Source organism: Daucus carota, chromosome 8 (genome assembly GCF_001625215.2).
Source record: "Daucus carota subsp. sativus chromosome 8, DH1 v3.0, whole genome shotgun sequence".
NCBI lineage: Eukaryota > Viridiplantae > Streptophyta > Magnoliopsida > Apiales > Apiaceae > Daucus > Daucus carota.
Genome location: NC_030388.2, coordinates 3,340,941 through 3,413,029, shown reverse-complemented (window position 1 = coordinate 3,413,029; position 72,089 = coordinate 3,340,941). Strand labels below are relative to the sequence as shown.

The 72,089-nt window shown below is 34.8% G+C and overlaps 3 protein-coding genes and 1 pseudogene across 5 annotated transcripts; 3 read left to right on the top strand and 1 right to left on the bottom strand.

Moving 5' to 3' along the window:
- Window positions 1-28,632: 28,632 nt before the first annotated feature.
- LOC108198801 (uncharacterized) lies at window positions 28,633-34,330 on the top strand. The gene is made up of 5 exons (XM_017366577.2): window positions 28,633-28,743; window positions 32,964-33,024; window positions 33,112-33,212; window positions 33,905-33,965; window positions 34,040-34,330. Exons 1-5 carry the CDS (start codon window positions 28,691-28,693, stop codon window positions 34,208-34,210), a joined length of 447 nt encoding a protein of 148 aa, XP_017222066.1. The 5' UTR covers window positions 28,633-28,690; the 3' UTR covers window positions 34,211-34,330.
- A 10,544-nt stretch (window positions 34,331-44,874) lies between these two features.
- On the top strand, window positions 44,875-47,403 carry LOC108197962 (transcription factor TGA9-like; annotated as a pseudogene).
- Window positions 47,404-52,341: 4,938 nt separating this feature from the next.
- On the top strand, window positions 52,342-58,404 carry LOC108199548 (hexokinase-2). The gene is made up of 9 exons (XM_017367411.2): window positions 52,342-52,777; window positions 54,081-54,231; window positions 54,311-54,493; window positions 55,348-55,422; window positions 55,589-55,744; window positions 55,901-55,999; window positions 56,097-56,227; window positions 56,829-56,910; window positions 57,728-58,404. The coding sequence occupies exons 1-9, from the start codon at window positions 52,506-52,508 to the stop codon at window positions 58,070-58,072; spliced, it is 1,494 nt and encodes a 497-aa protein (XP_017222900.1). The 5' UTR covers window positions 52,342-52,505; the 3' UTR covers window positions 58,073-58,404.
- A 119-nt stretch (window positions 58,405-58,523) lies between these two features.
- LOC108199547 (receptor-like protein kinase HSL1) lies at window positions 58,524-62,003 on the bottom strand. 3 transcript variants are annotated; one of them, XM_064082724.1, is made up of 4 exons: window positions 60,829-62,003; window positions 60,556-60,653; window positions 59,179-60,463; window positions 58,524-59,094 (listed from the first exon to the last, which is right to left on the bottom strand). In XM_064082724.1, the coding sequence occupies exons 1-4, from the start codon at window positions 61,808-61,810 to the stop codon at window positions 58,718-58,720; spliced, it is 2,742 nt and encodes a 913-aa protein (XP_063938794.1). In that variant the 5' UTR covers window positions 61,811-62,003; the 3' UTR covers window positions 58,524-58,717. The 3 variants fall into 3 exon arrangements, with proteins under 3 accessions (XP_063938794.1, XP_063938793.1, XP_017222898.1); XM_064082723.1 differs by having other exon boundaries at window positions 59,179-59,961; window positions 60,037-62,003; XM_017367409.2 differs by having other exon boundaries at window positions 59,179-62,002.
- Window positions 62,004-72,089: the final 10,086 nt, after the last annotated feature.

Sequence of the window (72,089 nt, the reverse complement as noted above, 5' to 3'; positions counted from 1 at the left end):
TTCAAACCAACAACAACTCCATTACCAGGATTTGCAAAGCCAAGTCTGATGACTGAGATAAACTTTGAAAAGGGCTCAATTCAACCAATCTCTCATTGAAAAGCAGGAAGAGATAAAGGAGGACTGGGATCTAAATATGAAAAATTTGATCAGAGTATAGGATCAATGTCAACAGACCCCTCATCTCTCTGTGCTCCCAAGACTGGAGCATTGCAAGAAAGAATGGACAAACTGGATTCAGTCCAACTGGTGAAGAATGACAGAGGAGATAACATTCTTATCTACTTCATGTCTGATGGAACAGTGTTTAGAGTAATTGAAGCTGATCTCTATGCTAAACACTGGGAGGAATTGAGATATGTCTCACACATATTTCAAGTAAAGAACAAGTCATGTCAACACATCTCTAATCTGCTCAAAGATCAAATCAGAAGAAATATGGGTATTACAGGAAACAAAAATGCTGGATCTTTTATTCCTAAATACTTCAATCATCAAGGACAGCTGGTTGAGATGAAGAAGAATTCAGCAAAAATAGTAACAATAGCTGGAATCAGAACTCTTGCATTCAATGAAGAGTCTGATAAAGCTTACAATATCAGGCTGGATAGAGACTTGAGAAGAAATAAGATCTATGATCTCAGAGCTGCAATTTATCAAACTGGAGTTTCAGATCCAGAGCTAAGAGAGATCAAGAGACAGATGATTACAGTACTTGAAGAAGCTGAAAGAGAACTCCTCAGAGAATATCTAAAGACAGCTCATGGTGTCTATGAAGCTAAGGAGTAAAGTATCTGTAAGTTTTAAAAGTTTTCTGTTATATAGCTAAACTCTGTTGCATTTGACTTATGTGTTTTGACATCATCAATTATCTGTTAACTTGCACATAACATATTTATGCACAAGTTGGGGGAGATTGTTAGATATAATTGATGATTACTAATGTTCTTAAAGTTTGTTTTAGAACAGGAGTGATCAGAGTTTAAGCTGGAAGCTGATCAGAGTTTAATAAAGTCTGACCAGAGTTTGATAAAGTCTGATCAGAGTTTACATAGTCAAGACTCGTCAGAGTTTACACGTGGAAAGAGCTCAGAAGCGGATATACTTCAAGGAAGGATAGAAGCGGAGGAGTGATTTGCTGACTATGGAAACTAAACAGAAAACAGTAGCAATCTTTGATTGATAGAATACATAGCTGATTTATAGGATATCAAATCAGAGATTGATTTTGTAACTGTGTCTATATAAACACAGATTAGGGTTACTCTAGATGAGTTGAGTTATCGAGTACATTGTTAAGAACCCTAGCAGCTCTTAATGATAATATATAAATCACTGAGAGAGTTTTTGTAACCATTCAAGCTTTGTGAATAAGAGTTAATTGCTTTCAATCTCTTATATTGTCATTCTGCTTTATTGATTGTGTTCACTATATTAACTTATATAGTGAGTTCATAGGACCTAACACAACCTATTACACAAATAAATGTAATTTTCAACACGTTTTTTCGTAGTTGTATTTGTGGTTACATATATGGTTGCTATAAGTTGATGATATGGTTGCATATGCAACCTCCGTATTTATATAAATATATTTTTGAAATATAGTATTTTCGCAATTCTTTTTAAAAATAACAGTATTATTGTAAAAATTCTTTTAGATTTAGGTATTTATGAAAAAACTCTTTTATTAATACGTAACTACGTGTGTATAGAGGTTCATTCAGAACTAACCTCGTTATAAGATGATATATTGTATTAGTTCAAAAAAAATGATATTGTACAATAAGTCAACTATAACTAAATGTTGAATTTGTATCCTCGAATATTATTTATGGCCAATATCAATCACAATTTTATAATGAACTCAATTTAGCTCAATTTTAACCGTCACACTTATATGAATGCCATTTGTCGAATCTTGTAAAAGTGATTATTAATCAAGCGGAAGGCATACATGTTTCGATCAAACTGAGATGGGAAACTACTGTATCACATATTTCACTTAATGGACACTTTAATTTAAATATGTATATATTATATTGATGTGAATTGGATACCTTAGCTATATGTACAATTTACTCCCCAAGGAACAAATGGCGCTTATATGTCCTTTTTATCTAGGGGATTTTAGTTTAATAATTATTCAGGATTCCTTAATCAAAGCAACGATCATGAGTTTCCATGATAATATATTTTTGCCTTTTCAAAGTCAAGGCCATTTTCTCTCAAAAAGCTTGTTATATTCTTGACCAATTTCTCAGTGGGAAGCCCACAAATTTGCAAAGTCAAATTTTTTAGTGTATTTAATCATAAAGGGCTCTCCGAAAAATAAATAAACAAATAATAACATTCGGTTTGTTTTCCTTAATAATAACATATTTGTATAAATTATCTATAATGAATATATAAAATTAATCATCCGCGTATATGTTGATATCCATTCATTCTTAAATTGAAAGCAAATTTTTTTTTTTTTTCTAATAAACATATCAACAAACTCGGTGACTCATTCTAAAAAAAAAAAAACTTGGTGACAAGTTTCGAATTTGCAATATCCGGTAAAACCTCACCTCTAACAATATTTAAATTCTCAGTATCATATAAAAATAATTATATATATATTTTGTTAATTCAACAAATTGTTAGAGCAAAAGTTTTATTTTAAAATAGAATATATATAGATTCTAGTAGTATATTTTTTTTTATAATTTTTTTTAGTTATATGTATATGTAAATTTCAGTCAAAATTTGATCAATTTGACTATAAAAATCAAACAACACAAATAAATTGGACAAAAAGAGTAATTTAAATTATTAGTTGAGTCAAATGATGCTCATGGGATATGGCCTGGTGCAGGTGTCCTCATCGTTTCGATTGTATCATGTTCATTCAAATAAATTATCAATATTATAAGTAAATAAAAAATAGTAAGATGAGAACATAAGTCAACAAAAACCATTAAGACCATGATGCCAAACAAAATTAATGTTATTATGTTGGCAATTTGGAAGCCACACCTCAAGAAACGATTTTACAAAGTGTATTGCCATCAAATCAATCAAACTTTGGAATCATTAGAAGTTGATTTTGTAGGATTCGATCGGGTCACATCATTTAAACTAGCATGCTCAATATAGAAAGATCATACTTTATCTTTATCTTCTAGATATATTCAGATTCTCGATATCTTTACTTACCTTATTTTTTTCAAAAATTATTTTAAAGCATATTTATATAAATAAATGTATATTTTCTTCCTAAATATATATAGAAAAAGAAATCCGAATACTCATAAATATTTTATCTAGAAAAAATATAAAAAATACGTCTTCTTCAAAAAATATTTACAATCAAACACCAGCTGCGTTATAATTTGGTGTGATTCTGGGGATCCCACACTAATTTCACTTTCCCTCCGCTATTGAAGCATGATTTGGAGATGCCAAAGTCAGCTAAATCGTCTATTTTCTTCTAGACGTATTAGTCGAAACTTAATGTGTTTAGTAATACTCCTTCCGGTCTCAAAAAGTTTTGTTTTAATTGATTAAGTATTTAAGTGCTTGTCAGGTGTATATGGGAATTAATTTCTTCTAGAAAATACTACTTTTCTAGTATTTAAAATTTTCATAAAATGAAAACATTTATTTGCTTGTTAGAATTTAAAATCACAGAATTATGGATAATTACATTTTTAGATAAGAAATTTCCCATATATTATGGATAATTACATTTTTAGAGCATCTCTAATGGGGTTGACTATAGTGATTTGCTAAATTGGACCACATCATGTAAAATTTGCTGAACATGTAATACATTGTGCTTCAATATTATTAGCAATATTGGTTGATTATAATTTAAAAATAATATGTTATTAATATTTTAGATTGTTAAAATAGAACATATCAGTTCAATATGGTAATAAATGATATGTAATATTCGTACAGATTTCTTACAGACCTGCAGAGGTTCGACAAATATAATCATCAACAGAGTTTTGCTAAAATTATAGACAACAGACGGGTATGGTTGGAGTGTGAGTTTTTTTAAGAGAAATTCAGTTTACTAATTGTGAAACGTGCAATTGAGCGAATGTATCAGTATGAGCAGAAGCATCTGATTCTTTTTTATAATGATTTTAACCAAAATAAGTTTGGCAATATTTTTTTATTTTTAGTATGCGAACTCACATTTTAATTGAGAGTTTTCTATAATTGGAGATGCTCTTATAGTAGTTAATCTTCCATTACTTTTCTCAATCATGCAACTTTATTTATAGACTTCTCAGTAAATTGAAATATCTAAATATTGAGAAGGCAACAAAATAATTGCTAATTTAAAGTGACCAGATTTTGACTGATAGTTGCACATAATACATAATTAGAAAATTTTAAAAATTGTATCATTATAAAGTATATTTGATCTTAAATATGATAAAATAATAATATTTATTTATGGTCAAAAATTGATCAAATTAATTATTAAAAAGTCAAATTTTGGAGATAGAGGGACTAAGACTCCGCTAACATTACTGTTGCGAACAACAACAAAATAGTTTTTTGACTGCGAACAACACAACAGTTTTTTTACGAATAATACGTGAAAAATTATTTGATAAATTTAAAAGCAAATTTCCCTAACAACAAATTTTAGCTCATCAAATACTAATTTAGGCTCTATTTGGTATTGTTGTTATAGATACCATCAACAACATTTATTTTTTTAATAAACTGCATGATTGCATTAAAATCTCGGATAGCCTTACAAACTCAGACTTAAAGAAGCCTGAACAATCTAGCAGAATGAAACCTGTGCCAGAACAAAATAAACCCTACATAAACCTTACACAATATTAGTATGCAAGAGTGCCGAGATTACACATGCAAATAAACCTATATTACATCAAAAGAAACCATTCCCAAAAGCAGGTGGGACGAGCAGCAGCCCTTTAAGGAAGCTAAGCATCAGAAACATCCCCTCCCTTTGTCACATCAGATAGAGCCACCTTAGGAGCCAATTGCTGACTGACCAAACCCTTGGCCGCTAGCACTTCTTACACAGACATGTGTATGAATTTATTGAGATTAAACTCAGCTTCCTAAACATTGATCTGCTGCATGAGACCTCAATAGAGCCATTCACTACATGGTGAAGGACATCCCTGACGAACACCCCACGTGCAACTGGAGCGTTCAGATCCACAGGCTGCTTTGCAAACAAGGCAGAGAACTTACACAGTTTTTCGTCATCCAGAAGTCTGATTGCTTCTTTGCTTAGGATTCCATTGGAGTTGAAGGAGAAACCTTGATATATCTTTTCCTTCCCCTTACGGAGCGCTTACTCTGAGGAGCCATTTGTGAGTGAAATAGGATCTTCTTTACGTTTCCAGAATATTGAATCAGTCTTGAAGTATGGAGACAGTATTGGCTCCTCAATGCCTAAAAGGTTACGCTTGCGCTTCACTGATTCTTTCGGAAGGGAACCATCAATAGCCTCGCCCTTCCCAAGTTCGGAATCATCTCCCTGATCGGGGATGGGAGGACCATTCCATTATCCCTATCAAGATAGTATTGCAGATCTCCAATGTTCCCAGGAATATCCACAAAAGCAGTCATATGGTGCATAGCAAAAGAGGCCAAGTGCTGAGCAATAGCATTCTTGTGAGGCGGAATGCACGAAATTTTCTGATCCGTCTTCCCATCCTTAAAATGATTCGCATGAATTGTGTTGAACAAGTTGTATCCTTCTAGTTGATTCTCTCACGGAATCATATGCTCCCAGATGAGGATAACATCAAAGACATGGCGATCAGTTGTTTTGATATGCGTAAGCTCTCACTTCTTTCTCTGGGACTCAATACATGCAGCCTGGATGCTAGCTAGAATAACTTGTTCTTTCGATAGTGTCGAAATGGGACCCATAGTGCTCTACAATTTTTCCCCTACTTCATCACGAACGACAACACCGACGCCATTGACGTTTTCATTTGGCAGCGGATGTTAGGATATCACAACGTGGACATTAATATCGACAAAGCTCTTGTTCGGAGTCCCCCACAAGTAATCCATTAGCAGATAGGATCGAGAACAAACTGAGAGGCTTATGAGAGTGTAGCAAGCAGAACAAGGAGATAAAAAATAGAAGAGAAAACTGAGAATAGATGAAGAGGAAAGTGATCTTATAAACTAGGTGGAAATCCTTTTGGAGGGCACAATCTCATAGGGTGGTAGATAAACATGCTTAACAGCCTGAAAAATGAAAATATTTTCATCAAAAATCGAACAAACTGCAAAGTAAAGAGAAGACCCCGAGACATAAGTTGACTGACCAGTGGGCAACGACAACTTAGATACTAGGCAGAGGCTGAGTAACAGACCTCGGTAAATTGAAAGACTAGAGCATTTGAAGTGAGCCCGAAAAAATATTTACAACGAATAAATATGCATAACGGAAAAATAGAAAATGGGATTGAAACCAAGTATATGGTCTGGGAAAACGGGCTGTAACACTAATCATATGACCAACAAGTAGCCTAGCTAGAGAGAACAGTCGAACGTAGTAGAACCGGTTTTGCTAAATTGTCAGCATTTAAATTTAAGTCACTGCAAACATATTTGATGCAGATGGAGCAATTATGCAGTGCCGCAATATCATAATCTGGAACAAGCAATGGAAAATCGAATTCTAATCCTCTGTAAAAAGAGTTAACTTCCAAAATTGATTCCGAACACACTACCACATGTTTGTTACTCAGATTCTTTTCGAGTATTGCATTTAAGGCGTATAAAATAGCCTCTATATCCGGTTCCGGAGAATACATGAGTTAATCGGAGGATTGGAGGGGAAAATAGTACACTTTGAGCCTTGGAAATCGTATAATAGCCTCTTGCAGGCATCCAAATTAATTCATCCTTTTTTTACAATGAGAGATATAAGAACCAACAAGCCATGAACTGTTTTAATCTGATCTTCCACGATAGTTGGTGGAGAATCTATCCACAAAAAGACATCAAAAGGGTTTGCCTTCCATATTTAGAACATCAATGACAACTGCATTTGGTTGCTAAAATTGAATAAATGTCTTGAAACCTAGAAGACAGAGGAGTCTACAAAAACCACACATCATCCCAAAATAGTACATGAGAACCATCTTGAATAATCCATTTGAAATTGGACTTATTTGTTATAGGATCACAGGCTGGTACTTTCTTGAGTGAAAGAATACTAGATACAAGAGGGTACATTATGTATCCTTAACAGAAGTAAGGTCATGCCTCCAGGCATTACCATACCTCTCCGTAAGTATGCAGTTCTAAAGGCTCGATCTTTTCGCATAAGCGCGCCACCACCATTTTGCTAAAAGAGACCAGTTTCTGTGCATTATGGGAACCAAACCGAGTCCACCTTAATCTTTATTCTGACATATGGCATCCCAATTTGGAAGATGAATTTTTCGAGGTTTTCCAACATCATGGTTCCAGAAGAAACAACGACGAATTTGTTGGCCACTGTGATTAGGATTTTGTACAAGTTTAACTAATAAATTGGTAAACTCTCCATAATCGCTTTGGGAATAACTAGCCTTCCAGCCATAGAGACGGAGGCAGCATCATATGAACTCATCTTGTTACTATCTTATTTATTAAAGGAAGCCAAAAAAGAGATGACTTTGGTGAAGCGCCTATCACGGCTCCCAAATATGAAAAATGTCGCTTGCCCACTTCACATCCTAGAACCTTTGCCCACAAACTTAGAGAGGTGTCAGACTGTTTATACCCATGCAATTTGCTCTTTAAAAAATTGATCTTCATTCATGAAATCATTTGGAAACATTGTAGAATCCTTTTCACTCCTTTAATAGCATTGATTCCTCCATCAATAAACAGTAGGACATCATCGGCAAATTGTAGATGAGTGATTTTGTGTGTACAATTAGGCAAAGAAATTCTCTGAAATAAGGCTAAGGATCAACAACATTTTACTGAAAGACAGATTAAACATATTTTGTTAAATCTAAAATTAACATTTCTGACTAGCAACTTTCAGCTAGAAAGCTATTTTTTGAAAAAGCAGCCCCTCATGTGTTTTTTCGAAAAAATTGATTTTCGACTGCGGGAAACTGTCACAGTAACTACCAAATTTAACAAAAATATTATATATATATATATATATATATATATATATATATATATATATATATATATATGGTGAGATTCAAATTAGAACCCATATTAAGTTAGAACTTAGAACTCATATAAAATCATTAGATTATTGTTAAATCAATGGTCATGATCAAATACTGCATTTAAGATTAGTTATTTAATATCCTTTTTACTTGATTGCAGGTAATTAATGAGTGCATTAATTATATGTATTAAAATTTAATACTACATTCTAATCAAATTACTTGTTATTCTCCCTCCAATGTTCTGCAACAGTATTTCCAATGTGCTGCAGCAATATCAGTATAATTATTTAATAATATTATTGTATAATGTTTAATGTACTATTACAGTATTTGTATTGCCTACAAAAGTATTACATATAAAATCAATTTTTATTATATTAATATATGTTCCGCAGCAGTATGATTTGATAATTTGTATTTAGATCTTTATACAAATATTATGCAGCAGTACAAGCCTACAAGTTATATGGTTAAATTATGTAATTTAAGAAAGTTTACATTAATCATGGAATTAAATGTTGTCATTTAATGAAGGTTCTAAGGTTCTAAGACTAAGAGGTTCTATGTGGAACCCAACCCACTGATGATATATATATATATATATATATATATATATATATATATATATATATATAGAGAGAGAGAGAGAGAGAGAGAGAGTTGGACAAATATCTACAGCCCTTGGATGTGTAAAAAATAGATGTTTGTGATTAAGTCTCTAAAGCCTTTAAAAAATATAGTCTCCACAGAACTTTCTTCTCTATTATATATATATATATATATGGGTAGCCCTCCATAGCATACCCTCTTATATGGAGTTACGTAGCACACCATTATAAATATATACATAATATATATTCTATTATATTTTTTATGAAATATAATTACAAATTTTGATTATTAAACCGAAAACGAAGTTATACAAATTTTTTATTCCAAAGATCATCTAAAATTATGCAATATCTCAACATGATTCTATAACAGAATAATAATCATCTAGAATTATTCTGTTGTAGAATCAGTTTCGAAAATATATTTCTTTAATCAAATTTTAAGTGTTAAATTACTTAAAATAGATATATTTTATAGTATTTTATATTAGAATCACGTTTTATATGTATTTTATAACAGAATTTATAATAAAATTGATGATTTACAGTGGCGCGCTATGTAACTCCATATAAGGAGTCCCTCTCTGGAATATTGGCCTATATATATATATATATATATATATATATATATATAGACACACACACACACACACTCAAAATATGCAACTATCACAAGAAAGTTGTCAAACAGTTATGTGATTTTTGCAATAGCACTTATTTTACCAACAATTACAAAAGTTTTAAACAAGACTCTCATATAGATCCTTGGAAGAAGTAGGTCCTTATACTTTTTAAAAAAATTGTTTTTCAGTTTTTGTAGAAAACTGCATAGATTTTCATGATTAAACCTCGTCAAAGTATTATTTATTTATATTAGAACTCAAAATATGGAAAGTTTGAAATTTTTTACCCAACATCGATCTAATTTCTTACTACACTAGTTTACAAACATTTATTCTAACTATACGACAATTATTAACAATACTCTCAAACATACTTTAAGTTATTCCAAAAAAGGAAGATAATTAGCTATATATGATATGATAGTAATTAAATTTGACAATTGTTCGTGTCAATCAAAATAATCATTCACTAGCATTTTTTGTTAAAATCTAAAATATTAAAATTATCTTTCGGCCAATAATCACGTAACTCTTTGCAAAAATTCCAGCTCTAAAATTCTGGACAAAAAGAAATGTTAGTAATGATGATTGCATCATTATTTGATCAAGACCTTCACTCATTAATTTATTTTTTTATAAGACTTGAAACACAATGCCGAGAGGATCAGAAGAGTTTCTTTCATACATGAAAAACTTTCGTATCCAGAGGGCATGTCGAAAAGACCCATAAGAAATTAGATAAAAATTTTGATGTCTGGAAAAAAAACTCAAAAGAAAAGCAAAATCCGCGGAACTAAAAAAATGAGAACTATCATTCAAAAAAGTCTACCGACTAACCAAATGTGTTAAGGAATCAATAATTTTGATGATAACATAAACACTCTGTAACATGTTTTATTTAGAGTCTTTATCAAAATTTCAGTTGTAATTGTTATATTTCTTGTCCTTGAGAATTATCAACGGATTGATAGAATAGGATGGCTAATTATAAATATTCAATGCCATGTAATTTTATCTAAGTGAAGGATATTCAACTGAAGAGATGTAACTATTCAACTGATGAGACTGGAACAGCTTTCAACTGATGAAAGCCAAGCATTCGACTGAAGACAAAGTGTTCAACTGATGATGCTAAGGAATTTAACTGATGAGACTGGAACAACTTTCAACTGATGAAGTCTGTAATTCGTTCAACTGATGAAGGTACTTTCAACTGATGAAGCAAAAAGCAGTTGAAAGTGACTAGAGCTTAAGTCTGACAAATCACATGGATCGAATTACACTAAAATAGACATGGAAGCCTGATTAGGACAATAAAGAAGAACCAGAAACATTCTTATCTCATGCAATGCAATCTGGATCAAATCAAGATGATGGTCAAAGATGAAGACAACACAGAAAGCATGCATAAGACAAAGATGTGCAGCATTGTTTAGATTAGAGTGCATAATTTGTATTCTAGCTAAAAACTTTGTAAAACTTGGAGTATATAACCAAGTTAGTAGCACCAGTTGAATGTGTTCGAATACTTGAGAGAAAATGTGAGAGTTAGAAACTATCAAGTGATGAACCTGAAGCTGTGCGAATTGTAATCAATCCACAGATTCTTCAATATAAAATCTCACGGGTGGATCATTCAATCCACCTGTATTTTTAATACTTGGTGTTTTTCTGTTTTATTGTTTTAAGTGCTCTTGTTCTTGAATCTTTTATTTTGTAAAAGATTGTATTCAACCCCCCCTTCTACAATCTTTCTCATAGTTGGTGTAAAATAACAATTGGTATCAGAGCGAGGTTCCCAACAAACAGGGAAAACGATCAACACTGCTAAAGAAAGATGAGAAAGAAGGATGCTGGAGTGAAGATTCCCGTTCTTGACAAAGACAACTATTTTCATTGGAAAGTGAGAATGCATTTGCATTTGTTGTCAATTGATGAAAGCTATGTAAACTGCATTGAGAAAGGACTTCATGTTCCCATGAAGGTCTGTACCAGTATTGGAGCTAATGGTGAAGACATGGTAGGCAAAATGATTCCCAAACCTGTTCATGAATTTTCTCAAGAAGACACAGAAGAAGTGCACAAGGATAAGAAAACCTTGAATCTTTTGTTTAATGGTTTGGATCAAGAATTGATTGATAGTGTCATCAATTGCACAAGTGCCAAAGAAGTTTGGGACACCATCAGGACCATCTGTGAAAGAAATGAGCAAGTAAGAGAAAACAAAATGCAGTTGCTGATTCAACAATATGAGTCATTCCATTTCAAGGCTGGTGAAAGTTTGAGTGACACATTTAACAGATTTCAAAAACTGTTAAATGGTCTAAAACTTTTTGGAAGAATATATCAAGTTAAAGATTCAAATTTGAAATTTTTGAGAGCTCTTCCTAAAGAATGGAAACCCATGACAGTCTCTCTCAGAAACACTCAAGAATTTAAAGATTACACTCTTGAGAGACTGTATGGAACCTTGAAAACCTATGAGCTTGAAATGGAGCAAGATGAAGAGATAGAGAAGAGTCAAAAGAAAGGACATTCATCTGTGGCTCTAGCTGCATCTCTTGACAACTCTGTCAAGGATAAAGGAAAATCTCAAGTTGAAGAAACTGAGAAGTTGGTCAAAGAAGAAAGCACAGAATCAAGCAAAGGAAAAGGAAAAGCAAAAGATACAACTGATTCTGGTGAAGAAAGTGATGGAATTGATGAACACCAAGCCTTCCTGTCAAGAAGATTCTCCAAACTGAAATTCAAAAAGAATTTTAATCCTGCAAAATCATTTAAAGGCAATCCCAAGTCTGATAGAAGCATGGTAGATAGATCCAAGTTCAAGTGCTTCATCTGTGGAAATGCAGGTTACTTTGCAAATGAATGCAGAAAGAGGTCAAGTAAAAGCATTGAATACAAAAAGAAATATTATGAATTTCTCAAACAAAAAGAAAGAGCATTCATTACAAAGGATGATTGGGCAGCTGGGGATGATTCTGATGAAGAAGAGGAGTTTGTCAATCTTGCACTAATGGCCAACTCCACAGATCAAGAGGAAAGCACTGGAAGCAGAAGTCAGGTATTTACCACTAACTTAGTTGAATTAACTAAAGATGAATGCAATGCTACTATAAATGAAATGTCTACAGAATTGTATCATTTGCATGTTTCTTTAAAGTCTCTCACTAAAGAAAACAGTAGAATTAAGGAAGCTAACACCTTCCTCAGTGATAGAAACAGTGCTCTGGAAACTCAATTCATTGAGTTTGAGAAACTGAAAATTGAATGCCAGACAGCCAAAGATGATCTTTTGGTTGTCTTAAAAAGAGAAGAGATCATAAGAAAACAGCTTGATAAGGAACAAGAGATAATTGCTAGATGGAAATCTGGAAGAGATGTTTCTGCTAATATTATCAACATTCAAGGTAGAGAAACCTTTGTTGAGAATGAATGGAAAAAGAGACAAGAAAGTTCTTGAGATGTCAGATGCCAGATCAACTGATGAAAATACTGATGATGATCATCAGTTGAAATCTAAAGCTTCAACTGATGAAAGTCATCAATTGAATAAAAGTTCATCAGTTGACAAGAAAGCTCTCAAGAAACTTAACAAGAAATATGGTCCTGTTAAAAAGAACTTTGTTAAAGGTGAGAGTAATTCTTCTGAGACAAGTGAGAGTGTGAACAACACTCACAATTCTAGTAGTAAGACTAAGAAGAAATTGGATGCCAGTGAGTCTAAATCAGAAGAGACTAGAAAGAAAAAGGGAAATAGGAATGGTAAAATTGGAGTCAATAAGCACACTAATTACACTCCCAATGCTAGTGCTCCTAGGAAAACTTGCAGTAAATGTGGTAGTGTCAATCACTTGTCTACTAATTGTAAAACTGTGTTTGCTCCTAGTTCATCCATGCCTATTTCAATGCCATATGTTCCTCATATGAATTTATCTGCTATGAACATGATGCTTGGTTTATTGCCTCACAATCCATACTCTCAGACTAACATTCCATATATGTTCAATCCATATTTCAATGCTTTTAATATGCCTCAATTCCATTCAAACTTGCATGGTATTAACAATGTATGCATGCCTCAAATGCCTGTGTTTAAAAGCAATGTTGACATTCCAATTTCTCAACCAAAACCAAAGATTGAACCACTTCAATCCAAGGGAAAAGTTGAGAATGAAGGAAAAGCTGTTAAGACTAACAAATCTGGACCCAAAGCAATTTGGGTACCAAAATCAACTTGATCTGTTTTTGAAAATGTGTGCAGGGAAACCATAAGTAGAATTTGTAGTACTTAGATAGTGGATGCTCCAGGCACATGACAGGTGATTCTTCCCTGCTCACAAAGTTTGTAGCGAAAGCTGGCCCGAGCATTACTTTTGGAGATGACAGCAAAGGATATACTATGGGATATGGCTTGATAGCAAAAGAGAATGTCATCATAGATGAAGTTGCATTGGTGTCTGGTCTTAAGCATAATTTGCTTAGCATCAGTCAACTTTGTGACAAAGGATACAACATCAATTTCACTCCTGCATCCTGTGTTGTCACCAAAGGAGATGACAGCAATGTGGTACTAATTGGACAAAAAAGGGAATGTGTATGTAGCTGACTTCAATTCTGTCAAGTCTGAATCAATCACTTGTTTTCTCAGCAAAGCAAGCTCAGATGATAGTTGGCTATGGCACAAAAGATTGTCTCATTTAAATTTCAAGACAATGAATGAGTTGGTAAAGAAGGATTTGGTCAGAGGAATTCCAAAGCTGGAATTTTCCAAAGATGGTTTGTGTGGAGCATGTCAGCAAGGAAAGCAAAAGAGAAGCTCTTACAAAAGCAAAGCTCTTTCATCAATTGTGAAACCTCTTCAACGTTTGCATATGGATTTGTTTGGACCAGTCAACATCATGTCAATCTCAAAGAAAAAATATTGTCTAGTGATTGTTGATGATTTTTGAAAATTTACTTGGACTCTCTTCCTGCATTCTAAGGATGAAGCTGGGAAAATCATTATCAATCACATCAAAACATTAAACAACAATCCAGATGTCAAAGTGGAAAGAATCAGAAGTGATAATGGGACTGAATTCAAAAATTCAATGATGAAAGAATTTTGTGAAGATAAGGGAATTATTCATGTATTTTCTGCACCAAGAACTCCACAACAAAATGGAGTAGTAGAGAGGAAAAACAGAACTCTCATTGAAGCTGCAAGAACCATGATTAATGAAGCTAAACTTCCAACCTATTTTTGGGCTGAAGCTGTGAACACCGCATGCTTCACTCAAAACATTTCCTTAATAACTAAATCTCACAATCTGGCTCCCTTTCAACTCTTTAAGGGAAAGAAGCCAACAATTAGCTTTCTACATGTATTTGGATGTAAATGCTATGTTCTGAGGAATCAAGGTGAAAATCTTGGAAAATTTGAAGCCAAAGCGGATGTAGCTATTTTTGTTAAATACTCTAATGGAAAATCATTTAGAGTATACAATCTGAGAACCAACATTGTTATGGAATCAATTCATGTAGTTTTTGATGATAAAAAGATTCAAGGTCTGTCAGATGAAGGATTTCATGACAATCTCAGATTTGAAAATGAAGGTGAAGGTGATTTATATGATAGTGATGATGAGGGTGATGATTCTGTTCAGAATGCTGGAATTAATCCTGGAATTAATATTCCAACTGATGAGAATTTGGCACATGAGACAACAGCCATTGAAAACTCAACTGAAGCATCAGTTGAAACTTCCTTGGAAGCATCAGTTGAAACTCCTCTAGATTCATCAGTTGAAAGAATGTCTCAAAACTCCAATCAATCTAGGAATAATGAGATGTCAAATTCAGGGGGAGCTTTTCAAAATGGAAATCTGAACTACAACAATGAAGCTACATCATCAAGACAATCACTTCCACCTCAGAGAAAATGGACTAGGGATCATCCTTTTGAACTAATTATTGGAGATGCAAATGCATCTGTACAAACCAGAAGAGCTACTCAAGATGAGTGTTTATACAGTGCATTTCTTTCACAGGATGAACCTAAAGTAGTAGAAGATGCTCTCAAAGATGCTGATTGGGTTCTTTCTATGCAAGAAGAATTAAATCAATTTGAGAGAAACAAAGTATGGAAGCTGGTACCCAAGCCTAAGAATAGAACAATTGTAGGCACAAGATGGGTATTCAGAAACAAAATGGATGAAAATGGAGTTGTCACCAGAAACAAAGCAAGGCTTGTGGCTAAAGGATACTCTCAATCTGAAGGAATTGATTTTGATGAGACTTTTGCACCAGTTTCAAGATTGGAAGCCATAAGAATCTTCTTGGCCAATGCTGCTCATGCAAACTTTAAAGTCTATCAAATGGATGTCAAAAATGCTTTTCTAAATGGTGAACTGGAAGAGGAGGTGTATGTGAGTCAGCCTCCTGGTTTTGAGGATCCAGATTTTCTAGAGTATGTTTACTTTTTATTAAAAGCACCTTATGGTTTAAAGCAAGCACCAAGAGCCTGGTATGACACTCTATCTCAATTCTTGTTGAATAATCATTTTTCTAGAGGAACTGTAGATAAAACATTTTTTTACAGAAATGTAAATGGTGCATTTATCTTAGTTCAAATTTATGTAGATGACATAATTTTTGGATCTACAGATGAGAAACTTTGCAAAAAGTTTGCTAATCTATGAAAAGTCAGTATGAAATGAGCATGATGGGAGAGCTCACCTACTTTCTTGGTTTACAAGTTAAACAAGTAAAGGAAGGTATATTCATAAATCAAACTAAGTATATCTATGATTTACTTAAAAAGTTTGATTTAATGGATTGCAAAGAAGCTAAGACTCTCATGCCAACTGCCACTAAATTGGAGTTAAGTCCTAATGAGAAATCTGTGGACATCTCTAATTATAGAGGCATAGTTGGTTCTCTTTTGTACTTGAAAGCTAGTAGACCTGATATTATGTTCTCTACATGCCTCTGTGCTAGATTTCAAGCTTATCCTAAAGAATCACATCTTATTGCTATTAAAAGAATTTTCATATATCTTAAGGGAACACCAAATCTTAGTATTTGGTACCCTAAACACTCTGAATTTGATCTAATTGGATATTCAGATGCTGATTTTGCAGGATGCAAAATTGATAGAAAAAGTACAACAGGCACATGTCAATTTCTTGGAGACAGACTGATTTCTTGGTTTAGCAAAAAGCAACACTCTGTTTCAACCTCTACAGCTGAGGCTGAATACATTGCAGCTGGAAGTTGTTTTGCACAAATATTGTGGATGAGAAATCAATTACTTGATTATGGTTTAAATCTCTCAAAAATCCCAATATTCTGTGACAACACCAGTGGTATTGCTATAACTGAAAATCCAGTGCAGCATTTAAGAACCAAGCATATTGACATCAAATATCACTTCATAAAAGAACATGTGATGGCTGGCACTGTTGAAATGCATTTTGTTCCAAGTGAAGAACAAATTGCAGACATTTTTACAAAGCCTCTTGATGAATCTACATTCACAAGGTTGGTAAGTAAATTAGGTATGTTAAATCTCTCCTAATTTATGGTGAATTTGTCTGTACTCTGGCAGCCAGAGTTTGACTAAATTTTAATTTCTCAAAATTAATTTAGTTATCACTCTGGATAAATTGTGTAATACTTCAACTGATGAGATAGTGGAATTTTCTCATAATGAAGTATTGTTTCAACGGATGATCTCCAAGCTCAGCCATTGAAACAATACTCTATGGCCTTGTTTTTAGTTCAACTGATGACAGCAGTTGAAAATACTTTCAACTGATCATCATCAGTTGAATAAGAAGTTGAACGACGCGCCTATCTCATCCATCGAAACAATTACATGATCTGAGCCGTTGAAATGACTTTTATCTCTCCTCTACTTTATACATACAATCGTGTGTGCAATTTTTGCGGAGTTAAATGAAAGTTATTTCTTCTCAACGGTAATTTCTCAGCTAATCACAGCAATTTTCTGAGAAAGTATATAAGTATTTTCAGTTTATTTTCATTTCTTTTCATCTCACTCTTTCGAATTCACAAAGCCCTCTTCTCTCTATGTGCAAAAACAAGTTCTCACTTTCTTCAAGCTTTTTCTGTAACTGCAATGGTGCCAATGAAGAAATACTCCTCACCTACTGGATTTATCTATGAGAAGAACAACTTTGCATCTTTTGTGGATAAAGAGGCTGTGGAAGAAAAGGAGTTCCACAAGATGATGGATTTCATTAAGGCAAGCCAACTGTCTCATGCTATGCTTGCCACTCCAACAATCTACCATGAAGTGGTAGAGGAAATCTGGACTACGGTCGTCTTCAATAGTGAGGATGAAACTATCTCCTTCTCTCTTAAAAATAATGAATATACTATTAACTGTGATGTTATGAATGCATGCTTTAAAATTCCTGAAAATACTGTTAGTGCCTTGCCTTTTTACATTCAATTAGTTAATATGTTGTATGCCATGAACTATGTTTTACCTACTGATGCTTTAGGAAAAATAATTAGAAAAGGGCTTAGGAGAGAATGGAGCTATCTATGTGATGCTTTTGTTAAGGCATTTTCTGGCAAAATCAGTAATTTTGATGCTATTACTTCTCAAATTTTGCAAATGCTATATATGTTCTTAACAAATGAGTACTTTAACTTTGGTGCTTTAATGATCCAAGAAATTGGGGAGAAGTTAGGAGATAAAACTGATAGGCCCCAAGATATGTATTATGTTAGGTTTCTTATGATGCTAGCTAATCATGTTAATGATAAGCTAATTATCACTAACAAAGAAGTCAAGGTGCTAGCTTAGTGCAGGAGAAAAGAATCTTCAAGGATCTTGCAAGAATGAAACTATACAACAGCTTGGAGGTTGTCTACCTGCCTATTATGGAGACAGGTATATAATGAGAAAAAGGTATTTGGTTTCCCTACTACTCCTTCTGAACCCTTTCCTGCTTTGCTTTCTGCCATAAGGGCTGTTGAGGAGGCATAACAACAGTCTACCAAAGTGGCAAAACCTTCCAAATCCAAATCTAAAAAGCCAACCTCCGGTGCCTCCCAAAAGGCACCTGTTGTAAAAACTAAGAAACACAAACCTGAGGGGAGTGTGATTGGTGGAAGTGAGGGGAAGGGACAGGGTAAACATCAAAGAAGCCCTAAGAATAAGGTTGGAGAGGAGAGTGCTAACCAGCCTAGCCACTCTGCAGTCTCCCAAAAGACTGTAGAGATTAACAAGGAATTAAACACATCCCTAGCAGCATCCTCCCAAAAGGATGTTGCTATTGAAAATAGTCCCCATCTAGGGACACAGCAAAAGAGGGGGAGGGACACACAATCACCCATAAAAGCCTATGGGAGAAAGAAGCTCAAGGGTGAAAAATCTAAGCACTCTGCACACACTTCACAGGCAAAAATTCTTGATTTTGTGCCTGAAATTTCTCAAAGTCAGATTGATGTGACTCCAGTAAATGTGGAGTCACAACCCCCTTTTTCTTCTCAACCTATCTCATATATTTATGATCTCACTATTTCTACACCCCAAACACTTTCCCCCACCTCTTCTGTGGATGTGGAGTTAATTCACACCACCATTATAAATTCTCCATCTTTGGACTTCATGGAGAAGCCCCTTTCTGAGATTGATCATCATCAAATTGATGATTTGTTGGATCTTTCTCATCAAATTTCTTCTTCTGTGTTAATGAGCTCTGTGGATGTCTCTTTAAAATCAATCACCACAGACTCAATTATCACAGCTTTTTTGCCTATTTCTTCTTCATCTTCAACGGATCTCCTTCATCCGTTGAAAAGTGTTTGTCCTTCAACTGATGCGCTTAACAGCCTTCATCAGTTGAAAGTCTCTTCTATGACTGTTTCAACTGATGACTCTTATCAGTTGACAACTACTGGTACTTCAACTAATTTACCATCTTCTACAGTAGTTGATCACATCATAGCACAAACGCTTCTAGGATTGAGGGAAGGGAGTGAAAGTGTGGAGAGGCAGCCTTGGGAGCTGGCAAAAGGAGAGAGTGTGGAGAGTCTAGCTATTTCTTCCAGCCAGGAAAAAGGAGAGAAATTGAGTGGTTCCTTAGTAGGAACTAGTGAGGGAGAGGTGAGTAGTGTGGTGAGCCAAGGGGAGCTCTTGATGCAAGAACATAGAGAAAATGAGAGAAATGCAGGTGTCTGTGAAGGATCAAGTGAGCAAGATTATCAAGCTGAATATAGAGCTGTTTTGGACAGTGTGTCACTTGATCCTGAGACTTTTACTCATGGAATGCCTTCCATTGAAGCCTTTGCAAGATTGGACAATCAAGCAACTGAGAGGAGTCTCAATCTTCTTCACACTACCTCATCTATGCTCAGAGCAAAGGAGACACTTGCAGCTCTGCCTGCCAATGCTGGGGATGATTTTCATTATGAAGGTGAGAGTGATGAGGACCTTGATGAAGCTCTTGGAAATTCACTTGATGAAGAGCCTACAGAGCCATCTACTTCTCGTCCTTCTTGGCTCTCAATGCAATCTGCCAATGTCACAGCTATTAGCATGGAATTGCAAAGACAGGTTGCCTCAATTCTCAACTCACAGGATGGTAGCTCATTTTCTTCTCAAGTTTCCACAACTTTTGCCAGCCAAGCCTTGAAAAATCTCAAGCTTCACAAGTTTCAATCTCTGCATTTCCAAGGTGAAATTGAGCACTTAAACTCCACCATTCTTGCATTCAAGAAAGATCTTACTGCCAAAATTGATGACAAACTTCCCAGCAAAGCTATCTCTGCCATGTCTGATTCTGAGAAGAGACATGCTAAGCTGGAAAGTAAGTTAGATACTCTGGAGGATAGAGTAAATGTGTTGGATGCAAGGATGCATGAGATGCTGCAACACCAGAGAATTCAGACTGATCTTCTACAACATCTTCTCATGGCATCAGGAATCAATGTACCTAGGCCACCTGCACTTGATGAAAACAAAAAGGGGGAGAAAGCACCCTTACCATCACCTGCAGAGTTGGTAGCAAGAATTCCACCTCCCTATTTCACTGCAAATGAGCTCAAAGCAAGGAGCAAAAGGGATTCAATAAGGGAGAGGTTAGACCATCTGTTGGCAAAAAAATCTTCAAAATCTACATCTACAGCCACAACAGTTCTCAGGGTGATCACACCTGAGATTGTTGTTCCTTCAAAGAAAGAAAAGGGTGAGCCATCAATGTTGAATGAGTTCAAGGCCATCCTATTTCCAAACAATTGTGGTTATTCAAGGCCTGGCAAAAATTCAAGCTCAATCTACTTTCCTCCAGCCAGGCCTGACAAAAGTGAATACAAACTTCTGGGCCAAGAAATTAAAAGCTACAGGGATAGTACAGATGAGGCTCTAAAAGGTCATTTTCCTATTATCTACAGATAAGGTCAGAAGTTGTTTATTGGAACTGGTCACCCATATTATTCTTTTGCAAAAGCTGAGGAGGTGGCCAAAGAATGTGAAAGGAAAGAACTTGAATCCCAACTTTCTATGAATCAAGAAATAGAAGTTGATGAAAGGTATGCAATTGAGCTGGAAAAGGAGTTGGAAGCTGAACTTCTCCAAAATGAAAATAGGATTGCTCCTGAGAATCCTCCAAAGAAGAAGAGAGTCAATGCTAGATCAAAGATGCCTGAGGCTGCTAAGAGAAGAGAAGAAGTGCCTGAAAAGAAGGCTCAATCATCAAAGCCTTCTTCTCCAATCAAAGAAACCACAGTTATGCATCCAGATGTCAACTTCCATGATGAGCCAATCATGCCTGAGGAGCCAATTGATCTTGAAAATATTCATGTACCTGCCTTCCTTGTTCAAGAAACTTCAAAACCTGAGAAGAAAGGGAAGTCGGTAGCAAAGAAAATGGCTAATCTTCCAAAACCTCCTAAGGAACCTGAGAATGCAGATGACTATCTTGTCATAGCTAATATTGAAGAAATTTCTGAGCTAGAGCTGGATTTGAATGATCTAAATGAAGTAAGAGGAATAGAGCCAACCTCCAAGCTTCCTGAAAGACTGATTTTCTCATACAAAAGCAAGGGTGATGTCACTTGGCCTCTTCATAGTGTTCTGCAATCTGAAGGCTTTAGCTCTCTCACAAAAATCTATGCTGCTATGAAGAGGACAGGGGGGCTTTACACCACCAGCTAAGCAAATGGTGCTAAAGAGAATTTTGGAGATAAAGAAAGAATGGAACTCAGATGCTAGTTTGCAAAGAAGGCTAAACATCCCCTACACTGGAAAGAAAATTCATCATGAGCCAACCCCAATTATGGAGTTCAGGGACAGCCAAGGTGTTAGGAGACTTTTCAGACCTAAAGATCAACTCAAAATTGCTAGCCTGAATACTCTGAAGACAAAGTGTTCAACTGATGATGCTAAGGAATTCAACTGATGAGACTGGAACAGCTTTCAACTGATGAAGTCTGTAATTCGTTCAACTGATGAAGGTACTTTCAACTGATGAAGCAAAGAGCAGTTGAAAGTGACTAGAGCTTAAGTCTGACAAATCACATGGATCGAATTACACTAAAATAGACATGGAAGCCTGATTAGGACAATAAAGAAGAACCAAAAACATTCTTATCTCATGCAATGCAATCTCGATCAAATCAAGATGATGGTCAAAGATGAAGACAACACAGAAAGCATGCATAAGACAATGATGTGCAGTATTGTTTAGATTAGAGTGCATAATTTGTATTCTAGTTAAAAGCTTTGTTAAACTTTGAGTATATAACCAAGTTAGTAGCATCAGTTGAATGTGTTCGAATACTTGAGAGAAAATCTGAGAGTTAGAAACTATTCAAGTGATGAACCTGCAGCTGTGCGAATTGTAATCAATCCACAGATTCTTCAATATAAAATCTCACGGGTAGATCCTTCAATCCACCCGTATTTTTAATACTTGGTTTTTTCTGTTTTATTGTTTTAAGTGCTCTTGTTCTTGAATCTTTTATTTTGTAAAAGATTGTATTCAACCCCACTTCTACAATCTTTCTCATAGTTGGTGTAAAATAACAAAAGGTCATGCGGAGATGGCCCTGGAAGTTTAGCCAATAAAACTTCAATGACTGAAAAGAAAACCCAGATGAAAGACAAAAATCCGCGAAGAGCAAGAAAATAAAGAGGGGGAGAAAGAAAAAGAAAAGTAGGAAAGAATCAAGCACGAAAGATTATGGTGGTGTTTGTTTGCAAGAAGCAAACGCTGCTTCTTCTTTTATTGACCCGTTTGTGTAAAGAAGTAGAAGCACTTTTAAGAAGCTGAGAATGCTAGCTTCTCTGTCACAGCTTCAGCTTCTGCTTCTATTCCAAACACTTTATTAACTTATTTACTTCTCACTTATACTCCACTTCTTTACTATAAGCAAGAAGTCACTTCTTTTAAGTTAACCCAAACGGCCCCTATATGCTAGGCGCCGAAACAAAATCATCTAAAATGACACAATCGTTATTTAAGGACAAACTAAATCTCAATATACGATCAAAAAGCCATCAAGTATGACACTCCTTTGAAAGAAACATAATAATTAAAATTAAAGATACAACAAGTCTTATAAATCTAGTTTAAACGAATCACAAAATTCAATTTTGAAATATTATATAACCAATAACAAAAGACAAATACTCTTAAAAGCGCTAAGACAAAAGATTTTGAAATCATACCATTATCGTGGGGTCAATTCACACGATCTTTGCCTCACCGAATATAAATATATGTAGACATCGGATATTGTTAAAGCTGAATCGAAGTCGTTTAACTCGTCATTGACTCATATTAATTACCAAATCAAAATCTTGAAAATCGAGTAGATCTAATATCTAGGAACAGATCTGAGGAAGAGTATTATTGAGAAAACGAGAACAAATCAAAAGAAATACACTGATTCGGAGCTTTTCATCGATGAAAATTGATAAAATCTCCGACGTCGACTAGAAAAAAAAAAAAAGAAAAAGTTTTTATAGGAGGCTCGGATTTTTTTTAACAGAGATAATGGGGCCGTTTGGGTGAGCTTAAAATAAGTGCTTTTTGCTTACAATAAGAAAAGTGAAGTAGAAATTAGAAGTTAATTAAGACTTATAAGTGATTAAAGTGTTTGAGAAAAAAGTAGAAGTCTTAAAACAAAAGTTAGGATTCTTAGCTTTTTATAAGTGTTTCCCGACTTTTACACAAACGATACGAATTAGTGTTTCTAACTTGTAATTTCAGAAGTGGGGCTTAAAGGCTCCATCCAACACCCACAATATTTTTAACCATGTGTATCTGTATATGTCCGCACACTATGCATCATGCATTTTCTTTTTGTTATTCAAATCTAGTGTAAACTTTAAAATTGCGGCCAAAGTTTACGCCGATTTTCAAAACGTTGGTCAAAGTTCCAAATTCTCAGAAAGGGGCCAAACTATGACTCCACTTTTTAAAAGTGTGGCTCCCGTTAAATGTCACTAACAGGAGTAACGGACATAGGGTAAAAATGAATTCCAAATTCTCACAAAGGTGGCCAAATTTTGGCTACGCTTTTTAAAAACGCGACTTCCATTTAGTGACATTTAACGGGAGCCACACTTTTAAAAAACGGAACCAAAGTTTGGCTCCCTTTTTGAGAATTTGGAACCTTAGCTAAATTTTTAAAAATCGATGTAAATTTTGATCACAACTATGAAGTTTACTCTTCAAATTTATTTCTATTAACTTTAGAAGCGCTAGTATAAATCTGGATAAATACGCGAAGTGGACAACAGTCTGCGCCTTTTGGTATTGAAATGAGCTCGCAGATTTAGCAAAAAAAATAAAAAGAGCTCGCAGATGCAGCATTGAGAAGCCTGTTTAATGGCGAATCCATTAAGAAAAAGTTATCGTACGAACAAATAATTATTTCTATCAAATATTTAATGCAAATGTATAGCACACAGATCTCATCTTGCTACTACCAACTAACCAATTGTTGATAAATATTATCTTCACCATCTTTCATATTCTTAGATTGCCCCATGATCAGTTTGACTTGATTAAAGTTAAACTGTGCTATAATTAATTAATTCAAGAACTTAATAATTATTATAAATGACCATGGTGGTGGTTTTAGAGAATCCTCTGCAGATTGTGTTACTAATAATGCTAATCATAATTATTGCATCTTTTGGGATGAAATTATAGTGGTTAATCAATGATAAATTATGGTAATTTTATTAAATTTTGTAGTGGTGAATAATTTATAGTGTAGTTATAAATTTATAGTCCATCCAATTGCTTACCACCTATGTTCGGCCCAGCTCCATTGTGAATCGTTTGGGCTGTTTATTGGTGAAATCAAGGTAAACAAAGTCAAAGTTTAGATAAAATAGAGAACGTAGCCCAATAGTTTCTGACCCAAAAAGTTCTAAAATCAAACCGAATATATGCTACTAGTAGCCTACTAGTTTACTACCCACTTGGAGCAAGCTATTGACCAAAATAATTGGTTGAATTTGCAAAATAATTATGAGTAGAATAATGATCGGTTATTACAATATTATGTTATTATTATTTTCAGTTTTAACATAATTTAAAATTTTGTGTAGATGTGGACACCACTGATATGAGGCTCAACATATATAATTATGTGATTGAGCTGGCTATAATGTTAGTCAATAAAAATATTTCACTAAAATGTACTTTTTTCTATAAAATCTTTACTATTTTTATTTACCGTGTCGTGCGAATTTTAGCAAAAAGGTCAGCCCATCTCAAATAGTATCCGAGGCAATATGTAAATCAGTAATTACATGATATTTAACAGGAGCATCTTAAAATGACTATAACCTACTCCCTCCGTCCCACCCATTTCTTATCAAATGGGTTGGGCACGGAGGTTAAGGAATATGTATAGAAAAGAAGAAGAAAAGTGGGTAAAGTGGTGGGACCCATTGATTTTTAATGTATAAAAAGAAGATAGTGGAGTAAAAGTAGTGTGAAACGGAAAGAAAAGTGGAGAAGTGGTGGGACCCATTGACTATTTTTGGTAAGTTTTGAAATATAAAGAATTGGGTGAGACACCCCAGAAAGGAAAGTGTAAAGAAATGGGTGGGACGGAGGGAGTAATACATAAAATATTAAGAAATATTCTCAGTGTTATCAATTATATAATTGACTTCTGATCACATTTTTGACGGGTTTATAGGCAAAAATATCACTGAACTCATGAACAACTTGTAATTAGGACACTAAACTCAAAAAGCTTGCAAATGGATCAAAAAACTACATTTAACTTGCAGTCAACTCACTGACCTAATAAAAATTTGCATTTAGATCACTACACCGTTAAGTATTAGTTGACTTTAACGGAATCACATAAAAAATTAAAAAAAAAAAACTTTGAAAAAAAATGTAAAATTTTGATTTTTTGAAAAAATTCTGTGATCCAATTGCAAGCTTTTATTAAATCTAGTTCTGTGATCCATTTGCAAACTTTTTGAGTTCAGTGACCCAATTACAAGTTGGTCATGAGTTCAATGATCTTTTTGCTTATTAACACTATTTTTAACTTCTATCTGGGATAACATATATTTATGATTTTCCACATATACTGCCCTGCTGTTAGGTTGAATATAAAAGAATTGATTTTAGATTAGAAAATAATTTTATAAAAATACATGAAATAAATTATAAAATCAGATAAACCGGTCAAACTAAATGAGATATAAATGGTAAAAGTCCGGTCATAAATTTTAAATATAACTCACTCATTTTAACTTAGTTTGTTTAATTTGAAGATATTTTTCATGTATTTTAATAAAAATTTCAAATATATAATTTATTTTAAATTAAAATTTATTTTGTTATGTTGATATGCTTTCGAAGAAGAGTGATTACAACGAGTAGAATATTATATGAAGAAAATTATAAATACAGAATTATCATATACTCCCTCCATCCCACCAGGTTCTTAACGTTACTTTTGGCACGCATTTTAAAATTCCTATAAAGTACACTTACATTATATATTTATTTTTTAAAAAAATTCTGAAAAAAATTTGACGTTTAAACTTTTATTCAAAAAAAAAAAAATTAAAAAATCATTATTGAACTTATAAAAGTCTAAAAATGTGTGCAAACAGTGAACATAAACATCCTGGTGGGACGTAGGGAGTATAAAAGTAAAAAATCTAATAATATTATTAATGAAAGTCAGTTGTATGATGGTAGCCTGAACAATATCCTAAATATTGATAACATGTTCAATTTTGATTTGTGTAACACTTATAGCCGTATACTTATTAATGGTGCTAAAAGAAATAATGATTAAATACTCAAGCAATGATATATTGCTTAGTTATATAATATAAATTAATTATTAATAAAACTTATTAAATTTATAGATTTTGTTATATACCAGATAAGTGCAAATATAATGAACTTATGGCACAAAATCGAGAAAATGACCTAATTAACATGTTTTTAAACGTCGCTTGTCCAAAATAACAATATTAGAAATAAAATGTTTTTTTTATCTAATCAACAGAGCATTCTTTAAATGCGTACATGCATCATACACTGGATGCTAATATAGAGCCCGTCAGTCTTCTCTCCTGTTCATTATTCCTATGTCCTCTCTCATTCATTCTCTTACCATGTCTCTTCCCCTTTAATATCCTTCTCCTTATTCTCACTTCTCTCTCTGGCCTTGAGTTTATTTTCTCAACTCACTCATCCTATAACTCCTCTTCATAAGTTAGGTCGGAAGGTTACTCTGTATTAAGTATGAGTTACTAGTTCAGCATATAACTAAAAACGCCTACGAATAAATTTACATTGATATTCTTGTATATACGCATAGTATATATGCGTATGCGTATAGATCATCTGCGGACCGGGCATAATCAATATGCGTATCTGCAGTTATTAAAAGTGTGTAAGAATGAGAACACAAGCCGCGCATACAGAAGATGCGTATATAATTCGGTACTTTGGGCAAGTTTACCGACCTTGGTCATTTTGGTCACGTAACTATAGGGAAGTGATATTACAATCTTTCACCCCGTAAAATTCGATGAGATTGATTACATTGAAGAGGGTGAAAGATTGTAATATCATTTTCCTACAATTACGTGACCAAAATAACGAAGGTCGGTGAACTTACCCAAAGTACCGAATTATATACGTATCTTATGTATGCGCGGCCTGTGTTCACATTCTTACACGCTCTAAATAGTTGGAGACACGCATGTTAATTATGCGCAGTCTGCAGATGATCTATACTCATATATACTATGTGTATATGCAAGAATATCAATGCAAATTTATTCATAGGCAATTTAGTTATATGTTGAACTAGTAACTCATACTTAAATACGGGGTAACCTTCCGACTTAATGTATGAAGAGGATGAGTGAGTTGAGAAAATAAACTCAGGTCGTCCAGAGAGAGAGAGAAGTGAGAGTAGGACAAAAGAATATTAAAGGGGAAGAGACATGTTAAGAGAATGAATGAGAGAGGACATAGGAATAATGAACGAGAGAGAGGACTGACGGGCTTCATGTTAGCATCCAGTGCATGATGCATATACCGCGTAAAGAATGCGTGGTTGATTACATAAAAAGGACATTTTATTTCTAATATTGACAATTTGACATTTTGGACAGGTGATTTTTAAAAACATGTTAGTTAAGTCATTTTCTCCATTTTGAAGAAGCTTTAATATACATGTAATACTTGTGTTTTTTCATTAACTGTATGTCATCCGGCTGAAGACTCCTCAGCACTAAAACTATAAATATTATATAAAATTGAATTAAATTAAATTGCATATACATATAGATGTTTTAAAGATTAGGGGATCTTTACTATTTACAATATATATTACATAAAAAATAGATTTATTTTTTAATCATTTTAGGAAACAATCGAAGGATTTCAATCATTCTAAAAAATGGAGAACGATAATTTCAGTTAAACAACAATTTATATTTATAAAAGATTTGTCAATGCCAAGTCATTTAGAAACATCGATGAGACCGGGTTTTTTTTATCGAATTTTTAGATTTTTTTTCAGATGAGATCAGATCGGATTTCAAATTTCAAATTTTTTGAACATATCTGGATGTAGTACTAATCGAGTGAGAAATTAATATATTTTGAAAGAAATAAAATTTAGCAGTCCAAAACACAACTTAAACTGGGCTCATCTAGGGCCCAACACAGAATTTGGGCCAGACAAACCTATAAATACAACTTAATTCTCGGGTTGAATTTGAAGGCGCGAAATGGCAGCAAAATCAAAGAGAAGAAAGCTCGATGATTCTGCACACTTCACCAGGTAATATAAGTATAAAATAATCTATATTTATATTAATTTAATTTAATATTTATTTGTGATTTGTTATTTATATGGAATTCATAAATTGTTGGTTTTGCAAGTAGTGATAAGTTGTGGATATTAGGGTTTGTATTAATATATGTGAATTAGAGATTGATAGAATTGAAATTGGGAGATTTGGGAATTGATGTTTTGTTAACTGGATAGAAGTTCGTGTTGGAGAAGTGATGATGCTTGATTGCTAAATATGTTAGGTAATATTGGTAGGAAATTTCGCTTAAAATAGGGAAATAGGGTTCAATGTACTGGTTAGTGGATATGTCCGAAACGCGGTGTAGGTTTTGAGAGTTTTTGGTTACTTAATGCTTAAGAATTGAATGTCGTCGATGATGGAATAACGAGACCCTGGTAAATGCCTCATATTGGGAGAGTTGGTAATGACCCTGGTAAATGCCACATTTTGGTTACTCATTTTCTTTCCAAATCTCATCATAACAATTTTGCACTCACTCCGTTTTTTTCAAAACTTTCCTCCTACCTCTACTATGTTCATTTATTTTTAGTTATTCCATTCCATTCTCCCCAACAAACGACAACTATATTTTTTGACATTTTATCTAATCACCCCAAATTTATAGCACAAATTTTATTCCATTATCCTCTCATTCCATTTCATCCAAGTCAACACAGTCTGCATGTTTCGTAATTTAGTAAGTTGACAAGGTGGAAAGGTAAACATATGAGAGCCAATTTTCTATTTTTTTTAAGCTCAATTACAGGAATTTAAATACTAATATGCGCAATTATGACAGTTAAGGAACTACAACCCCGTGCTATCGGCATGGTCTAACTTTGGAGTCATGTGTGTAGTACCAGTCCTAGGAAGCCTGAGGACTAAAGCTCAAACTTCAATTGTTTTTAGGTGTCCTTGATTTTGCATTTGTACGACTATGCTTAATAGAGACTAAAGTAATATCACAGCTTTAGTTCTTTATGATCAACCTAATTCCTTTTGATTTTCACTGTAGTTTCTCTTTTCTTTGAACTTTGAGCTACAGAATATTGTGGGGATTGTTAATGTGGGGAGGTAGACATTAGGGAAGTCCTTAAAGTGGTAGATATCGTTTCAGTTACTGCTACTGCAATTCTATTGGTAATCATTATTCTTTTTGTTAAAGAAAGGAGTAGCCTATGGTTAAGCATCTTATCGTTTTTTAAACAATATTCTTGTTTGAGAGTTCATACAGGGAACTACCACTGACATACCTAATAAAACAACATCTCACTTAATGTTCATATCTTAAAACCAGTAGAAGAAGCTTTGTTGAATGAGGTGAAAAATCATGGCATCCTAAACATTATACTCAGTAAGAATACGACATTGCTATAAACAAGGGTGGACGAAAACAATATATGGGTCTTAAATATGGATACGCCTGGCTTTCTTTAGCCTGGAAACATCATAGGTCGGAATGATTGTGAAATCCCGAGCTACAGGCGAGGATAACATGCTAAAAGTTTTAAATTCTCAATCTCGGTTGGACAAAACCTAATCCAAACACTCAAGAGTTATGAAATGAGGTTACAATTCATAATAACATAATCTGTTCATTCCCATCCAAACAGCCCCATAACGTTGTAGTTTGTGACCATAGGCGAAATGTGTAGCATAAGCTGGTCCATGTGGTAGTAAAAACTAACTAATGTTATCCATAGCACCTAATTTAGACTAATATATAAATGCATATACAGTATAAAATCTTACTTGAAAAATAAAATTTATTTCAGTGTGCGGTTTGACATTGAATATGACCACGCTGGCAGATATGTGAAAAAAAATAGAAGATCAAGATATAGTGACTTTAAATGTTTCAACTAATAAAATTCCTGGTATGATACATGAATACAAAATTACGATGGACTTAAACAGGTTCAACTGGACCTAGATATCAGAGCTCAGTGTAAGAGACACTTAAAGAGGTTCCTGGTTACCTGATTATTTACAAACAAATTGTGTTCCATGAAAATTCAGTTTTTTTACCTCGCTTTCGTTGGTTTCCTTGTTCCATATCTGTTCGGATTGGACATAGTACTGGTTTTGGGACAGTGTCTCGACAATCAGAAATCTTTCTTGCTCCAGTTCAAGAATAATGTTAAGTTTAAATCAACATTATCAACCAAGTTGGTTTCTTGGGATCAAAGTACAGATTGCTGCACTTAGGATGGTGTGACTTGCAACTTAAGTAGTAATAGAGGTCATGTAATAGGTCTAGACATAAAGTCAGAGTCCATCTACGGATGTCTAGTCAAAAGTACTTCAAGTAGTCTTTCTGGTCTCCGCTATCTTGAGAGTTCGAATCTTGCTTTTAACAACTTTGATACCTCAAAGTTTCTATCCGGGATATTCAGTTTTACTGGTTTGACATATTTGAATATGTCAATTGCTGGTTTTAGGGGAAATTTCCCTAACTCAATTGCCAATCTTATTCAGCTTGTTTACTTGGATTTTTGGGCCAATAATTTTCCTGGTATAATCTCTTCCACTCACTTTCAAATCTTGTTAATTTGAAATATATATTTTGATTATAATTTTAGTTTGAACTTTTATAATATGTGTGTGTGTGTGTGTTGAAATTTTAAATATAAATTAGTAAAAACTAACTAATATCATCCATAGTACCTAATTCAGACTAATATATAGACAAAATTGTATTCAACTCGTACTAACATAATATAATTCTCAAATGAGAGGTTTGTACTATTATTGATCTGTTTAGTGGGATTATTCAATCGAAATTCGGTAGATCCTGTCTATAAATAACAACGCGTTAATCATATCACTTCCTCTATGGAATAGTCATATAATTGAGCCGATTCTACAGTATATTTTGTCTATTTACAGCTGTAGTGTTCAGCCACCTACTACGAAAGCAGTAGATTTCATGCAAGACAGACAGCCGGGATGCCATTCCTATGGCCACTATTAAGATTATACATGCCAAACTAATAAAAAAAACCAGCTGAAGGTCTTTCCAATCAAAGAGTAGTCTGTCCCATCATCTTGCGTTCACAGCACATAGACCTTACTCCCTTTTCTTTTCAGATTTTGGGTAGTGCCAAGTCAAATAAACCCATAAAATAGAAAAAAATATATGTTACATGGCCAACAACATGCAAGATATCTACTTTTTCAAGAACTTGACAATTATTCAAAGACCAGAATTCATGATCAAGGACTCAGGAGAAACACAGTTGAAAAGAGCGAATACAATAACCTTAACACATCTTCTTCCCGTCAAATACATCACTTGATCTGTCCCCGCTAAAGACACGTCTACCACATATTTATCCCCCCTTCCAAGTTCCATTCTTCCTCGTGCTATTCATGATCGAATTCTGACGCACTCTCCACGAACTACAAGTCACCAAAATGGTTGAAGCTAACTGATCTGTTTCATTAGGTTGCCTCGTTGTGTGAGGGTAAATGAAGAAGCAAAATTGAGATAATAGAATAATAAATTATGACATCATTGTAATTATATGAATTAGAAGGGAATTTATGTAATTCACAGGCAATTTCTTGGCAATCTTCGCCCCTGGTTCTGTTTTAATATATAGTAATAGATATAATAATTTTTTTAATTTATTTTGACATATATATACTTTTTATGTAGGCAATTTTTTTTGCCCCCTAGTGGATCAAACCTGCGTCTGCCCCTAATGTCCCAATAAAAGATTGATCTACGTGATAAATCTTTTATTGGGACATTAGATAATAATGTATTGGTATAGAAGAAGAATAAGAGAAGTTAATATCAATCTGATTTGTTTTGTGGCTGAAACTTGGTAAAGTTTACAGATAATCCTTTTTCTCCTGGAACTTCTTAATGTAGTCTACTCTATTCTTTTCTGTAAAAGTGGAAGGGGCAATATATTGGTTTAGAAAGTTGAGATTTGTGGTGCCTCATAAGTCCCTTACAGTTTATTGTACAATGTTTAATGTTTCACTATCTGGCTTAGGTAGGGCTCAGTAGCAGTTTGATTATATATATTTCAACCAACATAACCTTATTCAAATACAGAAAAATAAGCAATTTACACTGGAGTTGCCTACTTGTTAAATCCACAATTTCCTTGAAGCTTTGTCTATGTTTCTCACAGTCCATTCACTACCTTTAAATGTAAGTTTTAATGTAGAGCTGACAAGTTTAATGTTACAGGACTGCATCTGCATCAGCTGGAAAGCAAGAAACATATGCACCACCACCAAGGAGACCAAAGGTATTTCTTTTTTATTATTTTTACTATTGTAGTTATAAACCTCAAAGTAATCAATTAACATTATGTTATGCTGTTAATGTTTTGCAGACTGATGTGGTTCAGAATAGGGGACTCAATCCAGAAAGTAGAGGAGAAATGGCAGCTGAATCAAAGAGGAGAAAAGTTGATGATCCTGCACCCTTCAGCAGGTAATATAAATGTCTATAAATATGTTCATTCTAATCTCATATTGATTAGTGTATTATATAAAAATTACAAAACATGGATTTTATTAGTAGGGATTAATGTTAGGGTTCATATCTTAAAACCAGCAGAACAAGCTATAAAGAATGTGGTGAAACAACATGGCGTCGGAAGCATAATACTCAGTAAATACTACATTACTGTACTCTATGCATTTATCTACACTATAAATCTTTTAGTGAGACCTTACTTAGTCCTGTATTGGTTTGAAAGAATATAAAAAGTTAATATCTGTCTGAGCTATTTTTGATCCAAAATTAGTACAGCTTACTGATTATCTTTTTCCTGGAACATCCTAACACAATGTAATCTATACTTCTATGTAATAAGTGAAGTGGGAAAAAAATTGGTTTACAAATATGTGCTTAATGGTTCCTCATCAGACCATAAACCATACATTTTATTGTACATCAAACTTTTTACTGTCCGACATAGGCAGTGCTTCGTAGCAATTTTGTTAAATAGATTTCTATCAACAAAACCTTCTATTTAAATCCAGAAAAACAAGAAATATACACCGGAGTCTCCCGCTTCTTATGTGCACAATTTCCCTGAAGCTGTGTCGATGTTTCTCGCAGTCCATTCACTACCATTGAATGTAATTATAATGAAGAGCTGACAAGTTTTCATGTTACAGGACCGCATCTTCATCAGCTGGAAAGCAAGAAACATTTGCACCACCACCAAGGAGACCAATGGTATTGCTTTTTATTTTCTCAGTTGTAGACTTCTAGGTATGAACCATAAAGTAATCCTTAAATATTGTGTGCAGACTAATGCGGTTCAGAATAGGGGACTCGATCCAAAAATCCAACAGGCGAGAGATTATGCAGTTGCGCAGGCACAACAGGACGGTTGCATGGCAAACTTCAAAATCATCGATTCTCCATTTGGAAATTTTCTTCTTCCGGTGATTCCAACACGTGCAGAACTCAACAGATAATATTCTCCTTTCTAATTGGTCAAAAACCCGTGTTTAGATTGCATCTTAAGACACTTGAATCAATTTTGTTTTAAAGTTTGATGTCACCGGTGTTGATTGTAGTCAATTTTTTTGGTGCTACTTGCTTCTGAAACTTACATCTCCGTGGATACCACTTCTATATTCTGTTGGCATTTTTTTAGGGTCCTCACCATTTTCACCCTAAAATGTGTTTCCATATAGCGCTACCCATAATGAATCTTAAACTTGTTAAATTCAGATTTTAATGTGTGAAAGATTGAGATTGAGCAGGAAAATCAGAAGAATGTAACAAGTGAGAAGACTGAAGAGTAGAAAAATTATAGTTCATTGTTAGTATAATCGATCAGTCAAATCAGGATTTCTGATAGTGATATTCACACAAACCTGACGATTTAGTCCTCCATTATTATTTTATCCTTTTTGTATAATAGTATATTGATTTACGAATTTTCTATAGTGTGCCCAAGGGCACACAATAGTCACTAACTCCCATGAGAATTTTAGTTTTTGATTGGTGGATGGACAATAAATGTAAATGGCCCCCTGTATTCACATCAATTCCACCAATCAAAACAAGCTATTTTCATGAAAGTTGGTGCTTATTGTGTACCCTTGGGCACACATTAGAAAGACCGATTTATTTATCTCATGTATAATCATTTGTGTCATGCTTGAAAAAAGTGACAATCAAGCAATGTAAGACACAAACAACAATCACATGATTAGTTGCAAGTTGTGTTGTTTACCATCATAGATTTGAATGTGGACAACCAGAAAGGTTTGGAAATGTGCCCAGTACTCCAATTATAGAATACTAGTACTGTGGTATATGATAATGTTTGTTTGGCATATCAACCTTTTGTGTTCTCTAGAAGATGGGAATTATTGGAACAAATCTATGATAAATGAAGTCTTTCATAGGGTTTCAAATCAGAGAACGAGACAAAATTATTGCACCTTGCAATCAGCCTTCTTTGTCTGCCTTGTTTTCTCTTTTCCAGACCCATAAAAGCTATACTTTGGGAGGCACAGTTGGATAGCTCTGGTTAAGAATGTCGTTAGGTAGGGGTGAGCATTCGGTCGGTTCGGTCCAAAACCGGACCGAACCGAATAGACCGAGAACCGAAGTTTAGATTTTTTTCGGACCGAACCGGACCGAAGTTTTATAATGGACCGAACCGGACCGAACCGAAATAATTCGGTTCGGTCCGGTCCGGACCGAAGGAACCGAAATTATTTTAAAAATAAAAAAATATAATATTTTTTAACTAAAATTCATGATTTATTTTAAAATTTTCATATTAATTAATCACCCCCAATTCATTAAAGATACATATAACTAAATTTACAAACTAGATATTATAATTATAACATATAAGATACATATATAATATAAATATAAATTAAAATTATATATATTTTGGACAATTCGGTCTATTCGGTCCGGACCGAAATAATTTTTTACGGACCGGACCGGACCGAACTTTATTTCGGTCTATTCGGTCCGGACCGAATGGACCGAACTTTCAGAAAATTAGGACCGAACCGAACCGAATTTACACGGTTCGGTCCGGTTTTTCGGTTCCGGTTCGGTTTTGCTCACCCCTATCGTTAGGGATGGGCATCGGGTCACTTCGGGTCGGGGATTGTTATAACCAGCCCCGATCCCCGAATCCAAACCCAATCCCCATCCCCGGCCCGATCCCCATCGGGGATTATTTTTTGATCCCCATCCCCGGCCCGATCGGGATTCGGGGATACCCGCGGTGATTCGGGGATTTTTAAATTAAATCAAAATTTCTAATTAAATACTTAAATTTATAATTAGGATTAGTTTTTAATATGTCTTATGAATACTTCATTATTTTAATTTAAACAAATCTTCAATGACCTTTTTAATTTTAAGACTTATATTAATAGAATTAAATATTAAAATTTATTTCAATAAATTTAATAATATTAGATATATAATTATAATATATATATAATAAATAAACAGGTGATCTGAAAATCCATGATTGAAGTTGCACCTAAAGAGGTATATAAACATATTAATAAATAATTATAATATATAAAAATCGGGTCGGGGATCGGGCCGGCAATCGGGGAAAATCGGGTCGGGGATCGGGCCGGGGGAATGTGAAAAACCGTACCCGACCCGATCCCCGATATTTTTTCAAAGTCGTCCCCGTTCCCCGACCCGTACCCGAAAAAATCCCCGAATCCCTGTACCATTCGGTGCGGGGATCGGGTCAGGATCGGTCGGGTCGGGACTAATGTTCATCCCTAAATGTCATCCCAGGTCACGTTGAACTGACTTACCCTGAAAATTTTCTTAGATCAGATACTCATATGTAAGATTACAAGTCATATTTGTCACAAAAAAAAAAAGGAAAAAGAAAGCTATACTTAGGGATGGCAAAATAATCCGATCTGATGGATATCCGATCCGAAACCCGAATTTTTGGATATACCGAACCCGATTTTTTGGATTTGGATTTGGATTTGATTTTTGTACCCGAAATTTTTTGGATTTGGATATGGATATGACCTCTACCGACCCGAAACCTGATCCGAAACCCGAAATCCTATCCGAACCCGATCCGAACCCGAAATCCGGAAACAACCCCAAATATTATATATATATATATATATATATATATATATATATATATATATATATATATATATATATATATATATATATATATATATATATATATATATATAGAGTCATGCTCCACTACAAACCTCCTTATTCTAGAAACTAAAAACCCAGCTGGATTATCACTAAACTCTAAGAGGGATATCACTAAATTCACCCACAACCCCACCTTCTCCTCCAACCCAGCCTGCCTCCACCTTCACTTCCAACAACTTCATACAGCCACCCCATCCATGTCTGTCGCCCATCCATGTCCACCAGCCCTCCATGTCCGCCTCCACCGTATCTACAACCAACGAATCCAACCCACCTCCACCTTCTCCTTCTTCATCTCATCCTCCTCCACCACCTCCACCTGCGTCACCTCCATTAACTCCTGCCATGTCCACCACCTTCATCTCCACCGCCACCTCCACCAGAATCAAGTACAAGAACAGATCTGCAGATTTTCCCCAATTTCTGAAAGTTTTCACCAAGTTTTCCAATACAAATCACTAAATTCTAAAGACAATATCACTAATTTCTGAAACGCATATCACTAATTTGTACAGCTGAAATCATCAATTTTTGCAAATATATCAACGGGTATATCAAAACTTTAACAACATTATAATCTATGACAGAGTCTAGTTGTTCATGAGATTGAGAGAGAGAGAGAGATCTATGAAAACAGATCAATGGAGGGGAAGGGAAAGGATGGAGGTGGTAAGACGGAGAGAAGACGGAGTTGGTGATGGGCCTGATGGCAGAGAGAGAAGATAGTGACGATGAGAGAGGGAGGGATAAAGTTGGTGCTGATTAGGCCTGAGTGATATGATCGGGGCACATCTGGGTGGGTGGGTGGGTTTTACTAATTGTAGATTTGTATTAGCTGAGTGCATATAGTAATTACAGGAGTTTAAACAGTGGTTTTTAGTTTTTATTTTAAGAGTGGTTTGTATTTGATCATGAGCCTATATATATATATATAGGGATAAGATCAAATAAAAACTTTTTTAAGTTACAAACTTACAAACTCTTTTTTTTATTCTCCCATCGTGTTAATCTTTAGTTATATAAAGTATCCATGTTGAAAATTCTTCAAAAAAATCACAATTTTTAAAAATAACGCATAAATAAATCGCGTTTTCAACACATTTATAACTGGGGTTCAACATCGGGTGTTGAACACTAATTATCATTGTGTTGAATATATCTAAAAAGATGTTTAAACTATACCTCTGGGGTTTGGGTAGGGTCTAGAAACATAAATATTAGTTAAATAACATGTTTACCTTAGTTCTTACATTTAAAAATTGGTTTATGTACTTCTCCACCACTATTTTAATCGATGTTCAACAAAATATGTTAAAAAAATGTTGAACTCAAGTTATATATGTGTTGAACAAAAAAAGTTTGTAAGTTTGTATCAGAACCCTCCCCTATATATATATATATATATATATATATATATATATATATATATATATATATATATATATATATATATTATAAATAATTTAATATGATTGTGTGTGTGTATATATATATAACATATGTTATTTAATTTTTTTGATGAATGTAATATAATGATCTTAATATCAATATTCAATACATTAGGTTAAAGGAATAAGGGATTCTATTTAACACAAATACTTCATTAATAATATATTGTGTAAAATATATTGTATATTAGTAATAATGAAATTTATGTGGTTTAAGTTTATATTATTCTAATTTAAACAAATAGAATCGCATCCAATAATCCTAATTTTGAAAGAAAAAAAACTTAATTATCATAGTTCAGACAGGTTTATAATTTTTTATTTTTAAATAATTTTTTAAGATATCCGGTTGAAACCCGAATCCGATCCGAAACCCGAAAAAACCCGATGGATTGGATTTGGATTTTACATTTTAATATCCAAACCCGAACCCGATCCGACCCGAACTATAACGGATTGGATATGGATTTCATGAAACCCGATCCGACCCGATTGCCATCCCTAGCTATACCCAGTATTACCCTCTCGAATTTGACTCTAGGGAGCTATTATTAGGCATGAATCCGGATCCTAACCAACGATTAATGCATTATTTGCTATGAATTTTTCTTTCCGGAGAGTATCAATTCTAAATTTTTTATGTGAATGTTAGGGGTTACGTCATGTCATCATCTCGCAATAATATAAATAATTATAAATATTCTCGAATTCGAATAGTATGTAAAGGACATTCCTCTTTATTGATTAGTCACTATCATTTGGAGAAATGCTATTCAATTAAAATCTTACATGCATTATAGACCATATCCGCAAGAGTAGATGTTGAAGTATATACTATGATCTTATACACAAAATTGATCCATTCTACTACGATCCCTAAATCACCATCTCTCGTCTTGTATATCAGTCCACGATCCCTAAATCACCATCTCTCATCTCTCGTCTTGTATATCAGTCCCCCAAAAAGACGTCTGGGTAACTACTCTCTCTCGCATCGGTGGTCAACGAACGGCTGAGTACTTTTTTCTAATTTTCTGTTTGGATGGCGATCAATAGAACAATCGATCGATTCTCTGGCCGATCTCCTTTCTTGTCACAATTCCGTTTCGATGGTGATTTTTGGACTTTATTTTAAAATCGGTAATATCTTTCCTTTTATTTTTTAAATCAAATCCTCTCCGTCTCTTTAAAAGGTACGTCTTTTCCTATGTTTGTTGTGTGTTTTTCGCTTGTTTTGTTGGCTTTTGTATTTTATTATGATTGTAGATGTACATTATTGCATGTTTGTTTCTCTTCTCTTCTGAAATAGAAGTAGTATAGGGTTTTTTCGGTGATCAAATTCATTTGTAACTTCGTTGGAACTTGTTCGGATTAGGTTGTGAAATTGTTGAGTGTAATAGCCTATTTTTTTCTAACTTGATTTATCTTAGCCGGATTTGATGTGGTCGTCGGTCACAATATTAATCGAAAACGAGGTGTGTTTTAGTTTTTTATGTGTTATTTGTGTTCTTCGTAGTTCTTGATTTGTTGATGTGTTTCGTGTGTGTTTGATCTTCTACATTATAAGTTTTAGTTTTCAAAATTGTTTTTAGTTGCATGTACGAATAAATTATTGATTTTTATGATTTGAATATGGATTATTTTAATTATGGTATAAATTTATATATTGTGCATGTATATATGTTAGTGTGCAATAATTTTGGGTAGGAAGGAATTAAATACTTTAGTTATACATAAGGAATTAAATTTCATGTAAATGCGATTTATATTTACCCAAATTAGGGATTAATTGATTCCATTCATGTTTTTTGAAAAATTGTGTGTTTGGTAAGTGTTTATGTGCTTTTATTCCGCTTAATTGGCATATTAAATTTGTTAATTTATTAATATTTATGAATATTTATTGGGTGCCATTATTGATGGCTTTTATTAGGTCTTGATAACGTTCAAGGAGTTTGTACCAATTTTGGTGGCCATAATTGGTGGCATATATTTTTGGACCAATATTGGTTGGCATGATTATCGTCCTATTGTCCTAAATGAATATTTTGCGGTTAATTTTGTTCTTGGATTAATAATTTGAATTTATTAATTCTTATACTTTGTGATGTTATGATAACATTTTTATTGACTAATTGGATAATTAAATAATTAATTTACGTTGATTGGGATATAAATATGATTTAATTTTTAATTTCCTTCTTTTCCTAACAAAAAACTTAAGTTTTTGTTTATGTATTTTTGTTCCCACAAGAATATATTAATATGTATTACGATTTCTTTATGTTGCGTGTCTAACCAAAGTTCTTACTTTGGTTAGACATTATCTCTTTTCATAATTGTATCGTATTTTTATTAGTTCTAAAATTTTTATTTTTGAATAAGATGTTATATTATTATATTTATTTTTGTCAGGATTTATATATCATAATTGGGTTTATTTTCCCCAAAATACTTTTTTTTCTTTAATTTATCATTCTTATGTTTGTTTTTGCTTGGTTTGTTTTTCAGGATCTTAGAGAGAGACTTTACGGGTTTTCTTATCAGACTTTAAAGTCTTATTATCTAAACGTCCGGAGATATCTTTGCGTATCTTTCGGTTAGATGATAAACTTTATTGGATGAAAGTAATCCCTGATGCGGCTATTGTATTTATGATACAACTCATCTACGAGTATGTAGATCCTGACAAAAAAAAAGAAAAAGAATAGTATGTAAAGGATATGGATGGCTCTGAGTGAGGCTGTGAAGAGACTATTTCCTGAAATGTAGATTGTAGGCCAAAAGAAATTTATATTCTTTTATTCCATATGAATTTAAAATGCAAAATAATGTATGAATCACTCTCGGAGATTCCACCCTTTTAAGGAAGTTATTCGATCTTGTATTATTTAACGGTTGAATGCAATGATAAGTACTCCCTCCGTCCCCCTCAGTTGTTTACATTGGAGGGGGACATGGAGACCAAGACAATGTATGAAAAATGAGTAAATTTAGATGAAAAGTGGATAAAGTGATGAGACCCATCAATATTTAATACTAATAGATTTGAGATAGTGTAGGAAAGTAGTGGGTGTAATAGTATTTTTTATTGTTAAATATGAGATAGTGGGGGAAGATAGTGGGTGTAATAATGGAAAAAATTTACTATTTATAGTAACGTAAAGAAATGAGAGAGATATCCCAAAATAGTAACGTAAAGAAATGAGAGGGACAGATGGAGTAGCAAAGAATGAGAGCAGGTGGATCCTACTGATTGGACCCAAAAACATGTGGGTGTCTTTGTCGCATTTGATAATAGTCTTTACACAGTTACAGGTACTTGAAGTTCGGCCCTGGTTTCACTTAGCACATTCAATGTTACTCCCTCCGTCCCAGTCAATTGTATACATTTCTTTTTCACTGCTCGACACGCTTTTTAAGGCTCTTATAAAACATAGTTCTACAACTTATTTTTAAGATTTTCTTTTTTTGTATAAAAGTATAAATGTTATATTTTTATACAAAAAAAGAAAATCTTAAAAATAATTTACAGAACTATACTATATTGAAGCATTAAAGTCCGTGCCGCGCCCCCGTCCCCCAATGTATACTATTGACCGGGACGGAGGGAGTACTCCTTTACATCAAACTTGATGGGCCAGGATTACTGGAGGTCGTTTTCGGAAGTTAGAATTTGGATAACAATAAAAGCTTTATAACACAGATTAATTTGACTTTTCTAAAAATTTCGGGTTTGGCAGATTGGACCGACCGAATTATTTGTTATTATCCGAGTAACCACAAGTTAAGCCTTACTCTTGAGTTTTTTTAAGAAAGAAAACGAGTGAAGACAAATGAAAATAATGTGCTTTCACTTTCATCTCGTTTTTGAAGTTAGAGTTTTGGAGTGAAAATATGCTATATCTGCACTCATTTTCACTTGATTTCCTCTTTTTAAAAGACTCGGGAGCACGGCACAGGAGTGAAATCACATGACTTTACTTCCTTTTCACTTGTTTTCCTCCCTGATTATACCTCGGGAGCAGGGTGTAAGACCAATTGCTCTATTAATTTATTAATCAAAATAAATGAGTACTTATCGTCTGTGATAAACTTTAAAACATATATTATAATAAAATTTTGATAAATAACAAATTCATTCAAAGAACGAGCTTGTAAATTAATAATATTTCCCTTCTCAAAGATAATATATTTTCAGTTTTGATAAAACTAGTTATGATTGATAAATTAAATTCTACCATTCCAAATATATTAATTTATACAAATCGGTGCTTAGACCAAATCTCTCGGTATTTCCCGTCGGTGGATGAACAAATAATAAAAATCTAGTTTCAAATTTCAATGTTTGATAAGTGTAGACTAGTGATGTGTTGGGTCTAGCAAATGACAATTCGACATTTTGTACACACTCAACATATATGCCTTAGCTTTGTGGACCTCTACTTGCTATATCTTTCACCCGAAGAATAAAAATCTAAAGTGTAAGATTCATCGGAATTACATCCCCTAGGCCCTAGCAGAACTACTTACACGTGGTACATTCTACTGTACACGTGTTTCTGATGACACGTGTCCTAAAGTGTGGACAGCATTTATTCTCAATTCCTAAGTTATAGTTCGAAAGTTAAAATTTTATTGTTGTATATGTAGCAAGATATATAGTTTCAGCACTTTATTGGATTTTTTTTGGCCCGTGCAAATTTATCACAAAAGGAAAAGTTTTTGAACAATACTCTCATCCTCCCACCAGGTTCTTTCCGTTACTTTTTGGCACGTATTTTGACACTTCTATAAGGTATAGTTGCATAGTATATATTTTTTTTTAAAATCCCTGAATAAAAATTTGACGTTTAAACTTTTATTCAAAAACAAGAAAATTTTAGAAAAAAATTATTGAACTATATTTTATAGGAGTCTCAAAATGCATGCAAACAGTGGACGTAAACTACTTGGTGGGATCAAGGGAGTAGTTGACTATAAGATGAGTATCTCAACCCTGTTGAATTTTTAATTAAAAAAATTTTATTTGACATGTTAAAAATAAAATTTATAGATAATATATTTAAACTTCATCACAATAATACAAATTTTTATCTTTAATTATAACTATTTTTTTATATTGACTCTGTTTGGCCAAATTGTAGAGACTTATATCAAGAGCCTGCACCAAAATTTATCTATTATCATAAAGTTAATTATACTTTGTAACCTCTAGATTTGCTTCAAACGCAGTTTAGTACCTGAATTTTAAAACGTGGCAATATGCACCCTACACTTAACATTCCCGTCCAAGCTGTAATTCATGGTCACTATTCCATCGAAATCTGTCGTTAACTTCAAATGTTTGAGAGGTAACAATGTGTATATTAGTTTCTAACAAATACTTTATCCCCTGTGACCCCTCAAAGTTTATGTATTATAATTTGAAATTAATTCTGGACACACACAACGATGTAAAAAAAACTAAAATAATTTTTAAAATATGTATTTACTTTAAAATTTTAAGATAAGTTAGATCGTTTATGTAAAAAAAAATCAGATTATAAATCTAGATACATATTTTAAAAATTATTTTAAATTTTTTTACATCGTTGTGTGTGTTCAGAAATAATTTCGAAATATAATACATAATTTTTGAAGGGTCACGGGGAATAAAGTAACTGTTAGAAACTAATATACACACCGTTATCTCTCACTATACCATAGATTGGATTTAGCAACCACTCAAAAGAAAATTTCTTCAAAATCGTTGCAATTGAAAAAATAAACTGAGTATATTGCAATGCTGAAAAACCGTTACAATAGAATCAAAATTACGTTAAAAATTTTGAAATGAATAGTCTATTGCAATGTTATTAAGCACCGTTGCAATAGAAATTATTTGTTGGGCCAAAAAAATTGGCGGGCCGGTGAAAATTTTAAAAGCGGGACAAACAAAAAATTTTGTCGGGTTTATCAAAATAAAGCAAATTGAGAAAAAAGAACGACTCAGCCCATAGTCTCATAAACACTCGAATAAAACCTGGTCACGGAGATAAAAAAACATCGAAGAAAGCTTGTGACCGAGAGTGAAAAGATTGAAGAAGGCGAGAGAGAGATCGAAGAAAGCTGGTGATGAAGGGATCAATCCTCATTCCGTAGTAACTTCAAGTATGTAATGGTTTGGATCTATGGTTAATTGAGTTTGTACGTGTGTTTAATTGAATTTGTTTATGTGTTTAATCGATTATATGTTGTTAATTTGTCTTATGTTTGTTAAATTAAGGAATAATGTTCTTAATTAGGTCTTATTTTTGTTTAAGTAAGAGTTCATAATTTAGGGATTTTGTTTGTTTGTAAATTTATGGGTTCAATTTAGGCTTCTCAATTCTTCTGTTCTTTGTTGATTGATGTTCTCATCATAAACACTTTGCTCTAGCTTTCCTATAAATACTCTCCAGTTGCTGGTGTACATATTAGTAACTACAAGCTTCTTAATTTGTACCAGACTCATGGATGTTACTCCTGTGAAATCCACCTCTTCATCAGCGGAAGAAATAAGCCTTCAACATGTCCAAATACTTAATGTAGCAGATGATTCCTTTGTAGGAGTTGTGGTAGAGATGAAAGAGCCTATGAATTTGGATGTGTTTGATACTTTGCTTAGAGCATCAATCTCTCAGTGGAGAAAACAGGTACAAATATATAGTTATTAATGATCACTCTACTATAGATTTCAGTTTATTTGTATATTTGTTATAGAATTTACTTAGATATTGGGCCACTGAATTTTATATAGGTGGATCCTGCAAATATTAGGCCATTGCAAGAAGGGGCTGTAGATAATTTTTTAGAAGACGAGGCTACAAAACTTGCTCTCAAGCGGAAAATTGCTCAGGCTGCTTTTGCTGATACTGACCTCCAGTCCCGTAGTTTACCAGCAAAGCTATATATTAAGCTAGGACAATGGAGATATGGTATGCTTGTTTTCTTTACCACAGTGGAACAGTTACAACAGTCCCTTATCAATACAATAGCAAATGGATCAGCATAAAAAGATGCCAGATATTCTTGTACAGTGTGTGAGCTCTGTTTGATCATATTATGTTACATAAACTAACTACTAATATAGAATAAATATCAGCTCTTACTATTTTGTTGTTTCAAGAATTTTGTAGAGAAGAGGACCAGGTTCAACCTTTGATAGAGTGCTTGATCCTAAGGTTGATCAAATATGAAAATTTTCACCCTCTTTTGTTCTTAAAAGAACTTGGAAGTTTTACTATAAGATCATCCCTAAAAAGCTTAATCTGCTGATGTATATGTTTTCAGACGCTAAGACAGTTAGCTCAAAACAGAGAAGCAGCAAGAAAAAGCAGACTCAGAAAAAAGGTAACATATCTGCTAAAAATTTTCTTCTTGTTATTTTCATATTTTGTATGCTCTTTAAATTTCAACCTTGAGCCCATAAATGTGATCGATTTGTGCGCAGGCATATGTGCAACAGCTGGAAACCAGTAGGATCAGGTTATCACAGCTGGAGCAAGACCTTCAAAGAGCTTGATCTCAGGTCTATAATGTCATCATTATGAATCAGTACAATTTTATTTCAAAGAATAATTTCATTATAAATTTTTAAAATATATAATAATGTAATTTATTGTTTTGGTCAACAGGGCTTGTTTTTGGGAGGTGGTAGTGGTGGCAATGCTGGAGGAAGCATGAGCCCAGGCGAGTTAATTACTATACCTAGTTAGTGGGATTACCACAAATGTCACTTTTTATGTTTCTTAAAGAGCAACCATGTGAATACTAATTGTTTAAGTTACGCAAACAATCATGATCATATAATTAGTATACATGTCGTACAAATATAATATGTGCAACATAAGTGTTCATTTGCACACAAAGCAGAAAAAAGAAGTTATGGGGCCTGGATATTTACTTTAATTACAAAATATTATTTAATACATATAAAAAAGAGGAGGGCACTAATAAGTACTAAAAAATTTAAACACTCTCAATTATCTTTTCAAGGTGCTGCATTATTTGATATGGAATATGCACGCTGGTTGGATGATGATCACAGACATATGGCAGAACTCCGAACTGGATTACAGGCACATTTATAAGATGGCGATCTTTGAGTAATAGTAGATGACATATTGCACATTATGATGAAATTTTCCAACTAAAAGAAGTGGCAGCAAAATCAGATGTCTTCCACCTTATTACTGGATTGTGGACTACTCCATCTGAGCGTTGCTTCTTGTGGAGGAGGTTTTCGTCCCTCCGGCTCCGAGCTAATCAAGGTTAGGCTTCCAAAGTAATCTGTAACATTGTCAGGTTTTCAATTAGTTTTCAGCATCGCGATATTATAATATCAGTTCTGGTCAATCTCTCATCTTCCATGACTATTTTACAACATTGTAGTTGCGTTGCCTAAGCTACATTCTCTAAACATGAATTTATATATTCTAAAATACTAAGCGATTTTAAATTGATATTGATCAGATGTTGATAGCTCAAATGGATCTATTAACTGAGCAGCAACCCATGGGGATATACAGTCTCCAATTTTCCTCGCAGTAGGCAGAGGAAACTCTGTCCCAAGGTCTGGAACAGTTACAACAGTGCCTTATCTATACAATAGCAAATGGATCAATAAATGATGGAATGCATCATATGGCTGTAACTCTTGGCAATAAATAGATCAATAAATGAGGAACTTGCTCTGCTCGAGGCTTTCAACAATCTAATTGAGGGTGCCCACAGAAGCCCGAACAGATGGTGCTCTATGACAAGTCATTTTTTATTGAGTGTTTGTTGATAAAAAAATCTGGTGTAATAATATATTGACGTATTTTGTTTAATATTTCAGATTTAGGATTGTTTATACGAATGTTAGTTACAGTGGTACTACTCTATTCTGTGTTTGTGCAGCTATGGTGAAATTTGTGGTGAGTAACATTCTTAGTTTTTTTTTTGGGATATTCTTGTAATGAACCTTTAGTGGTGGAGTAATATATTTTTGGAATGGCCATGCCAAATTTTTTTATTCATACTGTTGCAATATATAATTATAATGTTGCCTTAGAGGTTGCTTTTGCTATTGTAAATCATTTAAATAACAATGCATTATGACTAAAATTTGTTGCCACATGCGCTATATGGCAATGTTTAAACCAAAAAAAAGTGTTGCAAATTTTGTTGCAATAAAAAACAAACTAAAGCAATGATTTAAATAGCATTGCTATAGAGGAAAAGTTGTTGCAATATGTGGCTCTGGCAATGATTTGAACTTGTTGCAATACATATGTTAATTCATTGCAAAAAGGGCCCTATGGCAACAGGGGCAAACTTAACGGTCGATTTTTTGAAAATCATTGCAATAGACGCTATTGCAATGAGGTTTTATAATATAGCAACTATTTTCAGGGGTTGCTAAATGCAATCTATGGTATAGTGTCTCAAGCAGTTAAAGTTAACGGCAGATTTGGACGGAATAGTGACCAAGGGTTACAACTTGCACGAGAATGTTAAGTGTAGGGTGCATATTGCCACGTTTTAAAGTTCAGGCACTAAACTGCGTTTGGAGCAATCTAGGGGTTACAAAGTGTAATTAACTCATTATCATATTAAACCAATATATCATATTTATAATTTTACATGATATAATGATAACATATGATTTTTAAAATACAATCAACTAATATAGCTAGTATACGACTGCAATCGAAATATTTTACAAATTCAACAAATTTTACATAATATTTTACATATCGAAATTAACCAATCACTTTTAACCACACTGTAGAAGATACTCTAATACCTTAAGTAAAAGCAACCCCAAAAACTCGTGGCAAAAAGTCTAGGTGGCAGTACAAATAAAAATAATAGATAAATATTTAAAAAGGAAATAGACACCCTAGATGAGAGTCCTCTTAGCAAAAAATATAGCTAATCATATCGATTGTATAATTATTGTTAATTTGGAAAAATGTGACCGAATTTCACGGTTATTCCAATAATAAATTTTATTTATTACTAAGTAATATAAAAGCAAAATACAATCAATCGTTATAACCAGCTTCATTCAAATACAACATCATAAAAATTAAATAAATTCTAATCACCTATTAATTCGTTACCGATCTAACTAGTATTTTTTTCTTTCTAATGTATCCACACAAGATGATGAATCAAATTGGAACTCATTCTACACATAATCTCAAATTTCTCATCAAATTAGAAATCTAATTGAAACTCACTCCACACGATCTTAATTTTCTCATCAAATCAAAATTTAAATAAGCAATATTTGAATTCTACTGTTTCATATAAGTATAAATCATGTTTGTTTCCAATCGTATTAATGACATCTTCGTTGAAAATAAAATTTTCAATTAATATCGCATATCTAAATTTATCAATAAATCTTTTCCCAGAAAATAGGATTTGTGAAAAATAAGAAACTTTCCATTATACAATCAATTAAAATATATTCTATAATTTTATGTTCATTTTAAGAACAATTCCACTTTTATATGATGAAGCATTTAGGAAGCAAATGATTTGGTTTCCACATGAGTTCGATGAAGAGTGGGGTTAAGGAAATCAATCAACATAATAGGCCAGCCTTGGTCATTAGATGATACTCCCTCTGTTTTTTTTATATGACGCTTTGACTTTTGGCACACACTTTTAAGTGCTTTGACCGGGTAGTTAAAAATATTATTTTTTGAATTTTCTTTTTCTGAATAATAATATATAATCAAAATTTTTATTCAGAAAAAGAAAATTTAAAAAATAATATTTTTAACTACCCGGTCAAAGCATTTAAAAATGTGTGCCAAAAGTCAAAGCGTCATCTATACTATACTATAAAAAGCCAACATGGGTATAATTTGTAGTCGTACAAAATTTTGGTTTGGTACTCTCCTCTAAAACTAAAAGTCTACGCAACATGTAGATATCTATTAAACAGTTTTATATACTAAAAACACTCCTTATATATATTGATATCTTATTAAATATAATTTATAATATGTTGAAAAAGGTGAAACTATTGTTAATAACATATATTAATATTAAAAAAATACTTATAGACAAATGTATAAGTAATTATAAATATACAATTTTTAATATCTTTTGTCTAAAATACATATAAATAATTAGAGACGCTACTTTTTAATTATAACGTATTTTACTCGAAATTTAACTCTAACGTGTTCTATTTCGTTATGAACACGAACCATTACGTAACATATGAAGATATATGAAATATGAAAAATTTGATTTAAAATTAATTGAATAATATAAATTGTGAAAGCTAAATTTCCGTCAGTTGGTTAATATAATTTAACTAAAATCCAATTCATTAATACTAAAATACTAATAAAATGGTGTTAAAATTTAAATTATAATTAATAAATTACGAATTATATACTCGCCCGTGCTTTGCACGGGTTAAAGGCTAGTATGAAAAAAAACAGAGGGAGTAATAATCTATATATTACGTCAAATGTGCAATTTATGGAGCAAATCAAAGTCTCATCACTGATGTTTATTAATCACAAGGAGTGGGACAAGAAGATACCTATAGAATTATTTGATGAGAGATATAAAAAAATGTAAAAAAAATATGAGGTTACGAGCTGAAGAGGAAGGACAAAATTTATTCAGGTAAAGAAAGTTCAAGGCAATATCTAGTTTGAACTGCGTATCAGTTGTTGGAGGTTCAAAAATATCTTTGGAAACAGCTCGTTCGGAACCGGACCGGGTAAATATTCGTTAAAATTCGACAGTGGAGGCAGTGGAGGTCATGTCCATTACAAAAGTGTTGAGTTGGATCAAAAACGAGAACCGGAAACAAGTGGAGATGGAGTCTAATTGTCTCGTTGCAATGCAAGCTATTCGAAATAAGTCCTAGTGATGTCTTAGTTTAAGCAACTGGTCGAAGATTGTCGAGGTATATTGGAGAGTTAAACAAAAAATCATTTTTTTTATCAAACGGTCTGTTAATATGATGGCTTAGGAGTTATCTAGAGTGTCGCATTCTTTCCCGGATTGAGTATTTGATGGAAGGATTGTTCTTGTCAGTATTAAGAATATTTTGTCATCTGAATTTGTTACTTAATGTAAAGCTTTTGTTTGTTAAAAAAAACACTCCTTATAGCAAGTCCAAAAGGTTGCCGAAATTAGGGGTGTAAATGAGTCGAGCCGAGCCGAACTCTAGAGTGCTCGTGTATCGTTTGTTAAAAAATTAGTGAACTCAAACTCGAGCTCGAGCTTGGATCGAGCAAAAAATATTGTTTGAGGACCAACTCATTAAGGATTAAGTATGTTCACGAACGACTCGCGAACCGCTCACAAACATGTCTCACGAGCTTTTGCTCACGAACCGCTCATTAACTTAAGCTCAGGAACATGTTTCACGGATTTTTGCTCACTCACCGCTCATTAATTTTGTTCACGAGTTTGTTTAATAAACTTTGCTAACGAGCTAGCTTTATGCTCATAAATTTATTTACAAGCTTGTTTGTTATTTAATTTAATTAAAAAAATAAATTAAAATTTAACAATATTTTAATTTATGCTCTAAGGAATCATAAATTCATAATAAACCATATTCACGAGCTAGTTCACAAACTACGCTCATGAGCCAAGTTCACGAGTCATGTTCACGAACTCATAATTCGAACTTGTTTGCGAACTATCGAGTCGAACTCTACTGTGCTCAAGTTTAGCTCGTTTATAAAACGAACCTTAAAATTGTGCTCAAGATCGACTCGTTTATGAATCGAACCAAGCTCACATCGAGCTTTTTTCGAATCGAACACCGAGCGGTTATCGAGCGTATCAACTCATTTACAGCCCTAGCCGAAATGAACTCTTAAACTCACATTTAGCTAATGTATCAAATAAAAAAAGTTACTCCAACACTATTCTAATGGTTAGCTAAATCTAGACGTGAGCAAAATCAAACCAAAACCGTAAAACAGAACCAAACTGTAAAATTTCGGTTCAGTTGGGTTTCATTTTTTTTCTTCAAAATTCCGGTTTATTCGGGTTTTCGGGTTGAACCGAAAATATTATCGGTTTGGTTCAGTTTTTTATATAATATCGATTGGACTTGCTCTTAGTCATTTATTTTAACCATATGCTCTTTTCGTCCCTTGATATAATGGGGCCGTTTAGTTGAGCTTAAAATAAGTTCTTATGTTTTAAAGTAAAAATATGAAGTAGAAGTTAGAAGCAAGTTAAGACTTATAAGTGATTACTCCCTCTGTTTTTTAATATTTGACGCTTTGACTTTGGGCACGTATCTTTAAGTGATTTGATCGAGCAGTTAAAATTATTATTTTTTAAATTTTCTTTTTCTGAATAAAAATATATAATCAAAATTTTAATTCAGAAAAATAAATCAATCAAAAATAATAATTTTTACTATCCGGTCAACTCATATAAAGATGTGTGTCAAAAGTCAGAACGTCAAATATTAAAAAACGGAGATAGTAAACTGTTTAGAAAATCTAAACAAACAGAAGTTATGAAACAAAACTTATTTATACTACAACCATACTTCACTTCTTTTTTTCCCTAGGTACCACCATTCTTCACATTTATGTAACTACTCCCTCTATCCCATTTAATTGTATACGTTTCTTTTCAACTGCTCGACACGCATTTCAATGCTCTTATAAAATATAGTTCCGTAACTTTTTTTTGAGATTTTCTTTTTCTGAATAAAAATATAACATCCAAACTTTAATTCAGAAAAAGAAAATTTTAAAAATAAATTACACAACTATACTTTAGAGGAGCATTAAAGTCCGTGCCGCGTCCCCGTCCCCCAATGTATACAACTCAGGGGACGGAGGGAGTATTCTTTACTACACAAATCTACGGTGCCTCAAAACATAGGAGTGTTGTGTATAATAAGACAAGTAGATTTAGCGGAAATATAGAAGCAATAAAAGTGCATTTATATTCAACTCTTTTTCCTGATATTGATGTCTATTCAGACACTTGAGGCACCTCCAAACACTTCCTTAACCTCTCCACCTATACTCTATACACACACCTATACACACACTCATATTTTCATCCTCGCCGGCGACTTTTCCGATCTCATTTTCCGATGGGTAAGCTCGCGGCCACCACCACCATACTCTGCGCCGCTGCCGCCACCGCCGCCGCCGTCCTCATCATCCGCCACCGCATGAAAAGCTCCGGCAAGTATGCGAAAACTTTGGAGATACTCAAGGAGCTCGAGGAGAAGATGGGCACGCCGGAGGCGAAGCTCCGGCAAGTCGCCGATGCCATGAGTGTGGAGATGCATGCGGGTCTTGCTTCAGAAGGGGGCAGTAAGCTGAAGATGCTCATTAGCTTTGTCGATAATCTTCCTACTGGGTAATTCTTGTGATTTTCTTGTATCTGTATGTGTGTGTATATTTTGGTGTTTTTGTGTGTGTTTTGGTGTTTTAGCATCCGGGTATGTGTTAGTTTTGGTGATGGTTGTGTAAGTTTTGAGCTTTTTTGTGTTTAGTGTGGAATTTTTTGTATGTTTGTGTTGGTTGTTGATTGATTGAGATTCTAAGGTTTTTCTCTGAAAGGAGTTAACCAAGATTCTTAATTTGAAGTGGTTTGAATATGAAATTAATGCTTCTCATTTGATTGGTTTTAGATTCTATGGTTTTAAATTTATTAGATAAATTGCGAGAGATTCAGATTGGTTGCGATTGGAATGTAAATCTAGAACATGTTTTCTTGGTATGTGGACTTTCCCACCCTAGAATTTGGAAAAAAAAAGAAGTGTTTGAGCAATGGCAGGTTCTTATTGTTATGTTGTGTGTGTTTGTTTTGAAGTGGGACTTTCAGGCTGGGGCTTCTTTTGGTATCTTTTTAACCCTAGTTATGTATATTCACTAGAAGAATATTTAAATATTGTTTTAATATTATTTTACATGGTTATATAAATAAAGGTTCAAATTTTGACTTGCGACAATGATCGAAGGACGAGAGGTCCGGACTATTTGTAGAACTTTTGTCGATTCGTGGTTAGATACTTTTATAGGTATCGTATGGAATGATATCATTTTCTGTTGAAATTTTAATTATGTTGTCTTCTTAGGAAAGAGAATCTATTTTTATCTATTTCAGTTTTTGCCTTAAATTAGCTGACTTCGTTCTTTTGTTTTATTCGGCGTCCGTTTTCTTGGCTTGTGGCAGTTGTGAACACATATGTATTATGTGTTTAAATTATGTTACTGTATTTCTGAACACATTTTTAACTAGAGGAATAGACAACAGAGAAGCATGGAAACCAGGAGTTTGGGAGTGCATCTTCTTCTTGGAAAGAGAGGTCAACTTCTTGTTAAATAAAGAAAGTGAAATTTATTATTTACAGTAACATAGGACAACACACGAGATACTTTTTTTTGTTCACTTTAAGTTCAGAGGAGAAGTTGAATTTAAATGAATTTGAATTCTATTATTGGGTAAATCAAGTAATGATCCACCCTCATCACTTGTGCATGATTATTTGATAACTTGGCTGGACGATTTAATATTCTATTATTATTCCCTTCTTTAGCTGCGCTATTATGCTTCTACGAAACTAGTGAACTGTGAATAATTGTGTTTTAATATATTAAATCCCGGTGGAAGATGCTTATCCTGATTGAGATTCTGGGTTCTGACTTTTTTAAACCAGGGATGAGAAAGGATTATTTTATGCACTGGATCTTGGTGGGACAAATTTCCGCGTTCTCCGTGTACAGTTGGGTGGGAAGGAAAAGCGTGTTGTTAAGCAAGAGTTTGATGAAGTTTCGATTCCTCCAAATTTAATGGTTGGAACATCTGATGTAAGTACAGGTTACTTAATCAGCAATAAAAGTTGCTTAGCAGATTGATTTATGAACTGAACATTTCAGAGATTTGCAGGCATTATTTGATTTTATTGCTTCTGCACTTGCGAAATTTGTTGCCACTGAAGGTGAAGATTTTCATCTGTCCCCTGGTAGGCAAAGAGAGCTGGGTTTTACCTTCTCATTTCCAGTTAAACAACTATCAATTGCATCTGGGACTCTCATTACTTGGACAAAAGGCTTTTCTATAGAAGATGCGGTTAAGATCTACTCTCATTTCTCTATTCTTAAGCTTAAACATTTGCTGTAGAACTGTTGCACCAGTATTGAATTCAAGATTGATTTAATCATATCATTTACAGTAAATAACTATATGGGAGAGACAGATAAATTGATATTTTGAATGAGTGGTATTGAATTATTGTTTGGACATTGTCGGCATAAATAATAAATTTAATATATTCATTTATTATCAATAAAAATCCTCAGCTACAGCCTACAGGTTTCTGCCCAATAAATACGCTTTCTAGATCTACATCGGGGTTATATCAATATTTTACTGCATTTATTGTAATATGAATTTATTAAAAAAGGAAACAATGAGAAGTGACACTAGAGAATGGAGCTGATAAAAAAGGGAAAATAGAATAGCAAGGTAAGTGATATGGGAGCTGTGTAGATCAAGGATTAATCGTGCTTGCAGTTGATATTAGCTGCCTAGGTGGCTAGGAGGCACTAAACATATAATCGGCTTAGCATTTTATCAATACATCATGTTGTGTGACCGACTTGATCCTTGGTTGTTTCACGTCACTCTCTTGTTACTGTTTTGAATTTGGTCCAGGGTATTACTATTATAGCATTAAGAAGCAGACAAGTTACCTGTGTGTGCTAAAATAACTGAAAGTGTTTGAGCGCTTGTTTGGAAGAATTGGAAGCTTGAGCATAACAAAAATGTGAACTATAGGTTTTCTAAGAGCTCGATTTCTACTATTTCTTCCCTAGACTTACAAAATCCATAGTTTTTATGTGTTCTTTCACCCTAACTTTGTGGTCTATGTCATTTTTGAACTTCCTTTCATCCTTATACTATCTTTCATCATAATTATATAGGTTGGAGAGGATATTGTGGCAGAGTTATCAAAAGCAATTGAAAGAGTTGGTCTTGACATGCGTGTGGCTGCTCTGGTAAGTTCTCATTTTTTTCATGATGGAGCTTTCTCAAGGTATAGTTGTAATGCTAGATTGTCGATTTACGGTTTAGTACCTTGTTGCTTCACTTGTTATGTATACTATGGTTTCCAGTTGCACATTTTTTCCTTTTTATTTGTATTTATATTTTTTTGTCATGCAGGTCAACGATACCATCGGAACCTTGGCAGGAGGAAGATACAACAACCCAGATGCAATTGCTGCTGTGATTTTAGGTACTGGAACTAATGCAGCATATGTAGAGCGGGCCCAAGCAATACCCAAGTGGCATGGTCTGCTGCCTAAATCTGGAGAGATGGTTAGTTGTTTTAATTATAAAATTTTAATCCATCTAATTACAGCCTTTTGTTGTTCATTGTAGTAGTCATAGTATCTGTTTGTGCTTCGGACGTTTATCAGGTTCATGAATCTGTAACTTGTTCCTTGATGATTTGATTACCTTTTGGTTTTTAAGGTTATCAATATGGAGTGGGGTAACTTCCGGGCATCACAGCTTCCACTAACAGAGTATGATCATGCTCTAGATGTTGAGAGTTTGAACCCTGGCGAGCAGGTTGCCACTTAGTTCAAGTTTGTAGGCCATTAGGTGATTTTTTTTAGGTGGATGGATAGATGCTAGTTTAAATATACTGTATGACTTGTTGCTGCAGATATTTGAGAAAATCATTTCTGGCATGTATCTGGGAGAGATTGTGCGCAGAGTTCTGCTCAGGATGGCTGAAGAAGCTGCCTTATTTGGTGACATCGTGCCACCAAAACTGAGGACCCCCTTTATACTACGGTATTGGTCTAAGAACTCATTTAAAAGCTAGTGCATGAAAGCCTTGTGCCCTTGTCTTGCTAAAAGTAATTTTATGACTTGCCGCATAATTATAACGCTGTGCATATCAGTAATTTTTTGTTTATCAAAAATAATGACTGCATTTCATTTTATTTCTCTTTGTTATTTTTTAGTTTATAAAAACGTGTTGATATTTGACCTTTAGGCAGAACCGCTGAACGCGTGTTGCTTCACATGTTTGTGGCAAGAAAATAACTGTGATTTTGTCACAACATTCTGTAATTTTAAACGCCAATGAGCTCTAATAGTATGTATGAAGAAGTAACATAATTTAGTCCACAGAGTAGTTGTTCCTCTTCCCCTTATACCTGTATAATTACTTGCTGCAACCTATATATGGATAATATTAAAAAAATGATAGCATAAGATATACCGTAACTGTTGCCATGCATATATTATACTAGCATCCTTACGGCATGAGCTTCTATAGAAGGCGAATTTTCAATATTCAGTTCTTTACTTGTAAACAGTTCACATATTCTTTGCTTGACCATGTAGAATTAGATAGTGTGATATGTTAACATCACAACTACATGTGCAGGACTCCTGTCATGTCTGCGATGCATCATGACTCATCTTCTGATCTCAAAGTGGTCGGGACCAAACTCAAGGATATTTTGGAGGTGACTTCCCTGTGTTTACTACCATTTCATAGCATGAAACTTATCCCGTGTTTTATGAATCGTTTTGTAATTTGTACAGAATTTTTTAAATAGTGATACATATAATTAGAACATGTGACCCAACAAATAGACATTTGAATTAGCAATTAAAAAATAATTTGACATTTAAGTATATCAGCTTCATGGTATTATAATGACTGAAATTATTGTTATAGCCTATAAATACTTAAAAATATATTAGTAGCTAGAACAATGTAAATTAGATTCTTAATAATATTAGATATTGACAAAAGTTGCCAAACTTGACACGTGGACTGAAAATATACCTAAATAATAAAACCATAATTCTTGTATCTGTGGCAAAATACTTTAGTGTGAAGACCTATTACTAGTTAGCTCATGCGCGGAGCCAAAGATTGTGAACTACGCAAGTTACCAGTAACTTTGATTAAATGAAGGGAAGGTGGTTAATAATTATTTTATTCTCTCTTCCAAGAGTTGAAAAGTAAGATGCACTGTTTTAAATCAGCAAAAATTGTTAATACTGAACTGGCTCAGATCTCCATAAAATGTTTGCAAGTATTTTCCCTCTTTTTTTAATTGAGCCATTATGAACTTTCTTACCAGATTAAGAATTTAAGATTACAATAATTTAATATATTTCAAAGACCTATAAATCAATCTATAATCTTTTAAATTTGATCTGCGATGCAATGAAAATTTATGCACCCGACCTGCAATACCATGTTTGTTATGTTGTACATTGCAAGTTAAGTCATCTCCTTTACTTTCTTAATTTTTTTTTAATTTGTGACAGATTACCAATACATCTTTGAAGGCAAGAAAAGTAATTGTAGAGGTCTGTGATATCGTTGCGTCTCGCGGGGCCCGCCTCTCTGCTGCTGGGATATTGGGTATTCTCAAGAAGCTAGGAAGAGATGTAGTAAAGGATGGGGAAAAGCCTACTTCAGTAATATCACTAGATGGCGGACTATTTGAACACTACACCAAATTCAGAAATACAATGGAGAGCACTTTGAAGGAGTTGCTTGGAGAGGTTGGTGAAACCATTGTCATTGAGCATTCAAATGACGGTTCGGGAATCGGAGCTGCCCTCTTAGCAGCCTCTCACTCACAATACCTTGAAGTCGAAGAGTCTTAACCTTGGGGCCAGTTTACTCTAGAAAGGAAGAAGCTTTACAGTTTGTTTTTGTAAATTTTCCCACTTCCTTCATAGCAGCCCCCCTGAGTCTTCAATGTGTACCTTTCTTTAGTTAAGAATCATGCCAGAACCTTGATCTATGATCGCATGAGCTTGTAACCAAGCCGGTGTGTTTAATATGCTGTTGTAGAGTAGAGCGCAGCAAGATTTTGCAGAAAAAACTTGGTGAATACGTCCCTGCCTTCCCCTTTGAAGGGTTTTAGGGGATGGTACAGATGTAAGTTCATTTTCTAAAGCGTTGGAGAAATAAATTTATGGGATTGATCGAGGCATTTTAGCTCATCTTAACGCCGGACCAGGTACTGATCATGTTTTCTAAGATCCAATTATATAGTTCTTAGGTTTATTCAAAATTATTCAGTTTCCTGCAAAGTACAACATAGTTGCAAACTGAAAATCAAACTGCAGAACTAGCCACAACGTTTTACTAAAGACTTCAACACTATAAATAAACTTGTAAGTGAATAGTATGACCAGTTTGAGCTACCTATAGTCTTCTACTTGAGTCTTTTTCTGCTGCTATTACCTCTCTTTTGTTTACAAAATTTACACTAGAGTTCCATCTTCATGACAACCAGTTAGACACTACGAGTTCTTGAGAAGGGGTGAAGAGTCGACCTCAGTCACATTGTTCCTCTCACCATTTCCATTTGAATAGCAAGTTTGTATCAATATTCTTAGAACTTCTTTCATGGTAGGCCTGGTTGATGGTAATGTACCTGTGCAAATGATCCCAAGTTTGAAAACGCTAATCATCTCGTTCAGGTAAGAAGGCTCCTTGATGTCCGCGGCAAGGGCATTGATCATAGGCTTTCCTCTGTTTATATGATTCCATGCCCAATCTACAAGTGTCATGTCTTCATCTCCTTCATTTGCTTCTCTCCCGGTCACCAGCTCCAGCAGAATCACTCCAAAACTATAAACATCGATCTTCTCATTCACTCTTGCCGAATGAGCATACTCTGCGTATAAGAACAAAAACAGGAATCAATAAAAAATCCCAGAGCATTGTACTTAAGTATAAAAGAGTTGGTTTAAAGGACTACCAGGGGCTAAGTATCCAAAAGACCCTGCCACCACCGAGACAGAGTTGAAACCTCCATCTTTCTCCAATATCTTGGCTAATCCAAAATCCGCAATCTTAGCATTGAATTTTGAGTCGAGCAACACGTTGGTGGATTTGACATCGCGATGAATTATAGGGGGAAACGTTTCATGGTGAAGATAACACAAGCCTCGTGCTGCTCCAACCGCAATCTGCATCCTATTAGGCCAATCTAAGATCAGTCGAGGCATTGCATTTGGCTGATTAGCTGCTCTTTTACTTCCATGAAGCCATTCATCCAAACTTCCATTTTCCATGTACTGATAGACAATGAGTTTCGAATTCTCACTTGAAAAACAACACAAAAGTTTCACAATGTTAACGTGTCGAATTGTGCTGAGTACCTTCACTTCTGAATTGAATTCATTCTCCAGCCTCTTGTCCAGCTTCTTATTGTTCCCAATCTTCTTGACTGCAACGTATTCACCTGAACGATTAACAGGAACACGATAAACTTTCCCGGATCCACCACTTCCGATTACATTCTCTTCTGTCAAACTAGACAGGATGGTACTTTCTGTAAAGTTTAGTTTCTGGAATGAAGTAAGCTTCCACCTGGAATCTAGCCCTTGCTTCCTCTTTCGATAGAGAAAAACCACATACACCGAGAAAAGTATAGCTAATATGAACAAGATCACAGAAACAAATATGATGCTGGTCTTGAATTTTTGTGAAGTTCCATTGGACTCTCTTGTTTGTGGTCTGGAATTGCAGCTTTTGAGGCCTAATGTTGGATCATTTGAACAAAGATCAGTATTGTTCAAGAAGCTTGTACCAAATGCTGGATTATCATATTCACCTGGGATTCTCCCGGTTAGAAGATTGGACGACAGATTCAGCGAGGGTAGCCTCAAACGGTTGATTTCACTTGGAATCGGACCTGAAAACTCATTCTCTGATAAATCCAAGTCTGCAAGTTTAGGTAAAGAACCTAACTGAGCTGGAATAGGACCAGAAATGTGATTTCGACTGAGGTTTAGGATTGTTAGATATGTCCACGAGATCGATTTTGGTAGAGCTCCAGTAAATAGATTCCTATCGAGCTTTAGTGTTTCCAGCAGTGGAAGTGAAGTCAATTCCTCAGGGATTGAACCATTGAACAGGTTGTTGCTTGCCACAAACTCCTTCAGATTCTTCCAGGAAGATATCCCAACAGGAATTTCACCCGAAAAATCGTTGTTATCAATCTCGAGCAAAGATAAGTTGGAAGATATTCTATCAGGAAGCTGTCCCATAAATGAATTACCACTTACTGTCATTTGTGTTAGATTCAGTGAAGTCCACAAACCATCTGGAATTTTACCAGAAAACTGATTACCTGAAACAAAGAACACTTCCAAACTAGAGCAATTCCCAAGTGATTGTGGAATTTCACCAGTAAGGTTGTTGTCAAATACAACCACACCTCTGAGTACCCTGTTATAGCACAAATTATCAGGTAACTTCCCCACAAGTTTATTTATAGGCACTTCAAATCTATCAAGCATTGAAAATCTACCAAAATCTGGTGGCAACTCTCCCGATAGACTATTGTTATATAGTCTTACGTCTGTCAAGAAAGGTAATCTTGCAATAGTTACTGGAATCTCACCTGATAACTTATTAATGAACAATGACAACCCTGATAATTTTGTAAGCTTTCCAATATCATCAGGGATTGTTCCGGTCAAATTATTTGCTGATAAGTCTAGTACCTCCATATTCAGAGCCTTTATTGAACGAGGAATCGACCCTGAAAGTTTATTAGCGTAAAGAAACACAGAAGTCAAATTCTTCAGCAAAAACAAACTATCTGGGATTTTCCCACTCAACTTGTTAGCGCTGAAGTCCAAGACTTCTAGAGCAGCCAAATTGCCAATACTATCGGGGATTTCTCCAATCAAATGCGACTCAGTCATGAAAAGATTCCTCAGTTTTGTCAATTTGGTAAATAAATTTGAGGGAAGTGTCCAGGGTGGAAACTTACGAACATATGAAAATTCAAGACTTTCAAGATTCGACAGGTTTCCAATTTCAGGAGGGAAAGAACCATTGAACAGATTACCCGAAAGGCTAAGAGTCACAAGCTCTGAAAGGCGTCCGACAGCAGCAGGAATGTCTCCTGTGAAGTTGTTTCCCAGAACACTTAGGAAATTGAGATTAGACAACTTGTCAATGTCTGTGGGGAGTATTCCCACAAAGTAGTTATTAGAGAGGTCTAAGTACTGAAGATTGGAGCAATTGTAAAGGCCTGTTGGGAATGACCCGATGATCGAATTGTTTGAGAAATCAAGAACAGTCAGGTTCTTAAGGTCACAAACAAAAGGTGGGATTTTTCCAATCACATTTTTGCTGAAAAGGGTAATTCCAGTGACAATATTTTGGTTGCATGTGATTTCGGGCCAGGAACAATGATCACTGGACTTGGAAGCAGACCATTGGTTCAGTGAAGGTGGATGTGACCAGAATTCTTTGAGTTGAAGGAGGATGTTTTTCTCATAGGTGTTAATTTGCTGAGAGTTGGCATGGAAAGTTAAGGTGATCAGAAAGAAAACGGCAAGGATTTCGAGAGAATTTAGAGTTGTCATCGACATGCTGATGCGGGAGTTCTGTGTACTAGGTACGATTTTTATCGAACGTCTCCGGGGTGACTATAGAGGGGAGTACTAGAAGCACTGGTGGTGGTGGAAAATGAAAATGGTGGGAGCATCTGTGGAAGGAAGTAGAAAGTAAGCAAATCACAACTGATTTTCAAACATTGAAATTTCTAGGGGCTCACAGTTTGTGAATGTGTTCAAATACTAGCAAACTGTTGACCAGACTACATAAAGGTTATTTATTGTTGCAATAGTTCTTCTGCCAAGCTGTCTACCATTAAATTATATTTATTTATATTTAAGTGGTTACAAAAGTTTAAAAAATATTTATAAAACGGAGAAAAAGAATAAAAGAGTAGACAGAATCCTGAAATTCATTAATATTTAATTGATATATTTATTAAAAAGTGGATGAAAATAATAAGTGAAATGAGAGTATTTATTATAAAAAAGTTATGAAACATAAAAGAAGTACTCCCTCCGTCCCCCTGAGTTATATACATTGGGGGACGGGGACGCGGCACGGACTTTAATGCTCCCATAAAGTATAGTTCTGTAACTTATTTTTAAGATTTTTCTTTTTTGTATAAAAATTTGAATGTTATACTTTTATTTGGAAAAAGAAAATTTTAAAAATAAGTTATAGAGCTATGTTTTATAAGAGCATTGAAGTGCGTGTCGAGCAGTGAAAAAGAAACGTATAGAATTAAATGGGACAGAGGGAGTAGAGAATAATAGTAGAAAGCGTGACAAAGAGCTTGTTTGAGCTTGTTTGAGTTAGTTTAAAATTGTGATTTATAAATTAACGTGACGTAATGTGATAAATTAGGGGTTTAAAATGAGTATTTGAATAATTTTAACTTATTACTGATTTATGTATTATTAAAAATGTAATAATAAAAATAAAAATGATTTATAGGTAAATTGTGATTTATGAGTAATTTTATCAAAAAATTATTTTAAAATTAGTTCCCTCAAAAAAATATTTTAAATTAAGTCGTGACTTATTACAGTTTAAAATTTTTTAGTTAAATCAAAGAGAAAATGACTCAAATTTAAGGGGCTGTTTGGGCAAACTTAACAGAAGTGACTTCTTACTTAATCTAGAAAAGTGGAGCAGAAGTGAGAAGTAATTAAGTTAATAAAGTGTTTGGAAAAGAAGCAGAAACTATGAGAGAAATTAGCATTATCAGCTTTTTAAAAGTGCTTCTATTTTTTTACACAAAAAAGTCAAGAGAAGCAGAAGGCAGAAGCAGCTTCTGCTTCTGTTAGACAAATAGGCTCATTTTATACTCCAACCCTTGTTTGAGCCCGGGCTTTTAAGTTATTTTAAATTTTAAACGGATGTGTAATAGCCTAATAGGTTATAATTGTTATGAAATAAAGTGGTGGATGACTTTTGGCTCTTGGAATTTCCATGACCTTTGGCTTTTAGTTTTCTCCATTAATACTCAAAACTCTTGACCTTTCATTTGTATTCCAAGTCCTATATAAAGAGACTTGTATTTATTGAGAAGTGACAAGAGAAATAGAAAGATATTATCACACATTCTCTCATCTTTAGTTTTATAAAATACTTCTCTTATATACACTACTTTTCTTGTATTATATACATAACACGTTATCAGCACGATTTGCTTTTTCACTTTGTTCGTATGTTGTACGATTCGCTCTTTTGTTGTGTTCATATATTCGTGTACTTTCATCTTCAAGAAGATCATGGTTTGAAAGTTTTGATGGTTAATTGAGGATGACTTATTTCTCAACAAAGCGTGAGTTGTTCTTTGGATATTAGAACTTCTTATGAATAATATGTTCTGAGATTTGTCTTGAGGTAAGTAATCTTTGAACTTAATGGAATTGATCGTCAAATCACAAGATTCTAAGGTACGCCTACCTTCATCATTCCTCTTTTTATATAATATTTTCTAAATGTGTTTGAGTTACATTAGTTTTGCATTTCTCATTTAGTTTTCATTAAAATTGAAAGATTTTAGATATTTCGAAAAAATTCCTTGATATTCTACATGCATATATTGATGGCATGATTTTGGAAATGGAAACTTTAAACTAATTTTTATCTAGTTAATTGGTAATTCCATTGCTTAATCTTAATATGCTTGTATCTCTATATATTTGTTATTATTCACTGATTTGATATAAGTATATTAAATTTTTTTTCTTGATATGATTAATAATTTTCCTGTGCCAATGGTCATGTCTTATATATAAGTTTGATAACTCTTTGCGGGTGATCATATTGTCTTATTATTTCCTCTAAATATGTTTAGATTTTACATAAAATCTAGCAAGTCATATTGTTTACAGTTGGAGATAAATAAAATCTTAATTATTCATGTATCAAGTATGATGATTCTCATTTGTATTCCCCTACATTATTTTATTTGAAATATAAGATCAAGGCAAGTTTAGATTATATATTTGTGATTAATTTGATTCAAAATAAATCCAAAAATTATTAGTCATAAGTGCCTCTTCTATACAAGAGCCATACCTTGTGATCAATAGAGAGTAGATTGTGCTAATTTTTAAAAGTCATAAATCATATACGCATCTCTCACTACTAACATAACATATACTATATGAAAAGAATGGCGAGCAGGGTGATAGGGGCGAGCAAAGTGAGCGGGACGAACAAAGCAAGAGGGTCAAATGGAGCGGACACAACAACTGGAACTCTAATCAAGGAAGGGGACCCTAAGACTAATCAAACCATCAACTATGGTAACCAGGAACAAAACCAGCCTCCCAAAATTAGGGTTTCAAAAACCCCCAAATCTCAGGAACAAGAAAAGGAAGCAATGGAAGCGTGCAAATACTGGTTCCTATTGGAGCATGGAATGGCTGACTCATTCCAGAAAGGAAACTACAACTTGCTTCCAATAGCTGTGGCTCGGATTGAATATTTAAAGAGAGCAATTGATCCAGAGCTGCTAGAGGAGGGGATAAAAGGAGAAGAGGAAGCTCTATGGGAAATTCACAGGACACTCTTTAATGAAGGGTGGTGGACACGTGCTGAAAACCTGAAGATAAAGGGGGGTTCGTCAAATCACAAGGAAGACACTGTCCTCACAAACTTCCTCCAAGCGAATTCTGAGCTAATCCACCCAAACACAAGACAATTGGCAATCTCTGGAGATGCATAAGGAATCAGAATGGCCCTTAATCAAATCCATTACAATTCTTTACCAAAAAGGCAGCATCGCAGGAGCCCTCACAAATTTGGCGCATCTAAGAGTTCTGATCTTCTGGAAATCACTCACTCTTTCCTGAAAGGTTTTGCCCAGTTTGTTGAGCCATCAGTTCTCAAGGACGCACTACTGGGAAATGACAAAGCTCTCTCTCTGGCTTTAGGACAAATACACTTTCATTCCTTGGAAGTTGGAACTGACAAAACACCGGATAACAAGAACTCTGAGCAAGGGACCTTCAAGGAAGCGCTACTCAAACAGCACAATCATGAAGAAAGTCTGGAACACATTAATGCCAATAAATCAGGATTCAGCTATAGCATTAAAGAGAAAGCTCAGAGTAATTATGGTTTAAAGACAAGAAAAGCGGAGCATACTGTCTTCTTCACAGGATTTCAGGATAGCTCACATCCAAAAGATCTCTGGAGATATTTCAAAGGAGCAGCGAAAATAAAGGACATCATACTACCTCAGAAAAGGGACAAATATGGCAATCGCTATGGTTTCTTAATTATGGAAAATGACGAGGCAGTGCAAACTATTGTCAAGAAACTAAATGCAGCCGCTACACAGTTCGGCAAACTCTACTTATATAGAGCAAAAGACAGAAGTGTTACAACGAGTGTGTCTAAACTCAAACCCTCAGCTCAATCTCATTCAAAGAAAGGGCTGAAGTCCCCTGCTAAAGGATCAAGCTTTACAAAGCAGGATGAGAACAAGCAGAATAGCCCAAAGTTTTGCCATCAAGAGATAAACTCAAATGCCATTCCAGTCACAAAAGTTCACATACACTCTGAGCAAGTATATTCTGAAGAGCTGCCAGAGGTGAACTCAGAAGTTTTCATAAACCCGAGTGATGACATGCTTAAGGTCACCAATTCGAGCATCTTCATTCGCACAGCTAAGAATGAGACATTAGATACGGTGCAAATGATCGTGGAGGGCTTGGGAGCTCATAATGCACAAATTCGCGGAATTACAGGAACCACTTTCATAGCTTTCTTCGCTAACAAATTGGACTTCGATTCTCTTGATAGAGAGTTCTTGCAGATTGGTTTTACAGAAGTGCGGGAAGTGCGGATGGAGGACCTCATGCCCTCAAGAAAGACCTGGGTTGAAGTAAGGGGTTTACCTATAATGGGATGGACTGAAAGCAACTTCAAAGACCTGATAAGAGACTGCGGAAATGTGCTACAATATAGTAAAATCTATGATGAGGAAGGATTCTACCAACATCCAAAATTCCTGATTGAAACTGGCTACCTAGAAGAAATCAACATTCAAAAGACAGTAAAGCTGATGCAGAGAAAATGGAAAATAAGAATTTTGGAAGTCACAGGAGTAGGCATTGTTCTAAATGATGCCTCATATCAGAGTGACGATGATCTCTCACCTGCCAAGGCTCCCACCCCACCCTCGTTCCTATCACCTATAAATCAAGGATACAAAAATCAATCTGAGAATCAGGAGCACTTTGTTAATTTGGAGCAGCAGGGGACTCCTCCCTTGTCCCATGTACATGACGCTGAAGACAATTCTTTAATTGATAACCATCATGAGTCACCCAGTTCTGAGGATTCTACCCAATCAACAATCAACCCTTTAACCCCCAAAACCATGAACCAGTCGTCTACACCTACTGAACTCCCACAACCATATGAAGCCATAGAGAAAGAAGCAGACACAGTGCTAGAAAAGTCTCCAAGTCAGGAGGAAATTATCGATACCAAAACCAGCAACTGGAGACCTAGGGAGCAACACTCAATGTCTTCCCTATTGGAAAATTCTCCATCAAAAGAAGACAGTCTGACAAGCGAGGAAACCTCAGATCAGGCAACGCAGGATAATGAACTCTATAGCCAAGACCTCCTCCAAGATCTGGAAAAGCTTCGTGTCAAATCAAAAAGAGGTAAGCCTAGAAAATATAACTCAAACTTATTCAACAAGCATTTCAAACTGCCCAAAAAGAGAAAAAACAGCAAAAAATCAAAAGGGGAGGGGCTACAGCAAATAACCCATTTCTTTTTAAATGATACTCATGATGAGGCAGATGCAATCTATGAAACGGGCCTTCTCATGGGACTCCTCCCAGAATCAAACAAGCAGGAGTCGTTAGCACTTATTCGAAGCAACTTAGCTTCATAAGTGTATTTTCTATCTTCCATGTTTTCTCTCCTTTATGGATACACACTTCTTTGTGTCTTGGAACATTCGTGGTGCTGCCAATCAACTAAGCAGGAAACATGTTGGGACCATTAACCTTTCAGTTAAACCAGCACTCTGCTGTTTACAAGAAACAAAGTGCCTCGCTTGGAGCCCAATAATGATCTCGCAACTATGCATGGGCAACAATACTAGTTGGATTGCTTCTCCCTCTAGAGGTTTATCAGGGGGCTTACTCACTGTATGGTCTACTGACCATGTTTCCATTCTGAATCACCAAGTTTCTCAAAACTGGATTTTGATTCAAGGCCTAAACAAGATCAATGGTTCTAACTTTGCATGTCTCAATATTTATGCTCCGCAGTCAGCCTCTCAAAAGCATCATCTATGGATGGAGCTAGAGGAAATCATAAACAATCTGGGAAGCACACAACTGTGCCTTTTAGGTGACTTCAATGCGGTGCGGTCTTCAGCTGAAAAACAGGGGTGCCTGTTCAATGCTACAACATCTCGTGACTTCAACTCTTTTATCATCTGAACAGGACAACTAGATGTACCAATACTAAACTCTTCATTCACTTGGGTAGGGCCAGGGATTAAAAGGGGACAGCTCGACCGCGCTCTGGTATCTACAAGAATGGTATGGAAACGGAGACTGGATTTTGCAAACTCTGCATCGGAAATTGTCCGATCATAAGCCACTGATCTTAAAAAGCAAAAGCAATGACTGGGGACCTCGTCCCTTCAAGTTTTTTAATTGTTGGCTAGAAAACAATGACCTGGCCCAACAACTCAAAAACACTTGGTGCCAGACGGCAAGCACAAACCCTCAGCACAAATTTCGTGCCCTTAGACAGGTAGCACGTCAATGGAGTGAGAAGAAACTGGGGAACATTGACACACAAATCAAATTAGCAGAGGAACAACAAGAGAAGAGAGACCAAAGCAGGAAAGTAAATCTGGATTCACAGGCAGAGTCTTCTAAGCTACGTGAATTGTACAAAATCAAGGCGAGTATGTTATGTCAAAAGTCAAGAGCAAACTGGAGTCTTCACGGAGAACGAAATTCCAGCTTCTTCCATAGAATTATGATTAAGAGGAGATCACACAACGCCATTAGGAAATTGCAACTTGAAGAAACGATCTTCTTCAAGCCGCTGCAAATTAAAAGGATCCTAAAGACGCATTTTCAATCGCTGCTCTCTGATACAGGCGGTGACAAAGTGTTCTCCATAGGTAATCTCATCCAATCCAAACTTAGTCTGGAACAGAGCATGGGACTGGAACGTGAATTCACTATGCAGGAAATAGAGTTGGCCTTAAAAAACACTGACAAGTCAAAGGCGCCGGGGCCTGATGGAATTAATGCGGGCGTTCTTGTTCTTCTGTGGCCGGAAATCAAACTTGAGGTGCTTAAATTTTTTAAGGATTTTCATTGCAACGGCTTTCTACCTAGAGGTTGCAACTCCTCCGTCATTGCCTTAATCCCCAAACGCCCTAACGCTGCGCACCCTTCTGACTTCCGCCCCATCAGTTTAATGAATGTTCTCTTAAAGTTACTAACCAAAGTTATGGCTACACGACTTAGTGCTCACATGCATAACTTAGTATCAGAACAACAATCTGCATTCATCAAAGGAAGACAGATTACAGATGGGATTCTCATCACAAGTGAAGTTGTCTCATTGCTTCAACAAGATAAAATACGAGGTCTAGTGTTCAAAATAGACTTTGAAAAGGCATTTGACAGGGTGAAATGGAGTTTTGTTCTCGAGGTTTTAAAAGCAATGAACTTCGGCTCAGCTTGGATTGCATGGATCCAGGCAATATTTGAATCTTCTTCCATCTCAGTGCTAGTTAACGGGTCTCCCACTACTGAATTTCGACCTTCAAGGGGGTTACGACAAGGTGATCCGCTCTTTCCACTCATTTTCAATTTGGTAGGTGAGGCACTTTCATGCATGTTAGTTAAAGGAGCAAACGAGAATCTCTACCGTGGTATCACGTTAAAGGACACTTCAAATACTATCACACATCTACAATTTGCGGATGATGTTATACTATTCCTTAACGATGATTATAGCTCGATACTGGGTGTCAAGAGACTCCTACAGTGTTTTCAGATAATCTCGGGCATGAAAGTCAACTTTTCCAAAAGCCAAGTTTACGGATTCCACATTGACGGTGAAGTGAAAAAGAAATGGGCAAGGCAGCTGAACTGCATTCTTGGGTCAGTACCCTTCAGGTACCTTGGTGCACAAATTGGTGCTTCTCCAACCTCAATAAAATTCTGGGACCCATTGATAGAGAGATTCAAACGAAAAGTGAACGGTTATGAAGCTTCCAAAATCTCAATGGCTGGAAGAGCGGTTCTGCTACAAGCAACCATTGACAGCACCCCGGTGTACTGGCTAAGTCTGTATAAAATCCCTACCACGGTTGTTCAAAAAATAGAAATTATCCGGCGTCGATTCTTATGGGGGGAAGATATAGAAGGCAAACGGAAAGTTCATTTGATAAGCTGGGATAAAATATGCAGGAGCAAAGTGGAAGGTGGGCTAAACATAACCTCTCTAAAAGACAGGAATCACGCACTGCTATCTAAATGGTGGTGGCGAGCATATAGCGAGAGAGGGTCTTTTTGGAACAATTTTTTCACTTCATGTTATGGCAATAGTTGGAATTACAGATTAGGAAGTATTCCCCCAAGAGCATGTACACCTATAGTGCGCAGCCTTCTGTCCATTCAACATGTTGATCAGTGCTCCTTTGTCTCAAATAATGACAGCTTCTTTTGGATGTGGCAACGGAGAAAGGATATACTTCTGGGAAGATTGGTGGCTAGATGATTGCCCCCTATCTGAATCCTTCCCTGACCTGTATAGCAAGGCCACTCAAAAGCACTCAGTTGTGAAAGAAGTTTTATCCAAGATCACTTCTACCCCTCTCGATAACACACTCTGGCTTGGCACTTTAACTCCAGAAAATGTAAGTACATTATCTATCCTGCACTCAAGACTTGCATTAGTCACACTCAGGGCTGGGAATGACAAATTAACCTGGAAATCTTCTGGTGGTTGTTTCTCATCAACCTTAGCACACAAGTTGATTCGTTCTTCTCAGACAAATTTTTCAATGCAAAATCATAACTGGCATGTTATTTGGAAGCTGAAGGTTCCTCCTAAAATACAAAATTTTCTGTGGAAGTTGGCATGGGGTGCTTTACCAACAGCAGCTGTTCTTAATCTAAGATTGCACTCTATGAATCCGTCCTGCCGGTGGTGTAATAAGAGCACAAAGACAATAACACACTTATTCTGGGACTGCGATCTAGCTACAAGTGCATGGACCTTTGTTCGGAATTGGTGGAACATAAGTGTGCGAAATCTTAGCAGAGGCAAACACAATATCTTCTCGCTGCTCCAGTTATTCAGTCAAAAGTATGTTAATAGAATCTGGCAAATAGTAGTGGCGGCAACCCTTTGGACTATTTGGCTTGCTCGAAACGACGTGGTATTTAATCAAATTCGATTAAAGAATTCTGCCATGCATGATCTAATTCAGTTGAGAGTCTCGTCTTGGGGACTAGCTTCCAAAATCCTGCTATTCTCAAATTTGCCGTTGTGGAAAATTAACCCAGTTGGTGCAATAACTGTTCACCACCACTTGAATATCACAAACTTTTGGAAAATCAGAATGGTAAATTATCATGCAGTTTGCATGGTTAATGCTACATGGTTCAATAATAGTTTGGGCAAAACGGCGGGAGGAATTGGTGGCCTAGTCAAAAATAAGGAAGGTAGAATCAGTTATAGCTTCTCAGGTCCCACTTCAGCTCAGAATATTCTAGAAGCCGAGGTCGCCGCAATATTGCATGTACTTAATATTATCAGGAGCTCTGTATTACAAAGGCATAAGGTGGTGGTTTGTTCAGATTCAATTAAGGTCGTGGACAGCATTTATGAAGGTGTGAATCTAACATTCCCTTTGTTGGCCCCCAAATTTAATGTCAAATGCCTCCTGGATGAATCTGTTTGCTTGCATTTTGTCCCTTACTTAATTAATGAAGAGGCTGCCTCGTTAGCGAAAAGCGGAGTTAACAGGAATTTTCTTTCATGTCGCTGGGCGATGGACACTATCTAAATAGTTCGGAGTATGGTACTGGGTTACTTCTATTCTTCAAGGCTCAATTCAGGCTAAAGGTTCACTATCTTCTGTACATTCATTTTCCCGGGCTTAAATTCAAAATCGCCTACATCCTAGATTAGCCATGCTGACTACCCAACTATTTGGGTTATCTATGAGCTTTTATCCTATGGACAAGGCTAATACCCGAGTTTCTCAGTTCTCCACCACTTCTTTCATAATTTCCATCAAGCTACAGTGAGTGATGCCGTTGCTTGCACACTTCTGCTATTTAAGCTGTCCTCCATCACATTGCTCTCTACACTACTTTCTCTCATTACACTCTTCCTCTTGCTTACATCTCCTTCTACTTTTCTTTCTCTGATGGAGCATCTATGGGAAATTCCAGAAAATGATACGGTGAAAATCAATGTAGCTTGTGTGGTGGTGCAACAACCTTCTATTTATGGAAACACCAAGAGCATCGGTGCCCTAATGCGCGACGAACATGGTGGTAAAGTCTGGGGAGCTATGGGCCCTTTTAACAATTTCTCAGAAGAGCAGGCGCTCATGGCGGGTATCCAATCAGCTTGTGTTTATGCTCAGGAGCATGACCTCAAAGTCACCCACATCGAGACCTCTCATCTTGATGTCTTTGAGTTGATCAGGCTTCAAGAGCACGTTCCGATTCCTGAGGAACAACTAGAAGCCTTCCGTCTGTTTAACACAGTACATGCTAACCATTATGTGGAAGGAGAAACTGATCACCGCATTTC

Bases quoted from the DNA above. Each gene is read 5' to 3' on its own strand.
- LOC108198801 (XM_017366577.2), top strand. From the start codon at position 28,691: ATGGCAGCAAAATCAAAGAGAAGAAAGCTCGATGATTCTGCACACTTC. The intron at 28,744-32,963 runs GTAATATAAGTA...TTAATGTTACAG, and splicing joins GATTCTGCACACTTCACCAG to GACTGCATCTGCATCAGCTG. The intron at 33,025-33,111 runs GTATTTCTTTTT...AATGTTTTGCAG, and splicing joins CACCACCAAGGAGACCAAAG to ACTGATGTGGTTCAGAATAG.
- LOC108199548 (XM_017367411.2), top strand. From the start codon at position 52,506: ATGGGTAAGCTCGCGGCCACCACCACCATACTCTGCGCCGCTGCCGCC. The intron at 54,232-54,310 runs GTAAGTACAGGT...AGAGATTTGCAG, and splicing joins TAATGGTTGGAACATCTGAT to GCATTATTTGATTTTATTGC. The intron at 54,494-55,347 runs GTTAAGATCTAC...ATAATTATATAG, and splicing joins GCTTTTCTATAGAAGATGCG to GTTGGAGAGGATATTGTGGC.
- LOC108199547 (XM_017367409.2), bottom strand. From the start codon at position 61,810: ATGTCGATGACAACTCTAAATTCTCTCGAAATCCTTGCCGTTTTCTTT. The intron at 59,095-59,178 runs GTAGTCCTTTAA...TCTTATACGCAG, and splicing joins TTTTGGATACTTAGCCCCTG to AGTATGCTCATTCGGCAAGA.